This window comes from Sturnus vulgaris, unplaced genomic scaffold, assembly GCF_052056855.1.
Source record: "Sturnus vulgaris isolate bStuVul1 unplaced genomic scaffold, bStuVul1.hap1 Scaffold_609, whole genome shotgun sequence".
Classification (NCBI taxonomy): Eukaryota; Metazoa; Chordata; class Aves; order Passeriformes; family Sturnidae; genus Sturnus; species Sturnus vulgaris.
In genome coordinates, this window is record NW_028276585.1 from 339948 (window position 1) to 411665 (window position 71718).

Below are 71718 nucleotides of genomic sequence, written 5' to 3' on the forward strand. Positions count from 1 at the left end.
TGACAGTCCAGAACCTCATGGGACCAAGATTCCCTTGTTACACAGTGGCACTTGATGGAACCAAGGAGCCACTGTAGCACAGCAAAGCTGCATGAAACCTATGGTCCGTAGCGATACTGCGGATCCAGGGAAACCATGGCGATATCACGGAACCTCATGGAACCAAGGGTCCAGTGTGACCCAGCAGAACCTCTTGGAATCAAGGCACCCATGTTACACTATGGAACCTCATGGAGCCAAGGGTCCGGTGTGCCGTTGCGGGGCCTCACTGGAGCAAAGGACATGGTTGATGGGACAGAAGCTCATGGAAACGATGGGATATTGGGACATTGCAGAGCCTCATGGAACCAAGGAGACCACTGTGACACTGAGGAAGAATTATGGAAGCAAGCAGCCACTGTAGAACCAAGGAGAGCACTGTTGACAGTACAAAACCTCCTGGAACTGAGAGGCCATTGTTCTACAGCGAGGCCTCGGGGAACCAAGGGGCCATGGTGACACTGTGGGGCCTCATGAACCAAGTAGTCGTTGTGACACAGCGGGGCTGCTTGTAACCAATTGTCCATCGTGATACTGCAGATGCAAGAGACCGTGCTGACACTATGGCAGTTCATGGAACCGAGAGGCTGTTGTGACACACCAAGGCCTCGTGGCACCAAGGAGAGAGCATTGTGGCAGTGCAGAACTAAGGAGGCCATTTTGACAGTACAGACCCAAATGGAACCAAGGGTCCACTGTTATCCAGCAGGGCCTCGTGGAACCAAGGGGCCCTCGTGAAAGTGTGCAAGGGGCATAATGGAGTCAGGGACACCACTGATACTGAAATCTGCTGGATAGCAACTTTTGAACACAGTTTTGAGGATTTGAGAGCAGGTATTCTTTATTACACCATGGTGGTCACTTGGGCAATCCTTCATCTACTCGAGTGCACTGGCCACCAGGCAATCGGAGCTTTTATCACTCACACTGATGATGTATTCATTAGTTAACCCCACCTGGAATTTATTTGCCATAATTGCACCCCTTCTCACAAGTCCTTCTATGGTTCTTTGGAGTGTGTCTTCAACATGCACTGTCCTTTTTAGGTGACTGCTCTTTGATCCCCGCTTTTGAGGAAGGGCAATATTATTGTTGTGTATAACTTCTGCTTTTGTCAGCCTTGCAGAGCTGAGCTGACATTCTCCTTGCGTTTTGTGCACGCTCCGTTTGCCTCGGCTACATCCTTTGTGCGTTTCTCCAAGACTGTGCTCTTCTGTTCTCTGCCCTTGGTAAGTGTAAATGTTGTTCTGTTCTCCTGTCCTTGTCACAGTGCTCGCCCCACGAGGCGTGTCTGCAAGCCCCTCCAACCCATGGACTTGGGATGGGCAAGTGTTCCTGAGGGAACAGGGATGGGACAGCTGGGCTGGACTGGCCCAAGGGATGTTCCATTCCATGTCACACCACGATCAGCAATCAACTGGGAGAAGCAGGGGCATGGGGGATGGGGGGGGGGGGGGGTGGGGGTGTGTCACCATCTGCCAACACAGGCCGAGGATTGTTCGATCTCAGAGGTGCAAACAGGTAAATAGCGGGGGACAAATCAGTTTATTCAACAACAGCAATGCATTTTTATTGAATGCCAAACAATTCAGTTGCGCTAGAGGGGAGAGATATAGGAAACGGAGTATAGAGAGAGAAAAGGAGGGGAAGGGGGAAGTAGCTACCAACAGACGAGACCAAGGTCATGGTGGGCCAGCCAATGGAAGGGTGGTCATCCGTGGGGAGTACTCAGGGTCTTCTCCAGAGGATCGCTCTTTTATAGTCCTTTTCCAAAGCGAGTGGCTTGTGGCCAAGAGGCGGGGAGATTTATGGAGCATTGTGTGGTGCTCCAAGAGACAGGTGCGGTCGTGCAGTACATGCAGGCTTCAGCTGGTACCATGACAGCACAGTCCAGTGAGCACAACACACCTGCAAAGAGTCCCTTGGCAAGCACCCACCTCAAGCAGGCCAGAAAACCATTGTCCAGAGTCAACCTGGGCGGGGGTCCTTGAGGTCTTCTTGAGAGGGTCATGAGGCAAAAATGAGGGAAACTTCACACCGACCCTTAGAGTGGTAGATGAGAGGCAGCCCTCAGGAAACGGTGGCCACCCAGAGCTGTTACTCCTAGCAGATTTTGGCTGGGAGCAAGCCTTGTATGTAGTGCTTTTTCAGGGGGAATATCAGTTTCAGCCGTGGGAACCTGCAAAAGGGGCTGGTACTTTTCCATAGGAAGGAAAGCACAGAGCCTTAGTGCTCCAGGAGCTGATGAGAGGCAGTCCTCAACATTCCAGGATCAGCCAGTCTTGCCAGGTGGCCCCCGGGAGGCCTAGCCAGCCAGACCTGTTCCATGTTGCCTTGGTTCCATGGGGCCTCACAGGGTCACAATGTACTCCTTGATTCCAGGAGTCCCTGTAGTGTCCCGATATTCTCCTTGTCACAATATTCTCCCTGCTTCTGTAGTGTAAACAATGGCCCCTTGCTTCCCTAAGGTCCTGCAGAGTCACCACGGCCCCTGGGCTCCATGTGGCCCTGCTGTGTAACAAAGGCTCCTTGGTTCTCTGGGCCGCACAGCTTCATCACTGACCCTTGGTTCCATTGGGGTCCTGAGTCTCACAAAGGTGCCCCTGATTGCATGAGGCACCAGAGTGTCAAAATGGTCTCTTTGGTTCCATGAGGTTCCGCAGTGTCCCCATGGTCGCTGTCAGAGGCTGGATGACATCAATGTCCCCAGACCCGTCGGGATGCTCGGAATGCCCGAGTGGGGCCGGGGCTGGGACAGACCTTGGAATGAGGTGGGACAGAGCCCCGTCCCCAGCCATGGCCTGGCAGATCTGCCAATCACACAGCAGGGGCAGAGCAAACCCAGCTGTGACTGCCTGAGCCGTCAATCAATCACACAGCAGGGGCAGCGCCCAGCCAGCTCTGATTGGCTGAGCCGTCAATCAATCAATCACACAGCAGGGGCAGCGCCCAGCCAGCTCTGATTGGTTGAGCCGTCAATCAATCACACAGCAGGGTCACCGCCCAGCCAGCTCTGATTGGCTGAGCCGTCAATCAATCACACAGCAGGGGCAGCGCCCAGCCAGCTCTGATTGGTTGAGCCGTCAATCAATCACACAGCAGGGTCACCGCCCAGCCAGCTCTGATTGGCTGAGCCGTCAATCAAGCACACAGCAGGGGCAGCGCCCACCCAGCTCTGATTGGCTGGGCCGTCAATCAATCCCACACAAAGGCAATGAAACACAGCAGTGCGTGGTAAGAAAGCAGATGTCCCTGAAAAGAGGAGAGCTTAGAAAACGCTAGGGATTTAAAAAATCGGGCATGACGTCAAGCCCTGGTCTGAATCCTGAAATCTCCTGGCTCTGTGTCTCAGCCACACTGGAAGCCTAGCAGCTGGTAGCTCTCTGCATATCTATCTGGAGATCTTCTGTCTTTCTGTCTCTTTTTTCTCTTTTAACCTTCTTATCCTCTTTTACTGGAATGTTTTTGGGTAGTTTAACATTTTTATGCCTAAAGGTTTCCATCTTACATGGGCCGAGTTAATGATGTTCCTGCTACGCTAAGTGATGCACGTTGAATTGGATGTTGTATGAAATCATTTGCCAAAGGAGCTCAGTTTTCTGTATTTTTCCAGTACACTTTTGTGTCGTTTTGACCTCTTGAGAATATCTGGCTGGGGTTTCTACTCTGCACCAAACTCGAGTAAAGGAACCTTTGCTCACCCTCAGCATTTCAGTGTTCTGGGGTGTTACAGGCGCGCAGGCTCAGCACGGCCTCTTGTTTCCATGAGGCCCTGCTGTGTCACACTGGCCCTTGGTTGCATGAGCATCTGGAGTGTCACACAGCTTGATGACATTTGTCCTTGCTGCCTCTCCCATCCCAGTGCTCCAGGAACAGCCCCGAGCCACCTGTGAGGGACAGGCCCTGCTGGCCCAGGCCTGGGCTCAGGCCTTGGCCTTTCTGCTTCCTCCAACCAGCCCAGGCCTTGCTCAGCATTGCAGTTCCCTGCTCACAGCCTCGGGCTCCTGCAATCCTGGCCTCAAGGATCTGCTCTCACCACTCCCTGGGGAGCCTTTGGCAGTCCCTGCCCTCAGTGGGGCCAGTGATGCTCCAAGGGACTTGGAGTTTTGCTTCTGACTCCTTGAGCAGCTTCTTCAACCTTCTCTCAGTGCCTGGGGTTCCTGGACTCAGCCCCAAATCCACCGTTGGGGATCATTAAAATACAGAAAACCCTCAGGAGCTCTTTGTCTTCTTTCCAATGTCTTCCAGTCTCCAGGCCTTGTGCAGCTGCTTGGAGTCACTTTGGAGTTCTCTTAAGGAGGAAGATTTCAAGGTACAGCTCATGATTTTCAGTTTTATAAAAGGGAGTAATTTTTCTTTTTCAGTTCAAAGAAGAAGCAACTTAGGCATTCCCCAGGTGATCTTGATGCTGAATGTCTCCTTAGGAGGTGTGGGCCCACTGAAGAATGAGCCCCTTGCAGGCTGACCCTGTTTGGACAAGCTACTCCCCAAGCCCAGCCTGGAGACATGTCTGACATGGCCCAGCTGGGACTGACATGCCTGGCCCTGCACCAGAAGCCCTTCCCCCTGAACTCTGCAGCTGGCTGTCCCTGCCCACTGCACCATGTCCCACGTGCTCTCCTCAGGGCTCTGCCTGCATCCAGGCCCAGGACAAGTATTCCTGTTTGTGAGGAAAGAAGGGAAAAGCCTGAGCAGGTTTTCCTAAACGACAAACCCCCACTGTAGAAGCACATGCTGAGTACAGGCTGCCTGGAACCTGGAATGATGACACCTTTCTACTAGGGACCGTGGGACCAGAAATGATGTCTGGATGCAGAATTCTCGGAGTCTTGCAGCTGAATTCTCTGTCCTTGTCCTTTCCCTGCATCTCTGTTGCAGATGGAAGCTGCTGGTGCCTTTCTCAGCTGTGACCTGTCTTTTGAATGCAGACAGATGTTCCCAGGTGTGTTAAGCAGGTGCTGCTCAATGTTTATGCAAAGCTTTGGTGTGCTCATGGAACCAAGGGGACCCTTGTGACACAGCGGGGGCTGATGGAACCAAGGAGACAGTTGTGACAGTTCAGAGCCTGACAGAAACAAGGCTCCATTGTGACGCTGAAGGCAATTACGGAATCCACATCACTGTGACACAGCCAGGCCACGTGGAACCAATGGTCCCTGATGACAATGCAGGTCCAAGGAGACCATGGTGACACTATGGGACCGCATGGATCCAAGGGGCCACTGTGACACTGAAGAACTTCATGGAAGCCAGGGTGCAGTGTGACACAGCGGTGCCTGATTGGAACAAAGGAACCACTGTTGACAGCCCAGAAACTCCTGGAACCAAGGGGCTGTGGTGACACAGCAGGGCCACATGGAACCAAGGAGACCTGTGACATTTAGGAACCTCATGGAACCAAGAGTCCACTATGACACTGCAGAAACAAGGAGACCATTGGGACGTTGTGGAAGCTCACAGAACCAAGCAGCCCTCGAGACACTCCAGGGCCTCGTTGAAGCAGGGAGACCACTGTGACAGTCCAGAACCTCATGGAGCTAAGGCTCTCTTGTGACACAGCAGGCTCCCATGCAACCAATTGTCCATTGTGACAATGCAGATCCCAGGAGACCATGGTTACACTACGGAAGCTCATGGAACCAAGGGTCCATTGTGACAAAGCAAGGCCTTGTGGAACCAAGGAGAGCATTGTGACGTAATGGAACCTCGTGGAACCAAGGGTCCGTTGTTAGAGTCCAGAACCAAGGACAGCATTGTGACAGTCCAGAACCTCATGGGACCAAGATTCCCTTGTTACACAGTGGCACTTGATGGAACCAAGGAGCCACTGTAGCACAGCAAAGCTGCATGAAACCTATGGTCCGTAGCGATACTGCGGATCCAGGGAAACCATGGCGATACCACGGAACCTCACGGAGCCAAGGGTCCAGTGTGACCCAGCAGAACCTCTTGGAATCAAGGCACCCATGTTACACTATGGAACCTCATGGAGCCAAGGGTCCGGTGTGCCGTTGCGGGGCCTCACTGGAGCAAAGGACATGGTTGATGGGACAGAAGCTCATGGAAACGATGGGATATTGGGACATTGCAGAGCCTCATGGAACCAAGGAGACCACTGTGACACTGAGGAAGAATTATGGAAGCAAGCAGCCACTGTAGAACCAAGGAGAGCACTGTTGACAGTACAAAACCTCCTGGAACTGAGAGGCCATTGTTCTACAGCGAGGCCTCGGGGAACCAAGGGGCCATGGTGACACTGTGGGGCCTCATGAACCAAGTAGTCGTTGTGACACAGCGGGGCTGCTTGTAACCAATTGTCCATCGTGATACTGCAGATGCAAGAGACCGTGCTGACACTATGGCAGTTCATGGAACCGAGAGGCTGTTGTGACACACCAAGGCCTCGTGGCACCAAGGAGAGAGCATTGTGGCAGTGCAGAACTAAGGAGGCCATTTTGACAGTACAGACCCAAATGGAACCAAGGGTCCACTGTTATCCAGCAGGGCCTCGTGGAACCAAGGGGCCCTCGTGAAAGTGTGCAAGGGGCATAATGGAGTCAGGGACACCACTGATACTGAAATCTGCTGGATAGCAACTTTTGAACACAGTTTTGAGGATTTGAGAGCAGGTATTCTTTATTACACCATGGTGGTCACTTGGGCAATCCTTCATCTACTCGAGTGCACTGGCCACCAGGCAATCGGAGCTTTTATCACTCACACTGATGATGTATTCATTAGTTAACCCCACCTGGAATTTATTTGCCATAATTGCACCCCTTCTCACAAGTCCTTCTATGGTTCTTTGGAGTGTGTCTTCAACATGCACTGTCCTTTTTAGGTGACTGCTCTTTGATCCCCGCTTTTGAGGAAGGGCAATATTATTGTTGTGTATAACTTCTGCTTTTGTCAGCCTTGCAGAGCTGAGCTGACATTCTCCTTGCGTTTTGTGCACGCTCCGTTTGCCTCGGCTACATCCTTTGTGCGTTTCTCCAAGACTGTGCTCTTCTGTTCTCTGCCCTTGGTAAGTGTAAATGTTGTTCTGTTCTCCTGTCCTTGTCACAGTGCTCGCCCCACGAGGCGTGTCTGCAAGCCCCTCCAACCCATGGACTTGGGATGGGCAAGTGTTCCTGAGGGAACAGGGATGGGACAGCTGGGCTGGACTGGCCCAAGGGATGTTCCATTCCATGTCACACCACGATCAGCAATCAACTGGGAGAAGCAGGGGCATGGGGGATGGGGGGGGGGGGGGTGGGGGTGTGTCACCATCTGCCAACACAGGCCGAGGATTGTTCGATCTCAGAGGTGCAAACAGGTAAATAGCGGGGGACAAATCAGTTTATTCAACAACAGCAATGCATTTTTATTGAATGCCAAACAATTCAGTTGCGCTAGAGGGGAGAGATATAGGAAACGGAGTATAGAGAGAGAAAAGGAGGGGAAGGGGGAAGTAGCTACCAACAGACGAGACCAAGGTCATGGTGGGCCAGCCAATGGAAGGGTGGTCATCCGTGGGGAGTACTCAGGGTCTTCTCCAGAGGATCGCTCTTTTATAGTCCTTTTCCAAAGCGAGTGGCTTGTGGCCAAGAGGCGGGGAGATTTATGGAGCATTGTGTGGTGCTCCAAGAGACAGGTGCGGTCGTGCAGTACATGCAGGCTTCAGCTGGTACCATGACAGCAGAGTCCAGTGAGCACAACACACCTGCAAAGAGTCCCTTGGCAAGCACCCACCTCAAGCAGGCCAGAAAACCATTGTCCAGAGTCAACCTGGGCGGGGGTCCTTGAGGTCTTCTTGAGAGGGTCATGAGGCAAAAATGAGGGAAACTTCACACCGACCCTTAGAGTGGTAGATGAGAGGCAGCCCTCAGGAAACGGTGGCCACCCAGAGCTGTTACTCCTAGCAGATTTTGGCTGGGAGCAAGCCTTGTATGTAGTGCTTTTTCAGGGGGAATATCAGTTTCAGCCGTGGGAACCTGCAAAAGGGGCTGGTACTTTTCCATAGGAAGGAAAGCACAGAGCCTTAGTGCTCCAGGAGCTGATGAGAGGCAGTCCTCAACATTCCAGGATCAGCCAGTCTTGCCAGGTGGCCCCCGGGAGGCCCAGCCAGCCAGACCTGTTCCATGTTGCCTTGGTTCCATGGGGCCTCACAGGGTCACAATGTTCTCCTTGATTCCAGGAGTCCCTGTAGTGTCCCGATATTCTCCTTGTCACAATATTCTCCCTGCTTCTGTAGTGTAAACAATGGCCCCTTGCTTCCCTAAGGTCCTGCAGAGTCACCACGGCCCCTGGGCTCCATGTGGCCCTGCTGTGTAACAAAGGCTCCTTGGTTCTCTGGGCCGCACAGCTTCATCACTGACCCTTGGTTCCATTGGGGTCCTGAGTCTCACAAAGGTGCCCCTGATTGCATGAGGCACCAGAGTGTCAAAATGGTCTCTTTGGTTCCATGAGGTTCCGCAGTGTCCCCATGGTCGCTGTCAGAGGCTGGATGACATCAATGTCCCCAGACCCGTCGGGATGCTCGGAATGCCCGAGTGGGGCCGGGGCTGGGACAGACCTTGGAATGAGGTGGGACAGAGCCCCGTCCCCAGCCATGGCCTGGCAGATCTGCCAATCACACAGCAGGGGCAGAGCAAACCCAGCTGTGACTGCCTGAGCCGTCAATCAATCACACAGCAGGGGCAGCGCCCAGCCAGCTCTGATTGGCTGAGCCGTCAATCAATCAATCAATCACACAGCAGGGGCAGCGCCCAGCCAGCTCTGATTGGTTGAGCCGTCAATCAATCACACAGCAGGGTCACCGCCCAGCCAGCTCTGATTGGCTGAGCCGTCAATCAAGCACACAGCAGGGGCAGCGCCCACCCAGCTCTGATTGGCTGAGCCGTCAATCAATCCCACACAAAGGCAATGAAACACAGCAGTGCGTGGTAAGAAAGCAGATGTCCCTGAAAAGAGGAGAGCTTAGAAAACGCTAGGGATTTAAAAAATCGGGCATGACGTCAAGCCCTGGTCTGAATCCTGAAATCTCCTGGCTCTGTGTCTCAGCCACACTGGAAGCCTAGCAGCTGGTAGCTCTCTGCATATCTATCTGGAGATCTTCTGTCTTTCTGTCTCTTTTTTCTCTTTTAACCTTCTTATCCTCTTTTACTGGAATGTTTTTGGGTAGTTTAACATTTTTATGCCTAAAGGTTTCCATCTTACATGGGCCGAGTTAATGATGTTCCTGCTACGCTAAGTGATGCACGTTGAATTGGATGTTGTATGAAATCATTTGCCAAAGGAGCTCGGTTTTCTGTATTTTTCCAGTACACTTTTGTGTCGTTTTGACCTCTTGAGAATATCTGGCTGGGGTTTCTACTCTGCACCAAACTCGAGTAAAGGAACCTTTGCTCACCCTCAGCATTTCAGTGTTCTGGGGTGTTACAGGCGCGCAGGCTCAGCACGGCCTCTTGTTTCCATGAGGCCCTGCTGTGTCACACTGGCCCTTGGTTGCATGAGCATCTGGAGTGTCACACAGCTTGATGACATTTGTCCTTGCTGCCTCTCCCATCCCAGTGCTCCAGGAACAGCCCCGAGCCACCTGTGAGGGACAGGCCCTGCTGGCCCAGGCCTGGGCTCAGGCCTTGGCCTTTCTGCTTCCTCCAACCAGCCCAGGCCTTGCTCAGCATTGCAGTTCCCTGCTCACAGCCTCGGGCTCCTGCAGTCCTGGCCTCAAGGATCTGCTCTCACCACTCCCTGGGGAGCCTTTGGCAGTCCCTGCCCTCAGTGGGGCCAGTGATGCTCCAAGGGACTTGGAGTTTTGCTTCTGACTCCTTGAGCAGCTTCTTCAACCTTCTCTCAGTGCCTGGGGCTCCTGGACTCAGCCCCAAATCCACCGTTGGGGATCATTAAAATACAGAAAACCCTCAGGAGCTCTTTGTCTTCTTTCCAATGTCTTCCAGTCTCCAGGCCTTGTGCAGCTGCTTGGAGTCACTTTGGAGTTCTCTTAAGGAGGAAGATTTCAAGGTACAGCTCATGATTTTCAGTTTTATAAAAGGGAGTAATTTTTCTTTTTCAGTTCAAAGAAGAAGCAACTTAGGCATTCCCCAGGTGATCTTGATGCTGAATGTCTCCTTAGGAGGTGTGGGCCCACTGAAGAATGAGCCCCTTGCAGGCTGACCCTGTTTGGACAAGCTGCTCCCCAAGCCCAGCCTGGGGACATGTCTGACATGGCCCAGCTGGGACTGACATGCCTGGCCCTGCACCAGAAGCCCTTCCCCCTGAACTCTGCAGCTGGCTGTCCCTGCCCACTGCACCATGTCCCACGTGCTCTCCTCAGGGCTCTGCCTGCATCCAGGCCCAGGACAAGTATTCCTGTTTGTGAGGAAAGAAGGGAAAAGCCTGAGCAGGTTTTCCTAAACGACAAACCCCCACTGTAGAAGCACATGCTGAGTACAGGCTGCCTGGAACCTGGAATGATGACACCTTTCTACTAGGGACAGTGGGACCAGAAATGATGTCTGGATGCAGAATTCTCGGAGTCTTGCAGCTGAATTCTCTGTCCTTGTCCTTTCCCTGCATCTCTGTTGCAGATGGAAGCTGCTGGTGCCTTTCTCAGCTGTGACCTGTCTTTTGAATGCAGACAGATGTTCCCAGGTGTGTTAAGCAGGTGCTGCTCAATGTTTATGCAAAGCTTTGGTGTGCTCATGGAACCAAGGGGACCCTTGTGACACAGTGGGGGCTGATGGAACCAAGGAGACAGTTGTGACAGTTCAGAGCCTGACAGAAACAAGGCTCCATTGTGACACTGAAGGCAATTACGGAATCCACATCACTGTGACACAGCCAGGCCACGTGGAACCAATGGTCCCTGATGACAATGCAGGTCCAAGGAGACCATGGTGACACTATGGGACCGCATGGATCCAAGGGGCCACTGTGACACTGAAGAACTTCATGGAAGCCAGGGTGCAGTGTGACACAGCGGTGCCTGATTGGAACAAAGGACTGTCCACTGTTGACAGCCCAGAAACTCCTGGAACCAAGGGGCTGTGGTGACACAGCAGGGCCACATGGAACCAAGGAGACCTGTGACATTTAGGAACCTCATGGAACCAAGAGTCCACTATGACACTGCAGAAACAAGGAGACCATTGGGACGTTGTGGAAGCTCACAGAACCAAGCAGCCCTCGAGACACTCCAGGGCCTCGTTGAAGCAGGGAGACCACTGTGACAGTCCAGAACCTCATGGAGCTAAGGCTCTCTTGTGACACAGCAGGCTCCCATGCAACCAATTGTCCATTGTGACAATGCAGATCCCAGGAGACCATGGTTACACTACGGAAGCTCATGGAACCAAGGGTCCATTGTGACAAAGCAAGGCCTTGTGGAACCAAGGAGAGCATTGTGACGTAATGGAACCTCGTGGAACCAAGGGTCCGTTGTTAGAGTCCAGAACCAAGGACAGCATTGTGACAGTCCAGAACCTCATGGGACCAAGATTCCCTTGTTACACAGTGGCACTTGATGGAACCAAGGAGCCACTGTAGCACAGCAAAGCTGCATGAAACCTATGGTCCGTAGCGATACTGCGGATCCAGGGAAACCATGGCGATACCACGGAACCTCACGGAGCCAAGGGTCCAGTGTGACCCAGCAGAACCTCTTGGAATCAAGGCACCCATGTTACACTATGGAACCTCATGGAGCCAAGGGTCCGGTGTGCCGTTGCGGGGCCTCACTGGAGCAAAGGACATGGTTGATGGGACAGAAGCTCATGGAAACGATGGGATATTGGGACATTGCAGAGCCTCATGGAACCAAGGAGACCACTGTGACACTGAGGAAGAATTATGGAAGCAAGCAGCCACTGTAGAACCAAGGAGAGCACTGTTGACAGTACAAAACCTCCTGGAACTGAGAGGCCATTGTTCTACAGCGAGGCCTCGGGGAACCAAGGGGCCATGGTGACACTGTGGGGCCTCATGAACCAAGTAGTCGTTGTGACACAGCGGGGCTGCTTGTAACCAATTGTCCATCGTGATACTGCAGATGCAAGAGACCGTGCTGACACTATGGCAGTTCATGGAACCGAGAGGCTGTTGTGACACACCAAGGCCTCGTGGCACCAAGGAGAGAGCATTGTGGCAGTGCAGAACTAAGGAGGCCATTTTGACAGTACAGACCCAAATGGAACCAAGGGTCCACTGTTATCCAGCAGGGCCTCGTGGAACCAAGGGGCCCTCGTGAAAGTGTGCAAGGGGCATAATGGAGTCAGGGACACCACTGATACTGAAATCTGCTGGATAGCAACTTTTGAACACAGTTTTGAGGATTTGAGAGCAGGTATTCTTTATTACACCATGGTGGTCACTTGGGCAATCCTTCATCTACTCGAGTGCACTGGCCACCAGGCAATCGGAGCTTTTATCACTCACACTGATGATGTATTCATTAGTTAACCCCACCTGGAATTTATTTGCCATAATTGCACCCCTTCTCACAAGTCCTTCTATGGTTCTTTGGAGTGTGTCTTCAACATGCACTGTCCTTTTTAGGTGACTGCTCTTTGATCCCCGCTTTTGAGGAAGGGCAATATTATTGTTGTGTATAACTTCTGCTTTTGTCAGCCTTGCAGAGCTGAGCTGACATTCTCCTTGCGTTTTGTGCACGCTCCGTTTGCCTCGGCTACATCCTTTGTGCGTTTCTCCAAGACTGTGCTCTTCTGTTCTCTGCCCTTGGTAAGTGTAAATGTTGTTCTGTTCTCCTGTCCTTGTCACAGTGCTCGCCCCACGAGGCGTGTCTGCAAGCCCCTCCAACCCATGGACTTGGGATGGGCAAGTGTTCCTGAGGGAACAGGGATGGGACAGCTGGGCTGGACTGGCCCAAGGGATGTTCCATTCCATGTCACACCACGATCAGCAATCAACTGGGAGAAGCAGGGGCATGGGGGATGGGGGGGGGGGGGTGGGGGTGTGTCACCATCTGCCAACACAGGCCGAGGATTGTTCGATCTCAGAGGTGCAAACAGGTAAATAGCGGGGGACAAATCAGTTTATTCAACAACAGCAATGCATTTTTATTGAATGCCAAACAATTCAGTTGCGCTAGAGGGGAGAGATATAGGAAACGGAGTATAGAGAGAGAAAAGGAGGGGAAGGGGGAAGTAGCTACCAACAGACGAGACCAAGGTCATGGTGGGCCAGCCAATGGAAGGGTGGTCATCCGTGGGGAGTACTCAGGGTCTTCTCCAGAGGATCGCTCTTTTATAGTCCTTTTCCAAAGCGAGTGGCTTGTGGCCAAGAGGCGGGGAGATTTATGGAGCATTGTGTGGTGCTCCAAGAGACAGGTGCGGTCGTGCAGTACATGCAGGCTTCAGCTGGTACCATGACAGCAGAGTCCAGTGAGCACAACACACCTGCAAAGAGTCCCTTGGCAAGCACCCACCTCAAGCAGGCCAGAAAACCATTGTCCAGAGTCAACCTGGGCGGGGGTCCTTGAGGTCTTCTTGAGAGGGTCATGAGGCAAAAATGAGGGAAACTTCACACCGACCCTTAGAGTGGTAGATGAGAGGCAGCCCTCAGGAAACGGTGGCCACCCAGAGCTGTTACTCCTAGCAGATTTTGGCTGGGAGCAAGCCTTGTATGTAGTGCTTTTTCAGGGGGAATATCAGTTTCAGCCGTGGGAACCTGCAAAAGGGGCTGGTACTTTTCCATAGGAAGGAAAGCACAGAGCCTTAGTGCTCCAGGAGCTGATGAGAGGCAGTCCTCAACATTCCAGGATCAGCCAGTCTTGCCAGGTGGCCCCCGGGAGGCCCAGCCAGCCAGACCTGTTCCATGTTGCCTTGGTTCCATGGGGCCTCACAGGGTCACAATGTTCTCCTTGATTCCAGGAGTCCCTGTAGTGTCCCGATATTCTCCTTGTCACAATATTCTCCCTGCTTCTGTAGTGTAAACAATGGCCCCTTGCTTCCCTAAGGTCCTGCAGAGTCACCACGGCCCCTGGGCTCCATGTGGCCCTGCTGTGTAACAAAGGCTCCTTGGTTCTCTGGGCCGCACAGCTTCATCACTGACCCTTGGTTCCATTGGGGTCCTGAGTCTCACAAAGGTGCCCCTGATTGCATGAGGCACCAGAGTGTCAAAATGGTCTCTTTGGTTCCATGAGGTTCCGCAGTGTCCCCATGGTCGCTGTCAGAGGCTGGATGACATCAATGTCCCCAGACCCGTCGGGATGCTCGGAATGCCCGAGTGGGGCCGGGGCTGGGACAGACCTTGGAATGAGGTGGGACAGAGCCCCGTCCCCAGCCATGGCCTGGCAGATCTGCCAATCACACAGCAGGGGCAGAGCAAACCCAGCTGTGACTGCCTGAGCCGTCAATCAATCACACAGCAGGGGCAGCGCCCAGCCAGCTCTGATTGGCTGAGCCGTCAATCAATCAATCACACAGCAGGGGCAGCGCCCAGCCAGCTCTGATTGGTTGAGCCGTCAATCAATCACACAGCAGGGTCACCGCCCAGCCAGCTCTGATTGGCTGAGCCGTCAATCAATCACACAGCAGGGGCAGCGCCCAGCCAGCTCTGATTGGTTGAGCCGTCAATCAATCACACAGCAGGGTCACCGCCCAGCCAGCTCTGATTGGCTGAGCCGTCAATCAAGCACACAGCAGGGGCAGCGCCCACCCAGCTCTGATTGGCTGGGCCGTCAATCAATCCCACACAAAGGCAATGAAACACAGCAGTGCGTGGTAAGAAAGCAGATGTCCCTGAAAAGAGGAGAGCTTAGAAAACGCTAGGGATTTAAAAAATCGGGCATGACGTCAAGCCCTGGTCTGAATCCTGAAATCTCCTGGCTCTGTGTCTCAGCCACACTGGAAGCCTAGCAGCTGGTAGCTCTCTGCATATCTATCTGGAGATCTTCTGTCTTTCTGTCTCTTTTTTCTCTTTTAACCTTCTTATCCTCTTTTACTGGAATGTTTTTGGGTAGTTTAACATTTTTATGCCTAAAGGTTTCCATCTTACATGGGCCGAGTTAATGATGTTCCTGCTACGCTAAGTGATGCACGTTGAATTGGATGTTGTATGAAATCATTTGCCAAAGGAGCTCAGTTTTCTGTATTTTTCCAGTACACTTTTGTGTCGTTTTGACCTCTTGAGAATATCTGGCTGGGGTTTCTACTCTGCACCAAACTCGAGTAAAGGAACCTTTGCTCACCCTCAGCATTTCAGTGTTCTGGGGTGTTACAGGCGCGCAGGCTCAGCACGGCCTCTTGTTTCCATGAGGCCCTGCTGTGTCACACTGGCCCTTGGTTCCATGAGCATCTGGAGTGTCACACAGCTTGATGACATTTGTCCTTGCTGCCTCTCCCATCCCAGTGCTCCAGGAACAGCCCCGAGCCACCTGTGAGGGACAGGCCCTGCTGGCCCAGGCCTGGGCTCAGGCCTTGGCCTTTCTGCTTCCTCCAACCAGCCCAGGCCTTGCTCAGCATTGCAGTTCCCTGCTCACAGCCTCGGGCTCCTGCAATCCTGGCCTCAAGGATCTGCTCTCACCACTCCCTGGGGAGCCTTTGGCAGTCCCTGCCCTCAGTGGGGCCAGTGATGCTCCAAGGGACTTGGAGTTTTGCTTCTGACTCCTTGAGCAGCTTCTTCAACCTTCTCTCAGTGCCTGGGGTTCCTGGACTCAGCCCCAAATCCACCGTTGGGGATCATTAAAATACAGAAAACCCTCAGGAGCTCTTTGTCTTCTTTCCAATGTCTTCCAGTCTCCAGGCCTTGTGCAGCTGCTTGGAGTCACTTTGGAGTTCTCTTAAGGAGGAAGATTTCAAGGTACAGCTCATGATTTTCAGTTTTATAAAAGGGAGTAATTTTTCTTTTTCAGTTCAAAGAAGAAGCAACTTAGGCATTCCCCAGGTGATCTTGATGCTGAATGTCTCCTTAGGAGGTGTGGGCCCACTGAAGAATGAGCCCCTTGCAGGCTGACCCTGTTTGGACAAGCTACTCCCCAAGCCCAGCCTGGAGACATGTCTGACATGGCCCAGCTGGGACTGACATGCCTGGCCCTGCACCAGAAGCCCTTCCCCCTGAACTCTGCAGCTGGCTGTCCCTGCCCACTGCACCATGTCCCACGTGCTCTCCTCAGGGCTCTGCCTGCATCCAGGCCCAGGACAAGTATTCCTGTTTGTGAGGAAAGAAGGGAAAAGCCTGAGCAGGTTTTCCTAAACGACAAACCCCCACTGTAGAAGCACATGCTGAGTACAGGCTGCCTGGAACCTGGAATGATGACACCTTTCTACTAGGGACCGTGGGACCAGAAATGATGTCTGGATGCAGAATTCTCGGAGTCTTGCAGCTGAATTCTCTGTCCTTGTCCTTTCCCTGCATCTCTGTTGCAGATGGAAGCTGCTGGTGCCTTTCTCAGCTGTGACCTGTCTTTTGAATGCAGACAGATGTTCCCAGGTGTGTTAAGCAGGTGCTGCTCAATGTTTATGCAAAGCTTTGGTGTGCTCATGGAACCAAGGGGACCCTTGTGACACAGCGGGGGCTGATGGAACCAAGGAGACAGTTGTGACAGTTCAGAGCCTGACAGAAACAAGGCTCCATTGTGACGCTGAAGGCAATTACGGAATCCACATCACTGTGACACAGCCAGGCCACGTGGAACCAATGGTCCCTGATGACAATGCAGGTCCAAGGAGACCATGGTGACACTATGGGACCGCATGGATCCAAGGGGCCACTGTGACACTGAAGAACTTCATGGAAGCCAGGGTGCAGTGTGACACAGCGGTGCCTGATTGGAACAAAGGAACCACTGTTGACAGCCCAGAAACTCCTGGAACCAAGGGGCTGTGGTGACACAGCAGGGCCACATGGAACCAAGGAGACCTGTGACATTTAGGAACCTCATGGAACCAAGAGTCCACTATGACACTGCAGAAACAAGGAGACCATTGGGACGTTGTGGAAGCTCACAGAACCAAGCAGCCCTCGAGACACTCCAGGGCCTCGTTGAAGCAGGGAGACCACTGTGACAGTCCAGAACCTCATGGAGCTAAGGCTCTCTTGTGACACAGCAGGCTCCCATGCAACCAATTGTCCATTGTGACAATGCAGATCCCAGGAGACCATGGTTACACTACGGAAGCTCATGGAACCAAGGGTCCATTGTGACAAAGCAAGGCCTTGTGGAACCAAGGAGAGCATTGTGACGTAATGGAACCTCGTGGAACCAAGGGTCCGTTGTTAGAGTCCAGAACCAAGGACAGCATTGTGACAGTCCAGAACCTCATGGGACCAAGATTCCCTTGTTACACAGTGGCACTTGATGGAACCAAGGAGCCACTGTAGCACAGCAAAGCTGCATGAAACCTATGGTCCGTAGCGATACTGCGGATCCAGGGAAACCATGGCGATACCACGGAACCTCACGGAGCCAAGGGTCCAGTGTGACCCAGCAGAACCTCTTGGAATCAAGGCACCCATGTTACACTATGGAACCTCATGGAGCCAAGGGTCCGGTGTGCCGTTGCGGGGCCTCACTGGAGCAAAGGACATGGTTGATGGGACAGAAGCTCATGGAAACGATGGGATATTGGGACATTGCAGAGCCTCATGGAACCAAGGAGACCACTGTGACACTGAGGAAGAATTATGGAAGCAAGCAGCCACTGTAGAACCAAGGAGAGCACTGTTGACAGTACAAAACCTCCTGGAACTGAGAGGCCATTGTTCTACAGCGAGGCCTCGGGGAACCAAGGGGCCATGGTGACACTGTGGGGCCTCATGAACCAAGTAGTCGTTGTGACACAGCGGGGCTGCTTGTAACCAATTGTCCATCGTGATACTGCAGATGCAAGAGACCGTGCTGACACTATGGCAGTTCATGGAACCGAGAGGCTGTTGTGACACACCAAGGCCTCGTGGCACCAAGGAGAGAGCATTGTGGCAGTGCAGAACTAAGGAGGCCATTTTGACAGTACAGACCCAAATGGAACCAAGGGTCCACTGTTATCCAGCAGGGCCTCGTGGAACCAAGGGGCCCTCGTGAAAGTGTGCAAGGGGCATAATGGAGTCAGGGACACCACTGATACTGAAATCTGCTGGATAGCAACTTTTGAACACAGTTTTGAGGATTTGAGAGCAGGTATTCTTTATTACACCATGGTGGTCACTTGGGCAATCCTTCATCTACTCGAGTGCACTGGCCACCAGGCAATCGGAGCTTTTATCACTCACACTGATGATGTATTCATTAGTTAACCCCACCTGGAATTTATTTGCCATAATTGCACCCCTTCTCACAAGTCCTTCTATGGTTCTTTGGAGTGTGTCTTCAACATGCACTGTCCTTTTTAGGTGACTGCTCTTTGATCCCCGCTTTTGAGGAAGGGCAATATTATTGTTGTGTATAACTTCTGCTTTTGTCAGCCTTGCAGAGCTGAGCTGACATTCTCCTTGCGTTTTGTGCACGCTCCGTTTGCCTCGGCTACATCCTTTGTGCGTTTCTCCAAGACTGTGCTCTTCTGTTCTCTGCCCTTGGTAAGTGTAAATGTTGTTCTGTTCTCCTGTCCTTGTCACAGTGCTCGCCCCACGAGGCGTGTCTGCAAGCCCCTCCAACCCATGGACTTGGGATGGGCAAGTGTTCCTGAGGGAACAGGGATGGGACAGCTGGGCTGGACTGGCCCAAGGGATGTTCCATTCCATGTCACACCACGATCAGCAATCAACTGGGAGAAGCAGGGGCATGGGGGATGGGGGGGGGGGGGGTGGGGGTGTGTCACCATCTGCCAACACAGGCCGAGGATTGTTCGATCTCAGAGGTGCAAACAGGTAAATAGCGGGGGACAAATCAGTTTATTCAACAACAGCAATGCATTTTTATTGAATGCCAAACAATTCAGTTGCGCTAGAGGGGAGAGATATAGGAAACGGAGTATAGAGAGAGAAAAGGAGGGGAAGGGGGAAGTAGCTACCAACAGACGAGACCAAGGTCATGGTGGGCCAGCCAATGGAAGGGTGGTCATCCGTGGGGAGTACTCAGGGTCTTCTCCAGAGGATCGCTCTTTTATAGTCCTTTTCCAAAGCGAGTGGCTTGTGGCCAAGAGGCGGGGAGATTTATGGAGCATTGTGTGGTGCTCCAAGAGACAGGTGCGGTCGTGCAGTACATGCAGGCTTCAGCTGGTACCATGACAGCAGAGTCCAGTGAGCACAACACACCTGCAAAGAGTCCCTTGGCAAGCACCCACCTCAAGCAGGCCAGAAAACCATTGTCCAGAGTCAACCTGGGCGGGGGTCCTTGAGGTCTTCTTGAGAGGGTCATGAGGCAAAAATGAGGGAAACTTCACACCGACCCTTAGAGTGGTAGATGAGAGGCAGCCCTCAGGAAACGGTGGCCACCCAGAGCTGTTACTCCTAGCAGATTTTGGCTGGGAGCAAGCCTTGTATGTAGTGCTTTTTCAGGGGGAATATCAGTTTCAGCCGTGGGAACCTGCAAAAGGGGCTGGTACTTTTCCATAGGAAGGAAAGCACAGAGCCTTAGTGCTCCAGGAGCTGATGAGAGGCAGTCCTCAACATTCCAGGATCAGCCAGTCTTGCCAGGTGGCCCCCGGGAGGCCCAGCCAGCCAGACCTGTTCCATGTTGCCTTGGTTCCATGGGGCCTCACAGTGTCACAATGTTCTCCTTGATTCCAGGAGTCCCTGTAGTGTCCCGATATTCTCCTTGTCACAATATTCTCCCTGCTTCTGTAGTGTAAACAATGGCCCCTTGCTTCCCTAAGGTCCTGCAGAGTCACCACGGCCCCTGGGCTCCATGTGGCCCTGCTGTGTAACAAAGGCTCCTTGGTTCTCTGGGCCGCACAGCTTCATCACTGACCCTTGGTTCCATTGGGGTCCTGAGTCTCACAAAGGTGCCCCTGATTGCATGAGGCACCAGAGTGTCAAAATGGTCTCTTTGGTTCCATGAGGTTCCGCAGTGTCCCCATGGTCGCTGTCAGAGGCTGGATGACATCAATGTCCCCAGACCCGTCGGGATGCTCGGAATGCCCGAGTGGGGCCGGGGCTGGGACAGACCTTGGAATGAGGTGGGACAGAGCCCCGTCCCCAGCCATGGCCTGGCAGATCTGCCAATCACACAGCAGGGGCAGAGCAAACCCAGCTGTGACTGCCTGAGCCGTCAATCAATCACACAGCAGGGGCAGCGCCCAGCCAGCTCTGATTGGCTGAGCCGTCAATCAATCACACAGCAGGGGCAGCGCCCAGCCAGCTCTGATTGGCTGAGCCGTCAATCAATCAATCACACAGCAGGGGCAGCGCCCAGCCAGCTCTGATTGGTTGAGCCGTCAATCAATCACACAGCAGGGTCACCGCCCAGCCAGCTCTGATTGGCTGAGCCGTCAATCAATCACACAGCAGGGGCAGCGCCCAGCCAGCTCTGATTGGCTGAGCCGTCAATCAATCCCACACAAAGGCAATGAAACACAGCAGTGCGTGGTAAGAAAGCAGATGTCCCTGAAAAGAGGAGAGCTTAGAAAACGCTAGGGATTTAAAAAATCGGGCATGACGTCAAGCCCTGGTCTGAATCCTGAAATCTCCTGGCTCTGTGTCTCAGCCACACTGGAAGCCTAGCAGCTGGTAGCTCTCTGCATATCTATCTGGAGATCTTCTGTCTTTCTGTCTCTTTTTTCTCTTTTAACCTTCTTATCCTCTTTTACTGGAATGTTTTTGGGTAGTTTAACATTTTTATGCCTAAAGGTTTCCATCTTACATGGGCCGAGTTAATGATGTTCCTGCTACGCTAAGTGATGCACGTTGAATTGGATGTTGTATGAAATCATTTGCCAAAGGAGCTCGGTTTTCTGTATTTTTCCAGTACACTTTTGTGTCGTTTTGACCTCTTGAGAATATCTGGCTGGGGTTTCTACTCTGCACCAAACTCGAGTAAAGGAGCCTTTGCTCACCCTCAGCATTTCAGTGTTCTGGGGTGTTACAGGCGCGCAGGCTCAGCACGGCCTCTTGTTTCCATGAGGCCCTGCTGTGTCACACTGGCCCTTGGTTGCATGAGCATCTGGAGTGTCACACAGCTTGATGACATTTGTCCTTGCTGCCTCTCCCATCCCAGTGCTCCAGGAACAGCCCCGAGCCACCTGTGAGGGACAGGCCCTGCTGGCCCAGGCCTGGGCTCAGGCCTTGGCCTTTCTGCTTCCTCCAACCAGCCCAGGCCTTGCTCAGCATTGCAGTTCCCTGCTCACAGCCTCGGGCTCCTGCAATCCTGGCCTCAAGGATCTGCTCTCACCACTCCCTGGGGAGCCTTTGGCAGTCCCTGCCCTCAGTGGGGCCAGTGATGCTCCAAGGGACTTGGAGTTTTGCTTCTGACTCCTTGAGCAGCTTCTTCAACCTTCTCTCAGTGCCTGGGGTTCCTGGACTCAGCCCCAAATCCACCGTTGGGGATCATTAAAATACAGAAAACCCTCAGGAGCTCTTTGTCTTCTTTCCAATGTCTTCCAGTCTCCAGGCCTTGTGCAGCTGCTTGGAGTCACTTTGGAGTTCTCTTAAGGAGGAAGATTTCAAGGTACAGCTCATGATTTTCAGTTTTATAAAAGGGAGTAATTTTTCTTTTTCAGTTCAAAGAAGAAGCAACTTAGGCATTCCCCAGGTGATCTTGATGCTGAATGTCTCCTTAGGAGGTGTGGGCCCACTGAAGAATGAGCCCCTTGCAGGCTGACCCTGTTTGGACAAGCTGCTCCCCAAGCCCAGCCTGGGGACATGTCTGACATGGCCCAGCTGGGACTGACATGCCTGGCCCTGCACCAGAAGCCCTTCCCCCTGAACTCTGCAGCTGGCTGTCCCTGCCCACTGCACCATGTCCCACGTGCTCTCCTCAGGGCTCTGCCTGCATCCAGGCCCAGGACAAGTATTCCTGTTTGTGAGGAAAGAAGGGAAAAGCCTGAGCAGGTTTTCCTAAACGACAAACCCCCACTGTAGAAGCACATGCTGAGTACAGGCTGCCTGGAACCTGGAATGATGACACCTTTCTACTAGGGACAGTGGGACCAGAAATGATGTCTGGATGCAGAATTCTCGAATTCTTGCAGCTGAATTCTCTGTCCTTGTCCTTTCCCTGCATCTCTGTTGCAGATGGAAGCTGCTGGTGCCTTTCTCAGCTGTGACCTGTCTTTTGAATGCAGACAGATGTTCCCAGGTGTGTTAAGCAGGTGCTGCTCAATGTTTATGCAAAGCTTTGGTGTGCTCATGGAACCAAGGGGACCCTTGTGACACAGCGGGGGCTGATGGAACCAAGGAGACAGTTGTGACAGTTCAGAGCCTGACAGAAACAAGGCTCCATTGTGACACTGAAGGCAATTACGGAATCCACATCACTGTGACACAGCCAGGCCACGTGGAACCAATGGTCCCTGATGACAATGCAGGTCCAAGGAGACCATGGTGACACTATGGGACCGCATGGATCCAAGGGGCCACTGTGACACTGAAGAACTTCATGGAAGCCAGGGTGCAGTGTGACACAGCGGTGCCTGATTGGAACAAAGGAACCACTGTTGACAGCCCAGAAACTCCTGGAACCAAGGGGCTGTGGTGACACAGCAGGGCCACATGGAACCAAGGAGACCTGTGACATTTAGGAACCTCATGGAACCAAGAGTCCACTATGACACTGCAGAAACAAGGAGACCATTGGGACGTTGTGGAAGCTCACAGAACCAAGCAGCCCTCGAGACACTCCAGGGCCTCGTTGAAGCAGGGAGACCACTGTGACAGTCCAGAACCTCATGGAGCTAAGGCTCTCTTGTGACACAGCAGGCTCCCATGCAACCAATTGTCCATTGTGACAATGCAGATCCCAGGAGACCATGGTTACACTACGGAAGCTCATGGAACCAAGGGTCCATTGTGACAAAGCAAGGCCTTGTGGAACCAAGGAGAGCATTGTGACGTAATGGAACCTCGTGGAACCAAGGGTCCGTTGTTAGAGTCCAGAACCAAGGACAGCATTGTGACAGTCCAGAACCTCATGGGACCAAGATTCCCTTGTTACACAGTGGCACTTGATGGAACCAAGGAGCCACTGTAGCACAGCAAAGCTGCATGAAACCTATGGTCCGTAGCGATACTGCGGATCCAGGGAAACCATGGCGATATCACGGAACCTCATGGAACCAAGGGTCCAGTGTGACCCAGCAGAACCTCTTGGAATCAAGGCACCCATGTTACACTATGGAACCTCATGGAGCCAAGGGTCCGGTGTGCCGTTGCGGGGCCTCACTGGAGCAAAGGACATGGTTGATGGGACAGAAGCTCATGGAAACGATGGGATATTGGGACATTGCAGAGCCTCATGGAACCAAGGAGACCACTGTGACACTGAGGAAGAATTATGGAAGCAAGCAGCCACTGTAGAACCAAGGAGAGCACTGTTGACAGTACAAAACCTCCTGGAACTGAGAGGCCATTGTTCTACAGCGAGGCCTCGGGGAACCAAGGGGCCATGGTGACACTGTGGGGCCTCATGAACCAAGTAGTCGTTGTGACACAGCGGGGCTGCTTGTAACCAATTGTCCATCGTGATACTGCAGATGCAAGAGACCGTGCTGACACTATGGCAGTTCATGGAACCGAGAGGCTGTTGTGACACACCAAGGCCTCGTGGCACCAAGGAGAGAGCATTGTGGCAGTGCAGAACTAAGGAGGCCATTTTGACAGTACAGACCCAAATGGAACCAAGGGTCCACTGTTATCCAGCAGGGCCTCGTGGAACCAAGGGGCCCTCGTGAAAGTGTGCAAGGGGCATAATGGAGTCAGGGACACCACTGATACTGAAATCTGCTGGATAGCAACTTTTGAACACAGTTTTGAGGATTTGAGAGCAGGTATTCTTTATTACACCATGGTGGTCACTTGGGCAATCCTTCATCTACTCGAGTGCACTGGCCACCAGGCAATCGGAGCTTTTATCACTCACACTGATGATGTATTCATTAGTTAACCCCACCTGGAATTTATTTGCCATAATTGCACCCCTTCTCACAAGTCCTTCTATGGTTCTTTGGAGTGTGTCTTCAACATGCACTGTCCTTTTTAGGTGACTGCTCTTTGATCCCCGCTTTTGAGGAAGGGCAATATTATTGTTGTGTATAACTTCTGCTTTTGTCAGCCTTGCAGAGCTGAGCTGACATTCTCCTTGCGTTTTGTGCACGCTCCGTTTGCCTCGGCTACATCCTTTGTGCGTTTCTCCAAGACTGTGCTCTTCTGTTCTCTGCCCTTGGTAAGTGTAAATGTTGTTCTGTTCTCCTGTCCTTGTCACAGTGCTCGCCCCACGAGGCGTGTCTGCAAGCCCCTCCAACCCATGGACTTGGGATGGGCAAGTGTTCCTGAGGGAACAGGGATGGGACAGCTGGGCTGGACTGGCCCAAGGGATGTTCCATTCCATGTCACACCACGATCAGCAATCAACTGGGAGAAGCAGGGGCATGGGGGATGGGGGGGGGGGGGGTGGGGGTGTGTCACCATCTGCCAACACAGGCCGAGGATTGTTCGATCTCAGAGGTGCAAACAGGTAAATAGCGGGGGACAAATCAGTTTATTCAACAACAGCAATGCATTTTTATTGAATGCCAAACAATTCAGTTGCGCTAGAGGGGAGAGATATAGGAAACGGAGTATAGAGAGAGAAAAGGAGGGGAAGGGGGAAGTAGCTACCAACAGACGAGACCAAGGTCATGGTGGGCCAGCCAATGGAAGGGTGGTCATCCGTGGGGAGTACTCAGGGTCTTCTCCAGAGGATCGCTCTTTTATAGTCCTTTTCCAAAGCGAGTGGCTTGTGGCCAAGAGGCGGGGAGATTTATGGAGCATTGTGTGGTGCTCCAAGAGACAGGTGCGGTCGTGCAGTACATGCAGGCTTCAGCTGGTACCATGACAGCAGAGTCCAGTGAGCACAACACACCTGCAAAGAGTCCCTTGGCAAGCACCCACCTCAAGCAGGCCAGAAAACCATTGTCCAGAGTCAACCTGGGCGGGGGTCCTTGAGGTCTTCTTGAGAGGGTCATGAGGCAAAAATGAGGGAAACTTCACACCGACCCTTAGAGTGGTAGATGAGAGGCAGCCCTCAGGAAACGGTGGCCACCCAGAGCTGTTACTCCTAGCAGATTTTGGCTGGGAGCAAGCCTTGTATGTAGTGCTTTTTCAGGGGGAATATCAGTTTCAGCCGTGGGAACCTGCAAAAGGGGCTGGTACTTTTCCATAGGAAGGAAAGCACAGAGCCTTAGTGCTCCAGGAGCTGATGAGAGGCAGTCCTCAACATTCCAGGATCAGCCAGTCTTGCCAGGTGGCCCCCGGGAGGCCCAGCCAGCCAGACCTGTTCCATGTTGCCTTGGTTCCATGGGGCCTCACAGGGTCACAATGTTCTCCTTGATTCCAGGAGTCCCTGTAGTGTCCCGATATTCTCCTTGTCACAATATTCTCCCTGCTTCTGTAGTGTAAACAATGGCCCCTTGCTTCCCTAAGGTCCTGCAGAGTCACCACGGCCCCTGGGCTCCATGTGGCCCTGCTGTGTAACAAAGGCTCCTTGGTTCTCTGGGCCGCACAGCTTCATCACTGACCCTTGGTTCCATTGGGGTCCTGAGTCTCACAAAGGTGCCCCTGATTGCATGAGGCACCAGAGTGTCAAAATGGTCTCTTTGGTTCCATGAGGTTCCGCAGTGTCCCCATGGTCGCTGTCAGAGGCTGGATGACATCAATGTCCCCAGACCCGTCGGGATGCTCGGAATGCCCGAGTGGGGCCGGGGCTGGGACAGACCTTGGAATGAGGTGGGACAGAGCCCCGTCCCCAGCCATGGCCTGGCAGATCTGCCAATCACACAGCAGGGGCAGAGCAAACCCAGCTGTGACTGCCTGAGCCGTCAATCAATCACACAGCAGGGGCAGCGCCCAGCCAGCTCTGATTGGCTGAGCCGTCAATCAATCAATCAATCACACAGCAGGGGCAGCGCCCAGCCAGCTCTGATTGGTTGAGCCGTCAATCAATCACACAGCAGGGTCACCGCCCAGCCAGCTCTGATTGGCTGAGCCGTCAATCAAGCACACAGCAGGGGCAGCGCCCACCCAGCTCTGATTGGCTGAGCCGTCAATCAATCCCACACAAAGGCAATGAAACACAGCAGTGCGTGGTAAGAAAGCAGATGTCCCTGAAAAGAGGAGAGCTTAGAAAACGCTAGGGATTTAAAAAATCGGGCATGACGTCAAGCCCTGGTCTGAATCCTGAAATCTCCTGGCTCTGTGTCTCAGCCACACTGGAAGCCTAGCAGCTGGTAGCTCTCTGCATATCTATCTGGAGATCTTCTGTCTTTCTGTCTCTTTTTTCTCTTTTAACCTTCTTATCCTCTTTTACTGGAATGTTTTTGGGTAGTTTAACATTTTTATGCCTAAAGGTTTCCATCTTACATGGGCCGAGTTAATGATGTTCCTGCTACGCTAAGTGATGCACGTTGAATTGGATGTTGTATGAAATCATTTGCCAAAGGAGCTCGGTTTTCTGTATTTTTCCAGTACACTTTTGTGTCGTTTTGACCTCTTGAGAATATCTGGCTGGGGTTTCTACTCTGCACCAAACTCGAGTAAAGGAACCTTTGCTCACCCTCAGCATTTCAGTGTTCTGGGGTGTTACAGGCGCGCAGGCTCAGCACGGCCTCTTGTTTCCATGAGGCCCTGCTGTGTCACACTGGCCCTTGGTTCCATGAGCATCTGGAGTGTCACACAGCTTGATGACATTTGTCCTTGCTGCCTCTCCCATCCCAGTGCTCCAGGAACAGCCCCGAGCCACCTGTGAGGGACAGGCCCTGCTGGCCCAGGCCTGGGCTCAGGCCTTGGCCTTTCTGCTTCCTCCAACCAGCCCAGGCCTTGCTCAGCATTGCAGTTCCCTGCTCACAGCCTCGGGCTCCTGCAATCCTGGCCTCAAGGATCTGCTCTCACCACTCCCTGGGGAGCCTTTGGCAGTCCCTGCCCTCAGTGGGGCCAGTGATGCTCCAAGGGACTTGGAGTTTTGCTTCTGACTCCTTGAGCAGCTTCTTCAACCTTCTCTCAGTGCCTGGGGTTCCTGGACTCAGCCCCAAATCCACCGTTGGGGATCATTAAAATACAGAAAACCCTCAGGAGCTCTTTGTCTTCTTTCCAATGTCTTCCAGTCTCCAGGCCTTGTGCAGCTGCTTGGAGTCACTTTGGAGTTCTCTTAAGGAGGAAGATTTCAAGGTACAGCTCATGATTTTCAGTTTTATAAAAGGGAGTAATTTTTCTTTTTCAGTTCAAAGAAGAAGCAACTTAGGCATTCCCCAGGTGATCTTGATGCTGAATGTCTCCTTAGGAGGTGTGGGCCCACTGAAGAATGAGCCCCTTGCAGGCTGACCCTGTTTGGACAAGCTACTCCCCAAGCCCAGCCTGGAGACATGTCTGACATGGCCCAGCTGGGACTGACATGCCTGGCCCTGCACCAGAAGCCCTTCCCCCTGAACTCTGCAGCTGGCTGTCCCTGCCCACTGCACCATGTCCCACGTGCTCTCCTCAGGGCTCTGCCTGCATCCAGGCCCAGGACAAGTATTCCTGTTTGTGAGGAAAGAAGGGAAAAGCCTGAGCAGGTTTTCCTAAACGACAAACCCCCACTGTAGAAGCACATGCTGAGTACAGGCTGCCTGGAACCTGGAATGATGACACCTTTCTACTAGGGACCGTGGGACCAGAAATGATGTCTGGATGCAGAATTCTCGGAGTCTTGCAGCTGAATTCTCTGTCCTTGTCCTTTCCCTGCATCTCTGTTGCAGATGGAAGCTGCTGGTGCCTTTCTCAGCTGTGACCTGTCTTTTGAATGCAGACAGATGTTCCCAGGTGTGTTAAGCAGGTGCTGCTCAATGTTTATGCAAAGCTTTGGTGTGCTCATGGAACCAAGGGGACCCTTGTGACACAGCGGGGGCTGATGGAACCAAGGAGACAGTTGTGACAGTTCAGAGCCTGACAGAAACAAGGCTCCATTGTGACGCTGAAGGCAATTACGGAATCCACATCACTGTGACACAGCCAGGCCACGTGGAACCAATGGTCCCTGATGACAATGCAGGTCCAAGGAGACCATGGTGACACTATGGGACCGCATGGATCCAAGGGGCCACTGTGACACTGAAGAACTTCATGGAAGCCAGGGTGCAGTGTGACACAGCGGTGCCTGATTGGAACAAAGGAACCACTGTTGACAGCCCAGAAACTCCTGGAACCAAGGGGCTGTGGTGACACAGCAGGGCCACATGGAACCAAGGAGACCTGTGACATTTAGGAACCTCATGGAACCAAGAGTCCACTATGACACTGCAGAAACAAGGAGACCATTGGGACGTTGTGGAAGCTCACAGAACCAAGCAGCCCTCGAGACACTCCAGGGCCTCGTTGAAGCAGGGAGACCACTGTGACAGTCCAGAACCTCATGGAGCTAAGGCTCTCTTGTGACACAGCAGGCTCCCATGCAACCAATTGTCCATTGTGACAATGCAGATCCCAGGAGACCATGGTTACACTACGGAAGCTCATGGAACCAAGGGTCCATTGTGACAAAGCAAGGCCTTGTGGAACCAAGGAGAGCATTGTGACGTAATGGAACCTCGTGGAACCAAGGGTCCGTTGTTAGAGTCCAGAACCAAGGACAGCATTGTGACAGTCCAGAACCTCATGGGACCAAGATTCCCTTGTTACACAGTGGCACTTGATGGAACCAAGGAGCCACTGTAGCACAGCAAAGCTGCATGAAACCTATGGTCCGTAGCGATACTGCGGATCCAGGGAAACCATGGCGATACCACGGAACCTCACGGAGCCAAGGGTCCAGTGTGACCCAGCAGAACCTCTTGGAATCAAGGCACCCATGTTACACTATGGAACCTCATGGAGCCAAGGGTCCGGTGTGCCGTTGCGGGGCCTCACTGGAGCAAAGGACATGGTTGATGGGACAGAAGCTCATGGAAACGATGGGATATTGGGACATTGCAGAGCCTCATGGAACCAAGGAGACCACTGTGACACTGAGGAAGAATTATGGAAGCAAGCAGCCACTGTAGAACCAAGGAGAGCACTGTTGACAGTACAAAACCTCCTGGAACTGAGAGGCCATTGTTCTACAGCGAGGCCTCGGGGAACCAAGGGGCCATGGTGACACTGTGGGGCCTCATGAACCAAGTAGTCGTTGTGACACAGCGGGGCTGCTTGTAACCAATTGTCCATCGTGATACTGCAGATGCAAGAGACCGTGCTGACACTATGGCAGTTCATGGAACCGAGAGGCTGTTGTGACACACCAAGGCCTCGTGGCACCAAGGAGAGAGCATTGTGGCAGTGCAGAACTAAGGAGGCCATTTTGACAGTACAGACCCAAATGGAACCAAGGGTCCACTGTTATCCAGCAGGGCCTCGTGGAACCAAGGGGCCCTCGTGAAAGTGTGCAAGGGGCATAATGGAGTCAGGGACACCACTGATACTGAAATCTGCTGGATAGCAACTTTTGAACACAGTTTTGAGGATTTGAGAGCAGGTATTCTTTATTACACCATGGTGGTCACTTGGGCAATCCTTCATCTACTCGAGTGCACTGGCCACCAGGCAATCGGAGCTTTTATCACTCACACTGATGATGTATTCATTAGTTAACCCCACCTGGAATTTATTTGCCATAATTGCACCCCTTCTCACAAGTCCTTCTATGGTTCTTTGGAGTGTGTCTTCAACATGCACTGTCCTTTTTAGGTGACTGCTCTTTGATCCCCGCTTTTGAGGAAGGGCAATATTATTGTTGTGTATAACTTCTGCTTTTGTCAGCCTTGCAGAGCTGAGCTGACATTCTCCTTGCGTTTTGTGCACGCTCCGTTTGCCTCGGCTACATCCTTTGTGCGTTTCTCCAAGACTGTGCTCTTCTGTTCTCTGCCCTTGGTAAGTGTAAATGTTGTTCTGTTCTCCTGTCCTTGTCACAGTGCTCGCCCCACGAGGCGTGTCTGCAAGCCCCTCCAACCCATGGACTTGGGATGGGCAAGTGTTCCTGAGGGAACAGGGATGGGACAGCTGGGCTGGACTGGCCCAAGGGATGTTCCATTCCATGTCACACCACGATCAGCAATCAACTGGGAGAAGCAGGGGCATGGGGGATGGGGGGGGGGGGGTGGGGGTGTGTCACCATCTGCCAACACAGGCCGAGGATTGTTCGATCTCAGAGGTGCAAACAGGTAAATAGCGGGGGACAAATCAGTTTATTCAACAACAGCAATGCATTTTTATTGAATGCCAAACAATTCAGTTGCGCTAGAGGGGAGAGATATAGGAAACGGAGTATAGAGAGAGAAAAGGAGGGGAAGGGGGAAGTAGCTACCAACAGACGAGACCAAGGTCATGGTGGGCCAGCCAATGGAAGGGTGGTCATCCGTGGGGAGTACTCAGGGTCTTCTCCAGAGGATCGCTCTTTTATAGTCCTTTTCCAAAGCGAGTGGCTTGTGGCCAAGAGGCGGGGAGATTTATGGAGCATTGTGTGGTGCTCCAAGAGACAGGTGCGGTCGTGCAGTACATGCAGGCTTCAGCTGGTACCATGACAGCAGAGTCCAGTGAGCACAACACACCTGCAAAGAGTCCCTTGGCAAGCACCCACCTCAAGCAGGCCAGAAAACCATTGTCCAGAGTCAACCTGGGCGGGGGTCCTTGAGGTCTTCTTGAGAGGGTCATGAGGCAAAAATGAGGGAAACTTCACACCGACCCTTAGAGTGGTAGATGAGAGGCAGCCCTCAGGAAACGGTGGCCACCCAGAGCTGTTACTCCTAGCAGATTTTGGCTGGGAGCAAGCCTTGTATGTAGTGCTTTTTCAGGGGGAATATCAGTTTCAGCCGTGGGAACCTGCAAAAGGGGCTGGTACTTTTCCATAGGAAGGAAAGCACAGAGCCTTAGTGCTCCAGGAGCTGATGAGAGGCAGTCCTCAACATTCCAGGATCAGCCAGTCTTGCCAGGTGGCCCCCGGGAGGCCCAGCCAGCCAGACCTGTTCCATGTTGCCTTGGTTCCATGGGGCCTCACAGTGTCACAATGTTCTCCTTGATTCCAGGAGTCCCTGTAGTGTCCCGATATTCTCCTTGTCACAATATTCTCCCTGCTTCTGTAGTGTAAACAATGGCCCCTTGCTTCCCTAAGGTCCTGCAGAGTCACCACGGCCCCTGGGCTCCATGTGGCCCTGCTGTGTAACAAAGGCTCCTTGGTTCTCTGGGCCGCACAGCTTCATCACTGACCCTTGGTTCCATTGGGGTCCTGAGTCTCACAAAGGTGCCCCTGATTGCATGAGGCACCAGAGTGTCAAAATGGTCTCTTTGGTTCCATGAGGTTCCGCAGTGTCCCCATGGTCGCTGTCAGAGGCTGGATGACATCAATGTCCCCAGACCCGTCGGGATGCTCGGAATGCCCGAGTGGGGCCGGGGCTGGGACAGACCTTGGAATGAGGTGGGACAGAGCCCCGTCCCCAGCCATGGCCTGGCAGATCTGCCAATCACACAGCAGGGGCAGAGCAAACCCAGCTGTGACTGCCTGAGCCGTCAATCAATCACACAGCAGGGGCAGCGCCCAGCCAGCTCTGATTGGCTGAGCCGTCAATCAATCACACAGCAGGGGCAGCGCCCAGCCAGCTCTGATTGGCTGAGCCGTCAATCAATCAATCACACAGCAGGGGCAGCGCCCAGCCAGCTCTGATTGGTTGAGCCGTCAATCAATCACACAGCAGGGTCACCGCCCAGCCAGCTCTGATTGGCTGAGCCGTCAATCAATCACACAGCAGGGGCAGCGCCCAGCCAGCTCTGATTGGCTGAGCCGTCAATCAATCCCACACAAAGGCAATGAAACACAGCAGTGCGTGGTAAGAAAGCAGATGTCCCTGAAAAGAGGAGAGCTTAGAAAACGCTAGGGATTTAAAAAATCGGGCATGACGTCAAGCCCTGGTCTGAATCCTGAAATCTCCTGGCTCTGTGTCTCAGCCACACTGGAAGCCTAGCAGCTGGTAGCTCTCTGCATATCTATCTGGAGATCTTCTGTCTTTCTGTCTCTTTTTTCTCTTTTAACCTTCTTATCCTCTTTTACTGGAATGTTTTTGGGTAGTTTAACATTTTTATGCCTAAAGGTTTCCATCTTACATGGGCCGAGTTAATGATGTTCCTGCTACGCTAAGTGATGCACGTTGAATTGGATGTTGTATGAAATCATTTGCCAAAGGAGCTCGGTTTTCTGTATTTTTCCAGTACACTTTTGTGTCGTTTTGACCTCTTGAGAATATCTGGCTGGGGTTTCTACTCTGCACCAAACTCGAGTAAAGGAGCCTTTGCTCACCCTCAGCATTTCAGTGTTCTGGGGTGTTACAGGCGCGCAGGCTCAGCACGGCCTCTTGTTTCCATGAGGCCCTGCTGTGTCACACTGGCCCTTGGTTGCATGAGCATCTGGAGTGTCACACAGCTTGATGACATTTGTCCTTGCTGCCTCTCCCATCCCAGTGCTCCAGGAACAGCCCCGAGCCACCTGTGAGGGACAGGCCCTGCTGGCCCAGGCCTGGGCTCAGGCCTTGGCCTTTCTGCTTCCTCCAACCAGCCCAGGCCTTGCTCAGCATTGCAGTTCCCTGCTCACAGCCTCGGGCTCCTGCAATCCTGGCCTCAAGGATCTGCTCTCACCACTCCCTGGGGAGCCTTTGGCAGTCCCTGCCCTCAGTGGGGCCAGTGATGCTCCAAGGGACTTGGAGTTTTGCTTCTGACTCCTTGAGCAGCTTCTTCAACCTTCTCTCAGTGCCTGGGGTTCCTGGACTCAGCCCCAAATCCACCGTTGGGGATCATTAAAATACAGAAAACCCTCAGGAGCTCTTTGTCTTCTTTCCAATGTCTTCCAGTCTCCAGGCCTTGTGCAGCTGCTTGGAGTCACTTTGGAGTTCTCTTAAGGAGGAAGATTTCAAGGTACAGCTCATGATTTTCAGTTTTATAAAAGGGAGTAATTTTTCTTTTTCAGTTCAAAGAAGAAGCAACTTAGGCATTCCCCAGGTGATCTTGATGCTGAATGTCTCCTTAGGAGGTGTGGGCCCACTGAAGAATGAGCCCCTTGCAGGCTGACCCTGTTTGGACAAGCTGCTCCCCAAGCCCAGCCTGGGGACATGTCTGACATGGCCCAGCTGGGACTGACATGCCTGGCCCTGCACCAGAAGCCCTTCCCCCTGAACTCTGCAGCTGGCTGTCCCTGCCCACTGCACCATGTCCCACGTGCTCTCCTCAGGGCTCTGCCTGCATCCAGGCCCAGGACAAGTATTCCTGTTTGTGAGGAAAGAAGGGAAAAGCCTGAGCAGGTTTTCCTAAACGACAAACCCCCACTGTAGAAGCACATGCTGAGTACAGGCTGCCTGGAACCTGGAATGATGACACCTTTCTACTAGGGACAGTGGGACCAGAAATGATGTCTGGATGCAGAATTCTCGAATTCTTGCAGCTGAATTCTCTGTCCTTGTCCTTTCCCTGCATCTCTGTTGCAGATGGAAGCTGCTGGTGCCTTTCTCAGCTGTGACCTGTCTTTTGAATGCAGACAGATGTTCCCAGGTGTGTTAAGCAGGTGCTGCTCAATGTTTATGCAAAGCTTTGGTGTGCTCATGGAACCAAGGGGACCCTTGTGACACAGCGGGGGCTGATGGAACCAAGGAGACAGTTGTGACAGTTCAGAGCCTGACAGAAACAAGGCTCCATTGTGACACTGAAGGCAATTACGGAATCCACATCACTGTGACACAGCCAGGCCACGTGGAACCAATGGTCCCTGATGACAATGCAGGTCCAAGGAGACCATGGTGACACTATGGGACCGCATGGATCCAAGGGGCCACTGTGACACTGAAGAACTTCATGGAAGCCAGGGTGCAGTGTGACACAGCGGTGCCTGATTGGAACAAAGGAACCACTGTTGACAGCCCAGAAACTCCTGGAACCAAGGGGCTGTGGTGACACAGCAGGGCCACATGGAACCAAGGAGACCTGTGACATTTAGGAACCTCATGGAACCAAGAGTCCACTATGACACTGCAGAAACAAGGAGACCATTGGGACGTTGTGGAAGCTCACAGAACCAAGCAGCCCTCGAGACACTCCAGGGCCTCGTTGAAGCAGGGAGACCACTGTGACAGTCCAGAACCTCATGGAGCTAAGGCTCTCTTGTGACACAGCAGGCTCCCATGCAACCAATTGTCCATTGTGACAATGCAGATCCCAGGAGACCATGGTTACACTACGGAAGCTCATGGAACCAAGGGTCCATTGTGACAAAGCAAGGCCTTGTGGAACCAAGGAGAGCATTGTGACGTAATGGAACCTCGTGGAACCAAGGGTCCGTTGTTAGAGTCCAGAACCAAGGACAGCATTGTGACAGTCCAGAACCTCATGGGACCAAGATTCCCTTGTTACACAGTGGCACTTGATGGAACCAAGGAGCCACTGTAGCACAGCAAAGCTGCATGAAACCTATGGTCCGTAGCGATACTGCGGATCCAGGGAAACCATGGCGATATCACGGAACCTCATGGAACCAAGGGTCCAGTGTGACCCAGCAGAACCTCTTGGAATCAAGGCACCCATGTTACACTATGGAACCTCATGGAGCCAAGGGTCCGGTGTGCCGTTGCGGGGCCTCACTGGAGCAAAGGACATGGTTGATGGGACAGAAGCTCATGGAAACGATGGGATATTGGGACATTGCAGAGCCTCATGGAACCAAGGAGACCACTGTGACACTGAGGAAGAATTATGGAAGCAAGCAGCCACTGTAGAACCAAGGAGAGCACTGTTGACAGTACAAAACCTCCTGGAACTGAGAGGCCATTGTTCTACAGCGAGGCCTCGGGGAACCAAGGGGCCATGGTGACACTGTGGGGCCTCATGAACCAAGTAGTCGTTGTGACACAGCGGGGCTGCTTGTAACCAATTGTCCATCGTGATACTGCAGATGCAAGAGACCGTGCTGACACTATGGCAGTTCATGGAACCGAGAGGCTGTTGTGACACACCAAGGCCTCGTGGCACCAAGGAGAGAGCATTGTGGCAGTGCAGAACTAAGGAGGCCATTTTGACAGTACAGACCCAAATGGAACCAAGGGTCCACTGTTATCCAGCAGGGCCTCGTGGAACCAAGGGGCCCTCGTGAAAGTGTGCAAGGGGCATAATGGAGTCAGGGACACCACTGATACTGAAATCTGCTGGATAGCAACTTTTGAACACAGTTTTGAGGATTTGAGAGCAGGTATTCTTTATTACACCATGGTGGTCACTTGGGCAATCCTTCATCTACTCGAGTGCACTGGCCACCAGGCAATCGGAGCTTTTATCACTCACACTGATGATGTATTCATTAGTTAACCCCACCTGGAATTTATTTGCCATAATTGCACCCCTTCTCACAAGTCCTTCTATGGTTCTTTGGAGTGTGTCTTCAACATGCACTGTCCTTTTTAGGTGACTGCTCTTTGATCCCCGCTTTTGAGGAAGGGCAATATTATTGTTGTGTATAACTTCTGCTTTTGTCAGCCTTGCAGAGCTGAGCTGACATTCTCCTTGCGTTTTGTGCACGCTCCGTTTGCCTCGGCTACATCCTTTGTGCGTTTCTCCAAGACTGTGCTCTTCTGTTCTCTGCCCTTGGTAAGTGTAAATGTTGTTCTGTTCTCCTGTCCTTGTCACAGTGCTCGCCCCACGAGGCGTGTCTGCAAGCCCCTCCAACCCATGGACTTGGGATGGGCAAGTGTTCCTGAGGGAACAGGGATGGGACAGCTGGGCTGGACTGGCCCAAGGGATGTTCCATTCCATGTCACACCACGATCAGCAATCAACTGGGAGAAGCAGGGGCATGGGGGATGGGGGGGGGGGGGGTGGGGGTGTGTCACCATCTGCCAACACAGGCCGAGGATTGTTCGATCTCAGAGGTGCAAACAGGTAAATAGCGGGGGACAAATCAGTTTATTCAACAACAGCAATGCATTTTTATTGAATGCCAAACAATTCAGTTGCGCTAGAGGGGAGAGATATAGGAAACGGAGTATAGAGAGAGAAAAGGAGGGGAAGGGGGAAGTAGCTACCAACAGACGAGACCAAGGTCATGGTGGGCCAGCCAATGGAAGGGTGGTCATCCGTGGGGAGTACTCAGGGTCTTCTCCAGAGGATCGCTCTTTTATAGTCCTTTTCCAAAGCGAGTGGCTTGTGGCCAAGAGGCGGGGAGATTTATGGAGCATTGTGTGGTGCTCCAAGAGACAGGTGCGGTCGTGCAGTACATGCAGGCTTCAGCTGGTACCATGACAGCAGAGTCCAGTGAGCACAACACACCTGCAAAGAGTCCCTTGGCAAGCACCCACCTCAAGCAGGCCAGAAAACCATTGTCCAGAGTCAACCTGGGCGGGGGTCCTTGAGGTCTTCTTGAGAGGGTCATGAGGCAAAAATGAGGGAAACTTCACACCGACCCTTAGAGTGGTAGATGAGAGGCAGCCCTCAGGAAACGGTGGCCACCCAGAGCTGTTACTCCTAGCAGATTTTGGCTGGGAGCAAGCCTTGTATGTAGTGCTTTTTCAGGGGGAATATCAGTTTCAGCCGTGGGAACCTGCAAAAGGGGCTGGTACTTTTCCATAGGAAGGAAAGCACAGAGCCTTAGTGCTCCAGGAGCTGATGAGAGGCAGTCCTCAACATTCCAGGATCAGCCAGTCTTGCCAGGTGGCCCCCGGGAGGCCCAGCCAGCCAGACCTGTTCCATGTTGCCTTGGTTCCATGGGGCCTCACAGTGTCACAATGTTCTCCTTGATTCCAGGAGTCCCTGTAGTGTCCCGATATTCTCCTTGTCACAATATTCTCCCTGCTTCTGTAGTGTAAACAATGGCCCCTTGCTTCCCTAAGGTCCTGCAGAGTCACCACGGCCCCTGGGCTCCATGTGGCCCTGCTGTGTAACAAAGGCTCCTTGGTTCTCTGGGCCGCACAGCTTCATCACTGACCCTTGGTTCCATTGGGGTCCTGAGTCTCACAAAGGTGCCCCTGATTGCATGAGGCACCAGAGTGTCAAAATGGTCTCTTTGGTTCCATGAGGTTCCGCAGTGTCCCCATGGTCGCTGTCAGAGGCTGGATGACATCAATGTCCCCAGACCCGTCGGGATGCTCGGAATGCCCGAGTGGGGCCGGGGCTGGGACAGACCTTGGAATGAGGTGGGACAGAGCCCCGTCCCCAGCCATGGCCTGGCAGATCTGCCAATCACACAGCAGGGGCAGAGCAAACCCAGCTGTGACTGCCTGAGCCGTCAATCAATCACACAGCAGGGGCAGCGCCCAGCCAGCTCTGATTGGCTGAGCCGTCAATCAATCACACAGCAGGGGCAGCGCCCAGCCAGCTCTGATTGGCTGAGCCGTCAATCAATCAATCACACAGCAGGGGCAGCGCCCAGCCAGCTCTGATTGGTTGAGCCGTCAATCAATCACACAGCAGGGTCACCGCCCAGCCAGCTCTGATTGGCTGAGCCGTCAATCAATCACACAGCAGGGGCAGCGCCCAGCCAGCTCTGATTGGCTGAGCCGTCAATCAATCCCACACAAAGGCAATGAAACACAGCAGTGCGTGGTAAGAAAGCAGATGTCCCTGAAAAGAGGAGAGCTTAGAAAACGCTAGGGATTTAAAAAATCGGGCATGACGTCAAGCCCTGGTCTGAATCCTGAAATCTCCTGGCTCTGTGTCTCAGCCACACTGGAAGCCTAGCAGCTGGTAGCTCTCTGCATATCTATCTGGAGATCTTCTGTCTTTCTGTCTCTTTTTTCTCTTTTAACCTTCTTATCCTCTTTTACTGGAATGTTTTTGGGTAGTTTAACATTTTTATGCCTAAAGGTTTCCATCTTACATGGGCCGAGTTAATGATGTTCCTGCTACGCTAAGTGATGCACGTTGAATTGGATGTTGTATGAAATCATTTGCCAAAGGAGCTCGGTTTTCTGTATTTTTCCAGTACACTTTTGTGTCGTTTTGACCTCTTGAGAATATCTGGCTGGGGTTTCTACTCTGCACCAAACTCGAGTAAAGGAGCCTTTGCTCACCCTCAGCATTTCAGTGTTCTGGGGTGTTACAGGCGCGCAGGCTCAGCACGGCCTCTTGTTTCCATGAGGCCCTGCTGTGTCACACTGGCCCTTGGTTGCATGAGCATCTGGAGTGTCACACAGCTTGATGACATTTGTCCTTGCTGCCTCTCCCATCCCAGTGCTCCAGGAACAGCCCCGAGCCACCTGTGAGGGACAGGCCCTGCTGGCCCAGGCCTGGGCTCAGGCCTTGGCCTTTCTGCTTCCTCCAACCAGCCCAGGCCTTGCTCAGCATTGCAGTTCCCTGCTCACAGCCTCGGGCTCCTGCAATCCTGGCCTCAAGGATCTGCTCTCACCACTCCCTGGGGAGCCTTTGGCAGTCCCTGCCCTCAGTGGGGCCAGTGATGCTCCAAGGGACTTGGAGTTTTGCTTCTGACTCCTTGAGCAGCTTCTTCAACCTTCTCTCAGTGCCTGGGGTTCCTGGACTCAGCCCCAAATCCACCGTTGGGGATCATTAAAATACAGAAAACCCTCAGGAGCTCTTTGTCTTCTTTCCAATGTCTTCCAGTCTCCAGGCCTTGTGCAGCTGCTTGGAGTCACTTTGGAGTTCTCTTAAGGAGGAAGATTTCAAGGTACAGCTCATGATTTTCAGTTTTATAAAAGGGAGTAATTTTTCTTTTTCAGTTCAAAGAAGAAGCAACTTAGGCATTCCCCAGGTGATCTTGATGCTGAATGTCTCCTTAGGAGGTGTGGGCCCACTGAAGAATGAGCCCCTTGCAGGCTGACCCTGTTTGGACAAGCTGCTCCCCAAGCCCAGCCTGGGGACATGTCTGACATGGCCCAGCTGGGACTGACATGCCTGGCCCTGCACCAGAAGCCCTTCCCCCTGAACTCTGCAGCTGGCTGTCCCTGCCCACTGCACCATGTCCCACGTGCTCTCCTCAGGGCTCTGCCTGCATCCAGGCCCAGGACAAGTATTCCTGTTTGTGAGGAAAGAAGGGAAAAGCCTGAGCAGGTTTTCCTAAACGACAAACCCCCACTGTAGAAGCACATGCTGAGTACAGGCTGCCTGGAACCTGGAATGATGACACCTTTCTACTAGGGACAGTGGGACCAGAAATGATGTCTGGATGCAGAATTCTCGAATTCTTGCAGCTGAATTCTCTGTCCTTGTCCTTTCCCTGCATCTCTGTTGCAGATGGAAGCTGCTGGTGCCTTTCTCAGCTGTGACCTGTCTTTTGAATGCAGACAGATGTTCCCAGGTGTGTTAAGCAGGTGCTGCTCAATGTTTATGCAAAGCTTTGGTGTGCTCATGGAACCAAGGGGACCCTTGTGACACAGCGGGGGCTGATGGAACCAAGGAGACAGTTGTGACAGTTCAGAGCCTGACAGAAACAAGGCTCCATTGTGACACTGAAGGCAATTACGGAATCCACATCACTGTGACACAGCCAGGCCACGTGGAACCAATGGTCCCTGATGACAATGCAGGTCCAAGGAGACCATGGTGACACTATGGGACCGCATGGATCCAAGGGGCCACTGTGACACTGAAGAACTTCATGGAAGCCAGGGTGCAGTGTGACACAGCGGTGCCTGATTGGAACAAAGGAACCACTGTTGACAGCCCAGAAACTCCTGGAACCAAGGGGCTGTGGTGACACAGCAGGGCCACATGGAACCAAGGAGACCTGTGACATTTAGGAACCTCATGGAACCAAGAGTCCACTATGACACTGCAGAAACAAGGAGACCATTGGGACGTTGTGGAAGCTCACAGAACCAAGCAGCCCTCGAGACACTCCAGGGCCTCGTTGAAGCAGGGAGACCACTGTGACAGTCCAGAACCTCATGGAGCTAAGGCTCTCTTGTGACACAGCAGGCTCCCATGCAACCAATTGTCCATTGTGACAATGCAGATCCCAGGAGACCATGGTTACACTACGGAAGCTCATGGAACCAAGGGTCCATTGTGACAAAGCAAGGCCTTGTGGAACCAAGGAGAGCATTGTGACGTAATGGAACCTCGTGGAACCAAGGGTCCGTTGTTAGAGTCCAGAACCAAGGACAGCATTGTGACAGTCCAGAACCTCATGGGACCAAGATTCCCTTGTTACACAGTGGCACTTGATGGAACCAAGGAGCCACTGTAGCACAGCAAAGCTGCATGAAACCTATGGTCCGTAGCGATACTGCGGATCCAGGGAAACCATGGCGATATCACGGAACCTCATGGAACCAAGGGTCCAGTGTGACCCAGCAGAACCTCTTGGAATCAAGGCACCCATGTTACACTATGGAACCTCATGGAGCCAAGGGTCCGGTGTGCCGTTGCGGGGCCTCACTGGAGCAAAGGACATGGTTGATGGGACAGAAGCTCATGGAAACGATGGGATATTGGGACATTGCAGAGCCTCATGGAACCAAGGAGACCACTGTGACACTGAGGAAGAATTATGGAAGCAAGCAGCCACTGTAGAACCAAGGAGAGCACTGTTGACAGTACAAAACCTCCTGGAACTGAGAGGCCATTGTTCTACAGCGAGGCCTCGGGGAACCAAGGGGCCATGGTGACACTGTGGGGCCTCATGAACCAAGTAGTCGTTGTGACACAGCGGGGCTGCTTGTAACCAATTGTCCATCGTGATACTGCAGATGCAAGAGACCGTGCTGACACTATGGCAGTTCATGGAACCGAGAGGCTGTTGTGACACACCAAGGCCTCGTGGCACCAAGGAGAGAGCATTGTGGCAGTGCAGAACTAAGGAGGCCATTTTGACAGTACAGACCCAAATGGAACCAAGGGTCCACTGTTATCCAGCAGGGCCTCGTGGAACCAAGGGGCCCTCGTGAAAGTGTGCAAGGGGCATAATGGAGTCAGGGACACCACTGATACTGAAATCTGCTGGATAGCAACTTTTGAACACAGTTTTGAGGATTTGAGAGCAGGTATTCTTTATTACACCATGGTGGTCACTTGGGCAATCCTTCATCTACTCGAGTGCACTGGCCACCAGGCAATCGGAGCTTTTATCACTCACACTGATGATGTATTCATTAGTTAACCCCACCTGGAATTTATTTGCCATAATTGCACCCCTTCTCACAAGTCCTTCTATGGTTCTTTGGAGTGTGTCTTCAACATGCACTGTCCTTTTTAGGTGACTGCTCTTTGATCCCCGCTTTTGAGGAAGGGCAATATTATTGTTGTGTATAACTTCTGCTTTTGTCAGCCTTGCAGAGCTGAGCTGACATTCTCCTTGCGTTTTGTGCACGCTCCGTTTGCCTCGGCTACATCCTTTGTGCGTTTCTCCAAGACTGTGCTCTTCTGTTCTCTGCCCTTGGTAAGTGTAAATGTTGTTCTGTTCTCCTGTCCTTGTCACAGTGCTCGCCCCACGAGGCGTGTCTGCAAGCCCCTCCAACCCATGGACTTGGGATGGGCAAGTGTTCCTGAGGGAACAGGGATGGGACAGCTGGGCTGGACTGGCCCAAGGGATGTTCCATTCCATGTCACACCACGATCAGCAATCAACTGGGAGAAGCAGGGGCATGGGGGATGGGGGGGGGGGGGGTGGGGGTGTGTCACCATCTGCCAACACAGGCCGAGGATTGTTCGATCTCAGAGGTGCAAACAGGTAAATAGCGGGGGACAAATCAGTTTATTCAACAACAGCAATGCATTTTTATTGAATGCCAAACAATTCAGTTGCGCTAGAGGGGAGAGATATAGGAAACGGAGTATAGAGAGAGAAAAGGAGGGGAAGGGGGAAGTAGCTACCAACAGACGAGACCAAGGTCATGGTGGGCCAGCCAATGGAAGGGTGGTCATCCGTGGGGAGTACTCAGGGTCTTCTCCAGAGGATCGCTCTTTTATAGTCCTTTTCCAAAGCGAGTGGCTTGTGGCCAAGAGGCGGGGAGATTTATGGAGCATTGTGTGGTGCTCCAAGAGACAGGTGCGGTCGTGCAGTACATGCAGGCTTCAGCTGGTACCATGACAGCACAGTCCAGTGAGCACAACACACCTGCAAAGAGTCCCTTGGCAAGCACCCACCTCAAGCAGGCCAGAAAACCATTGTCCAGAGTCAACCTGGGCGGGGGTCCTTGAGGTCTTCTTGAGAGGGTCATGAGGCAAAAATGAGGGAAACTTCACACCGACCCTTAGAGTGGTAGATGAGAGGCAGCCCTCAGGAAACGGTGGCCACCCAGAGCTGTTACTCCTAGCAGATTTTGGCTGGGAGCAAGCCTTGTATGTAGTGCTTTTTCAGGGGGAATATCAGTTTCAGCCGTGGGAACCTGCAAAAGGGGCTGGTACTTTTCCATAGGAAGGAAAGCACAGAGCCTTAGTGCTCCAGGAGCTGATGAGAGGCAGTCCTCAACATTCCAGGATCAGCCAGTCTTGCCAGGTGGCCCCCGGGAGGCCTAGCCAGCCAGACCTGTTCCATGTTGCCTTGGTTCCATGGGGCCTCACAGGGTCACAATGTACTCCTTGATTCCAGGAGTCCCTGTAGTGTCCCGATATTCTCCTTGTCACAATATTCTCCCTGCTTCTGTAGTGTAAACAATGGCCCCTTGCTTCCCTAAGGTCCTGCAGAGTCACCACGGCCCCTGGGCTCCATGTGGCCCTGCTGTGTAACAAAGGCTCCTTGGTTCTCTGGGCCGCACAGCTTCATCACTGACCCTTGGTTCCATTGGGGTCCTGAGTCTCACAAAGGTGCCCCTGATTGCATGAGGCACCAGAGTGTCAAAATGGTCTCTTTGGTTCCATGAGGTTCCGCAGTGTCCCCATGGTCGCTGTCAGAGGCTGGATGACATCAATGTCCCCAGACCCGTCGGGATGCTCGGAATGCCCGAGTGGGGCCGGGGCTGGGACAGACCTTGGAATGAGGTGGGACAGAGCCCCGTCCCCAGCCATGGCCTGGCAGATCTGCCAATCACACAGCAGGGGCAGAGCAAACCCAGCTGTGACTGCCTGAGCCGTCAATCAATCACACAGCAGGGGCAGCGCCCAGCCAGCTCTGATTGGCTGAGCCGTCAATCAATCAATCACACAGCAGGGGCAGCGCCCAGCCAGCTCTGATTGGTTGAGCCGTCAATCAATCACACAGCAGGGTCACCGCCCAGCCAGCTCTGATTGGCTGAGCCGTCAATCAAGCACACAGCAGGGGCAGCGCCCACCCAGCTCTGATTGGCTGAGCCGTCAATCAATCCCACACAAAGGCAATGAAACACAGCAGTGCGTGGTAAGAAAGCAGATGTCCCTGAAAAGAGGAGAGCTTAGAAAACGCTAGGGATTTAAAAAATCGGGCATGACGTCAAGCCCTGGTCTGAATCCTGAAATCTCCTGGCTCTGTGTCTCAGCCACACTGGAAGCCTAGCAGCTGGTAGCTCTCTGCATATCTATCTGGAGATCTTCTGTCTTTCTGTCTCTTTTTTCTCTTTTAACCTTCTTATCCTCTTTTACTGGAATGTTTTTGGGTAGTTTAACATTTTTATGCCTAAAGGTTTCCATCTTACATGGGCCGAGTTAATGATGTTCCTGCTACGCTAAGTGATGCACGTTGAATTGGATGTTGTATGAAATCATTTGCCAAAGGAGCTCGGTTTTCTGTATTTTTCCAGTACACTTTTGTGTCGTTTTGACCTCTTGAGAATATCTGGCTGGGGTTTCTACTCTGCACCAAACTCGAGTAAAGGAGCCTTTGCTCACCCTCAGCATTTCAGTGTTCTGGGGTGTTACAGGCGCGCAGGCTCAGCACGGCCTCTTGTTTCCATGAGGCCCTGCTGTGTCACACTGGCCCTTGGTTGCATGAGCATCTGGAGTGTCACACAGCTTGATGACATTTGTCCTTGCTGCCTCTCCCATCCCAGTGCTCCAGGAACAGCCCCGAGCCACCTGTGAGGGACAGGCCCTGCTGGCCCAGGCCTGGGCTCAGGCCTTGGCCTTTCTGCTTCCTCCAACCAGCCCAGGCCTTGCTCAGCATTGCAGTTCCCTGCTCACAGCCTCGGGCTCCTGCAATCCTGGCCTCAAGGATCTGCTCTCACCACTCCCTGGGGAGCCTTTGGCAGTCCCTGCCCTCAGTGGGGCCAGTGATGCTCCAAGGGACTTGGAGTTTTGCTTCTGACTCCTTGAGCAGCTTCTTCAACCTTCTCTCAGTGCCTGGGGTTCCTGGACTCAGCCCCAAATCCACCGTTGGGGATCATTAAAATACAGAAAACCCTCAGGAGCTCTTTGTCTTCTTTCCAATGTCTTCCAGTCTCCAGGCCTTGTGCAGCTGCTTGGAGTCACTTTGGAGTTCTCTTAAGGAGGAAGATTTCAAGGTACAGCTCATGATTTTCAGTTTTATAAAAGGGAGTAATTTTTCTTTTTCAGTTCAAAGAAGAAGCAACTTAGGCATTCCCCAGGTGATCTTGATGCTGAATGTCTCCTTAGGAGGTGTGGGCCCACTGAAGAATGAGCCCCTTGCAGGCTGACCCTGTTTGGACAAGCTGCTCCCCAAGCCCAGCCTGGGGACATGTCTGACATGGCCCAGCTGGGACTGACATGCCTGGCCCTGCACCAGAAGCCCTTCCCCCTGAACTCTGCAGCTGGCTGTCCCTGCCCACTGCACCATGTCCCACGTGCTCTCCTCAGGGCTCTGCCTGCATCCAGGCCCAGGACAAGTATTCCTGTTTGTGAGGAAAGAAGGGAAAAGCCTGAGCAGGTTTTCCTAAACGACAAACCCCCACTGTAGAAGCACATGCTGAGTACAGGCTGCCTGGAACCTGGAATGATGACACCTTTCTACTAGGGACAGTGGGACCAGAAATGATGTCTGGATGCAGAATTCTCGGAGTCTTGCAGCTGAATTCTCTGTCCTTGTCCTTTCCCTGCATCTCTGTTGCAGATGGAAGCTGCTGGTGCCTTTCTCAGCTGTGACCTGTCTTTTGAATGCAGACAGATGTTCCCAGGTGTGTTAAGCAGGTGCTGCTCAATGTTTATGCAAAGCTTTGGTGTGCTCATGGAACCAAGGGGACCCTTGTGACACAGCGGGGGCTGATGGAACCAAGGAGACAGTTGTGACAGTTCAGAGCCTGACAGAAACAAGGCTCCATTGTGACACTGAAGGCAATTACGGAATCCACATCACTGTGACACAGCCAGGCCACGTGGAACCAATGGTCCCTGATGACAATGCAGGTCCAAGGAGACCATGGTGACACTATGGGACCGCATGGATCCAAGGGGCCACTGTGACACTGAAGAACTTCATGGAAGCCAGGGTGCAGTGTGACACAGCGGTGCCTGATTGGAACAAAGGAACCACTGTTGACAGCCCAGAAACTCCTGGAACCAAGGGGCTGTGGTGACACAGCAGGGCCACATGGAACCAAGGAGACCTGTGACATTTAGGAACCTCATGGAACCAAGAGTCCACTATGACACTGCAGAAACAAGGAGACCATTGGGACGTTGTGGAAGCTCACAGAACCAAGCAGCCCTCGAGACACTCCAGGGCCTCGTTGAAGCAGGGAGACCACTGTGACAGTCCAGAACCTCATGGAGCTAAGGCTCTCTTGTGACACAGCAGGCTCCCATGCAACCAATTGTCCATTGTGACAATGCAGATCCCAGGAGACCATGGTTACACTACGGAAGCTCATGGAACCAAGGGTCCATTGTGACAAAGCAAGGCCTTGTGGAACCAAGGAGAGCATTGTGACGTAATGGAACCTCGTGGAACCAAGGGTCCGTTGTTAGAGTCCAGAACCAAGGACACCATTGTGACAGTCCAGAACCTCATGGGACCAAGATTCCCTTGTTACACAGTGGCACTTGATGGAACCAAGGAGCCACTGTAGCACAGCAAAGCTGCATGAAACCTATGGTCCGTAGCGATACTGCGGATCCAGGGAAACCATGGCGATATCACGGAACCTCATGGAACCAAGGGTCCAGTGTGACCCAGCAGAACCTCTTGGAATCAAGGCACCCATGTTACACTATGGAACCTCATGGAGCCAAGGGTCCGGTGTGCCGTTGCGGGGCCTCACTGGAGCAAAGGACATGGTTGATGGGACAGAAGCTCATGGAAACGATGGGATATTGGGACATTGCAGAGCCTCATGGAACCAAGGAGACCACTGTGACACTGAGGAAGAATTATGGAAGCAAGCAGCCACTGTAGAACCAAGGAGAGCACTGTTGACAGTACAAAACCTCCTGGAACTGAGAGGCCATTGTTCTACAGCGAGGCCTCGGGGAACCAAGGGGCCATGGTGACACTGTGGGGCCTCATGAACCAAGTAGTCGTTGTGACACAGCGGGGCTGCTTGTAACCAATTGTCCATCGTGATACTGCAGATGCAAGAGACCGTGCTGACACTATGGCAGTTCATGGAACCGAGAGGCTGTTGTGACACACCAAGGCCTCGTGGCACCAAGGAGAGAGCATTGTGGCAGTGCAGAACTAAGGAGGCCATTTTGACAGTACAGACCCAAATGGAACCAAGGGTCCACTGTTATCCAGCAGGGCCTCGTGGAACCAAGGGGCCCTCGTGAAAGTGTGCAAGGGGCATAATGGAGTCAGGGACACCACTGATACTGAAATCTGCTGGATAGCAACTTTTGAACACAGTTTTGAGGATTTGAGAGCAGGTATTCTTTATTACACCATGGTGGTCACTTGGGCAATCCTTCATCTACTCGAGTGCACTGGCCACCAGGCAATCGGAGCTTTTATCACTCACACTGATGATGTATTCATTAGTTAACCCCACCTGGAATTTATTTGCCATAATTGCACCCCTTCTCACAAGTCCTTCTATGGTTCTTTGGAGTGTGTCTTCAACATGCACTGTCCTTTTTAGGTGACTGCTCTTTGATCCCCGCTTTTGAGGAAGGGCAATATTATTGTTGTGTATAACTTCTGCTTTTGTCAGCCTTGCAGAGCTGAGCTGACATTCTCCTTGCGTTTTGTGCACGCTCCGTTTGCCTCGGCTACATCCTTTGTGCGTTTCTCCAAGACTGTGCTCTTCTGTTCTCTGCCCTTGGTAAGTGTAAATGTTGTTCTGTTCTCCTGTCCTTGTCACAGTGCTCGCCCCACGAGGCGTGTCTGCAAGCCCCTCCAACCCATGGACTTGGGATGGGCAAGTGTTCCTGAGGGAACAGGGATGGGACAGCTGGGCTGGACTGGCCCAAGGGATGTTCCATTCCATGTCACACCACGATCAGCAATCAACTGGGAGAAGCAGGGGCATGGGGGATGGGGGGGGGGGGGTGGGGGTGTGTCACCATCTGCCAACACAGGCCGAGGATTGTTCGATCTCAGAGGTGCAAACAGGTAAATAGCGGGGGACAAATCAGTTTATTCAACAACAGCAATGCATTTTTATTGAATGCCAAACAATTCAGTTGCGCTAGAGGGGAGAGATATAGGAAACGGAGTATAGAGAGAGAAAAGGAGGGGAAGGGGGAAGTAGCTACCAACAGACGAGACCAAGGTCATGGTGGGCCAGCCAATGGAAGGGTGGTCATCCGTGGGGAGTACTCAGGGTCTTCTCCAGAGGATCGCTCTTTTATAGTCCTTTTCCAAAGCGAGTGGCTTGTGGCCAAGAGGCGGGGAGATTTATGGAGCATTGTGTGGTGCTCCAAGAGACAGGTGCGGTCGTGCAGTACATGCAGGCTTCAGCTGGTACCATGACAGCACAGTCCAGTGAGCACAACACACCTGCAAAGAGTCCCTTGGCAAGCACCCACCTCAAGCAGGCCAGAAAACCATTGTCCAGAGTCAACCTGGGCGGGGGTCCTTGAGGTCTTCTTGAGAGGGTCATGAGGCAAAAATGAGGGAAACTTCACACCGACCCTTAGAGTGGTAGATGAGAGGCAGCCCTCAGGAAACGGTGGCCACCCAGAGCTGTTACTCCTAGCAGATTTTGGCTGGGAGCAAGCCTTGTATGTAGTGCTTTTTCAGGGGGAATATCAGTTTCAGCCGTGGGAACCTGCAAAAGGGGCTGGTACTTTTCCATAGGAAGGAAAGCACAGAGCCTTAGTGCTCCAGGAGCTGATGAGAGGCAGTCCTCAACATTCCAGGATCAGCCAGTCTTGCCAGGTGGCCCCCGGGAGGCCCAGCCAGCCAGACCTGTTCCATGTTGCCTTGGTTCCATGGGGCCTCACAGTGTCACAATGTTCTCCTTGATTCCAGGAGTGCCTGTAGTGTCCCGATATTCTCCTTGTCACAATATTCTCCCTGCTTCTGTAGTGTAAACAATGGCCCCTTGCTTCCCTAAGGTCCTGCAGAGTCACCACGGCCCCTGGGCTCCATGTGGCCCTGCTGTGTAACAAAGGCTCCTTGGTTCTCTGGGCCGCACAGCTTCATCACTGACCCTTGGTTCCATTGGGGTCCTGAGTCTCACAAAGGTGCCCCTGATTGCATGAGGCACCAGAGTGTCAAAATGGTCTCTTTGGTTCCATGAGGTTCCGCAGTGTCCCCATGGTCGCTGTCAGAGGCTGGATGACATCAATGTCCCCAGACCCGTCGGGATGCTCGGAATGCCCGAGTGGGGCCGGGGCTGGGACAGACCTTGGAATGAGGTGGGACAGAGCCCCGTCCCCAGCCATGGCCTGGCAGATCTGCCAATCACACAGCAGGGGCAGAGCAAACCCAGCTGTGACTGCCTGAGCCGTCAATCAATCACACAGCAGGGGCAGCACCCAGCCAGCTCTGATTGGCTGAGCCGTCAATCAATCACACAGCAGGGGCAGCGCCCAGCCAGCTCTGATTGGTTGAGCCGTCAATCAATCACACAGCAGGGTCACCGCCCAGCCAGCTCTGATTGGCTGAGCCGTCAATCAAGCACACAGCAGGGGCAGCGCCCACCCAGCTCTGATTGGCTGAGCCGTCAATCAATCCCACACAAAGGCAATGAAACACAGCAGTGCGTGGTAAGAAAGCAGATGTCCCTGAAAAGAGGAGAGCTTAGAAAACGCTAGGGATTTAAAAAATCGGGCATGACGTCAAGCCCTGGTCTGAATCCTGAAATCTCCTGGCTCTGTGTCTCAGCCACACTGGAAGCCTAGCAGCTGGTAGCTCTCTGCATATCTATCTGGAGATCTTCTGTCTTTCTGTCTCTTTTTTCTCTTTTAACCTTCTTATCCTCTTTTACTGGAATGTTTTTGGGTAGTTTAACATTTTTATGCCTAAAGGTTTCCATCTTACATGGGCCGAGTTAATGATGTTCCTGCTACGCTAAGTGATGCACGTTGAATTGGATGTTGTATGAAATCATTTGCCAAAGGAGCTCGGTTTTCTGTATTTTTCCAGTACACTTTTGTGTCGTTTTGACCTCTTGAGAATATCTGGCTGGGGTTTCTACTCTGCACCAAACTCGAGTAAAGGAGCCTTTGCTCACCCTCAGCATTTCAGTGTTCTGGGGTGTTACAGGCGCGCAGGCTCAGCACGGCCTCTTGTTTCCATGAGGCCCTGCTGTGTCACACTGGCCCTTGGTTCCATGAGCATCTGGAGTGTCACACAGCTTGATGACATTTGTCCTTGCTGCCTCTCCCATCCCAGTGCTCCAGGAACAGCCCCGAGCCACCTGTGAGGGACAGGCCCTGCTGGCCCAGGCCTGGGCTCAGGCCTTGGCCTTTCTGCTTCCTCCAACCAGCCCAGGCCTTGCTCAGCATTGCAGTTCCCTGCTCACAGCCTCGGGCTCCTGCAGTCCTGGCCTCAAGGATCTGCTCTCACCACTCCCTGGGGAGCCTTTGGCAGTCCCTGCCCTCAGTGGGGCCAGTGATGCTCCAAGGGACTTGGAGTTTTGCTTCTGACTCCTTGAGCAGCTTCTTCAACCTTCTCTCAGTGCCTGGGGTTCCTGGACTCAGCCCCAAATCCACCGTTGGGGATCATTAAAATACAGAAAACCCTCAGGAGCTCTTTGTCTTCTTTCCAATGTCTTCCAGTCTCCAGGCCTTGTGCAGCTGCTTGGAGTCACTTTGGAGTTCTCTTAAGGAGGAAGATTTCAAGGTACAGCTCATGATTTTCAGTTTTATAAAAGGGAGTAATTTTTCTTTTTCAGTTCAAAGAAGAAGCAACTTAGGCATTCCCCAGGTGATCTTGATGCTGAATGTCTCCTTAGGAGGTGTGGGCCCACTGAAGAATGAGCCCCTTGCAGGCTGACCCTGTTTGGACAAGCTGCTCCCCAAGCCCAGCCTGGGGACATGTCTGACATGGCCCAGCTGGGACTGACATGCCTGGCCCTGCACCAGAAGCCCTTCCCCCTGAACTCTGCAGCTGGCTGTCCCTGCCCACTGCACCATGTCCCACGTGCTCTCCTCAGGGCTCTGCCTGCATCCAGGCCCAGGACAAGTATTCCTGTTTGTGAGGAAAGAAGGGAAAAGCCTGAGCAGGTTTTCCTAAACGACAAACCCCCACTGTAGAAGCACATGCTGAGTACAGGCTGCCTGGAACCTGGAATGATGACACCTTTCTACTAGGGACAGTGGGACCAGAAATGATGTCTGGATGCAGAATTCTCGGAGTCTTCCAGCTGAATTCTCTGTCCTTGTCCTTTCCCTGCATCTCTGTTGCAGATGGAAGCTGCTGGTGCCTTTCTCAGCTGTGACCTGTCTTTTGAATGCAGACAGATGTTCCCAGGTGTGTTAAGCAGGTGCTGCTCAATGTTTATGCAAAGCTTTGGTGTGCTCATGGAACCAAGGGGACCCTTGTGACACAGCGGGGGCTGATGGAACCAAGGAGACAGTTGTGACAGTTCAGAGCCTGACAGAAACAAGGCTCCATTGTGACACTGAAGGCAATTACGGAATCCACATCACTGTGACACAGCCAGGCCACGTGGAACCAATGGTCCCTGATGACAATGCAGGTCCAAGGAGACCATGGTGACACTATGGGACCGCATGGATCCAAGGGGCCACTGTGACACTGAAGAACTTCATGGAAGCCAGGGTGCAGTGTGACACAGCGGTGCCTGATTGGAACAAAGGAACCACTGTTGACAGCCCAGAAACTCCTGGAACCAAGGGGCTGTGGTGACACAGCAGGGCCACATGGAACCAAGGAGACCTGTGACATTTAGGAACCTCATGGAACCAAGAGTCCACTATGACACTGCAGAAACAAGGAGACCATTGGGACGTTGTGGAAGCTCACAGAACCAAGCAGCCCTCGAGACACTCCAGGGCCTCGTTGAAGCAGGGAGACCACTGTGACAGTCCAGAACCTCATGGAGCTAAGGCTCTCTTGTGACACAGCAGGCTCCCATGCAACCAATTGTCCATTGTGACAATGCAGATCCCAGGAGACCATGGTTACACTACGGAAGCTCATGGAACCAAGGGTCCATTGTGACAAAGCAAGGCCTTGTGGAACCAAGGAGAGCATTGTGACGTAATGGAACCTCGTGGAACCAAGGGTCCGTTGTTAGAGTCCAGAACCAAGGACACCATTGTGACAGTCCAGAACCTCATGGGACCAAGATTCCCTTGTTACACAGTGGCACTTGATGGAACCAAGGAGCCACTGTAGCACAGCAAAGCTGCATGAAACCTATGGTCCGTAGTGCTACTGCGGATCCAGGGAAACCATGGCGATACCACGGAACCTCACGGAGCCAAGGGTCCAGTGTGACCCGGCAGAACCTCTTGGAATCAAGGCACCCATGTTACACTATGGAACCTCATGGAGCCAAGGGTCCGGTGTGCCGTTGCGGGGCCTCACTGGAGCAAAGGACATGGTTGATGGGACAGAAGCTCATGGAAACGATGGGATATTGGGACATTGCAGAGCCTCATGGAACCAAGGAGACCACTGTGACACTGAGGAAGAATTATGGAAGCAAGCAGCCACTGTAGAACCAAGGAGAGCACTGTTGACAGTACAAAACCTCCTGGAACTGAGAGGCCATTGTTCTACAGCGAGGCCTCGGGGAACCAAGGGGCCATGGTGACACTGTGGGGCCTCATGAACCAAGTAGTCGTTGTGACACAGCGGGGCTGCTTGTAACCAATTGTCCATCGTGATACTGCAGATGCAAGAGACCGTGCTGACACTATGGCAGTTCATGGAACCGAGAGGCTGTTGTGACACACCAAGGCCTCGTGGCACCAAGGAGAGAGCATTGTGGCAGTGCAGAACTAAGGAGGCCATTTTGACAGTACAGACCCAAATGGAACCAAGGGTCCACTGTTATCCAGCAGGGCCTCGTGGAACCAAGGGGCCCTCGTGAAAGTGTGCAAGGGGCATAATGGAGTCAGGGACACCACTGATACTGAAATCTGCTGGATAGCAACTTTTGAACACAGTTTTGAGGATTTGAGAGCAGGTATTCTTTATTACACCATGGTGGTCACTTGGGCAATCCTTCATCTACTCGAGTGCACTGGCCACCAGGCAATCGGAGCTTTTATCACTCACACTGATGATGTATTCATTAGTTAACCCCACCTGGAATTTATTTGCCATAATTGCACCCCTTCTCACAAGTCCTTCTATGGTTCTTTGGAGTGTGTCTTCAACATGCACTGTCCTTTTTAGGTGACTGCTCTTTGATCCCCGCTTTTGAGGAAGGGCAATATTATTGTTGTGTATAACTTCTGCTTTTGTCAGCCTTGCAGAGCTGAGCTGACATTCTCCTTGCGTTTTGTGCACGCTCCGTTTGCCTCGGCTACATCCTTTGTGCGTTTCTCCAAGACTGTGCTCTTCTGTTCTCTGCCCTTGGTAAGTGTAAATGTTGTTCTGTTCTCCTGTCCTTGTCACAGTGCTCGCCCCACGAGGCGTGTCTGCAAGCCCCTCCAACCCATGGACTTGGGATGGGCAAGTGTTCCTGAGGGAACAGGGATGGGACAGCTGGGCTGGACTGGCCCAAGGGATGTTCCATTCCATGTCACACCACGATCAGCAATCAACTGGGAGAAGCAGGGGCATGGGGGATGGGGGGGGGGGGGTGGGGGTGTGTCACCATCTGCCAACACAGGCCGAGGATTGTTCGATCTCAGAGGTGCAAACAGGTAAATAGTGGGGGACAAATCAGTTTATTCAACAACAGCAATGCATTTTTATTGAATGCCAAACAATTCAGTTGCGCTAGAGGGGAGAGATATAGGAAACGGAGTATAGAGAGAGAAAAGGAGGGGAAGGGGGAAGTAGCTACCAACAGACGAGACCAAGGTCATGGTGGGCCAGCCAATGGAAGGGTGGTCATCCGTGGGGAGTACTCAGGGTCTTCTCCAGAGGATCGCTCTTTTATAGTCCTTTTCCAAAGCGAGTGGCTTGTGGCCAAGAGGCGGGGAGATTTATGGAGCATTGTGTGGTGCTCCAAGAGACAGGTGCGGTCGTGCAGTACATGCAGGCTTCAGCTGGTACCATGACAGCAGAGTCCAGTGAGCACAACACACCTGCAAAGAGTCCCTTGGCAAGCACCCACCTCAAGCAGGCCAGAAAACCATTGTCCAGAGTCAACCTGGGCGGGGGTCCTTGAGGTCTTCTTGAGAGGGTCATGAGGCAAAAATGAGGGAAACTTCACACCGACCCTTAGAGTGGTAGATGAGAGGCAGCCCTCAGGAAACGGTGGCCACCCAGAGCTGTTACTCCTAGCAGATTTTGGCTGGGAGCAAGCCTTGTATGTAGTGCTTTTTCAGGGGGAATATCAGTTTCAGCCGTGGGAACCTGCAAAAGGGGCTGGTACTTTTCCATAGGAAGGAAAGCACAGAGCCTTAGTGCTCCAGGAGCTGATGAGAGGCAGTCCTCAACATTCCAGGATCAGCCAGTCTTGCCAGGTGGCCCCCGGGAGGCCCAGCCAGCCAGACCTGTTCCATGTTGCCTTGGTTCCATGGGGCCTCACAGTGTCACAATGTTCTCCTTGATTCCAGGAGTCCCTGTAGTGTCCCGATATTCTCCTTGTCACAATATTCTCCCTGCTTCTGTAGTGTAAACAATGGCCCCTTGCTTCCCTAAGGTCCTGCAGAGTCACCACGGCCCCTGGGCTCCATGTGGCCCTGCTGTGTAACAAAGGCTCCTTGGTTCTCTGGGCCGCACAGCTTCATCACTGACCCTTGGTTCCATTGGGGTCCTGAGTCTCACAAAGGTGCCCCTGATTGCATGAGGCACCAGAGTGTCAAAATGGTCTCTTTGGTTCCATGAGGTTCCGCAGTGTCCCCATGGTCGCTGTCAGAGGCTGGATGACATCAATGTCCCCAGACCCGTCGGGATGCTCGGAATGCCCGAGTGGGGCCGGGGCTGGGACAGACCTTGGAATGAGGTGGGACAGAGCCCCGTCCCCAGCCATGGCCTGGCAGATCTGCCAATCACACAGCAGGGGCAGAGCAAACCCAGCTGTGACTGCCTGAGCCGTCAATCAATCACACAGCAGGGGCAGCGCCCAGCCAGCTCTGATTGGCTGAGCCGTCAATCAATCAATCAATCACACAGCAGGGGCAGCGCCCAGCCAGCTCTGATTGGTTGAGCCGTCAATCAATCACACAGCAGGGTCACCGCCCAGCCAGCTCTGATTGGCTGAGCCGTCAATCAAGCACACAGCAGGGGCAGCGCCCACCCAGCTCTGATTGGCTGAGCCGTCAATCAATCCCACACAAAGGCAATGAAACACAGCAGTGCGTGGTAAGAAAGCAGATGTCCCTGAAAAGAGGAGAGCTTAGAAAACGCTAGGGATTTAAAAAATCGGGCATGACGTCAAGCCCTGGTCTGAATCCTGAAATCTCCTGGCTCTGTGTCTCAGCCACACTGGAAGCCTAGCAGCTGGTAGCTCTCTGCATATCTATCTGGAGATCTTCTGTCTTTCTGTCTCTTTTTTCTCTTTTAACCTTCTTATCCTCTTTTACTGGAATGTTTTTGGGTAGTTTAACATTTTTATGCCTAAAGGTTTCCATCTTACATGGGCCGAGTTAATGATGTTCCTGCTACGCTAAGTGATGCACGTTGAATTGGATGTTGTATGAAATCATTTGCCAAAGGAGCTCGGTTTTCTGTATTTTTCCAGTACACTTTTGTGTCGTTTTGACCTCTTGAGAATATCTGGCTGGGGTTTCTACTCTGCACCAAACTCGAGTAAAGGAGCCTTTGCTCACCCTCAGCATTTCAGTGTTCTGGGGTGTTACAGGCGCGCAGGCTCAGCACGGCCTCTTGTTTCCATGAGGCCCTGCTGTGTCACACTGGCCCTTGGTTCCATGAGCATCTGGAGTGTCACACAGCTTGATGACATTTGTCCTTGCTGCCTCTCCCATCCCAGTGCTCCAGGAACAGCCCCGAGCCACCTGTGAGGGACAGGCCCTGCTGGCCCAGGCCTGGGCTCAGGCCTTGGCCTTTCTGCTTCCTCCAACCAGCCCAGGCCTTGCTCAGCATTGCAGTTCCCTGCTCACAGCCTCGGGCTCCTGCAGTCCTGGCCTCAAGGATCTGCTCTCACCACTCCCTGGGGAGCCTTTGGCAGTCCCTGCCCTCAGTGGGGCCAGTGATGCTCCAAGGGACTTGGAGTTTTGCTTCTGACTCCTTGAGCAGCTTCTTCAACCTTCTCTCAGTGCCTGGGGCTCCTGGACTCAGCCCCAAATCCACCGTTGGGGATCATTAAAATACAGAAAACCCTCAGGAGCTCTTTGTCTTCTTTCCAATGTCTTCCAGTCTCCAGGCCTTGTGCAGCTGCTTGGAGTCACTTTGGAGTTCTCTTAAGGAGGAAGATTTCAAGGTACAGCTCATGATTTTCAGTTTTATAAAAGGGAGTAATTTTTCTTTTTCAGTTCAAAGAAGAAGCAACTTAGGCATTCCCCAGGTGATCTTGATGCTGAATGTCTCCTTAGGAGGTGTGGGCCCACTGAAGAATGAGCCCCTTGCAGGCTGACCCTGTTTGGACAAGCTGCTCCCCAAGCCCAGCCTGGGGACATGTCTGACATGGCCCAGCTGGGACTGACATGCCTGGCCCTGCACCAGAAGCCCTTCCCCCTGAACTCTGCAGCTGGCTGTCCCTGCCCACTGCACCATGTCCCACGTGCTCTCCTCAGGGCTCTGCCTGCATCCAGGCCCAGGACAAGTATTCCTGTTTGTGAGGAAAGAAGGGAAAAGCCTGAGCAGGTTTTCCTAAACGACAAACCCCCACTGTAGAAGCACATGCTGAGTACAGGCTGCCTGGAACCTGGAATGATGACACCTTTCTACTAGGGACAGTGGGACCAGAAATGATGTCTGGATGCAGAATTCTCGGAGTCTTGCAGCTGAATTCTCTGTCCTTGTCCTTTCCCTGCATCTCTGTTGCAGATGGAAGCTGCTGGTGCCTTTCTCAGCTGTGACCTGTCTTTTGAATGCAGACAGATGTTCCCAGGTGTGTTAAGCAGGTGCTGCTCAATGTTTATGCAAAGCTTTGGTGTGCTCATGGAACCAAGGGGACCCTTGTGACACAGCGGGGGCTGATGGAACCAAGGAGACAGTTGTGACAGTTCAGAGCCTGACAGAAACAAGGCTCCATTGTGACACTGAAGGCAATTACGGAATCCACATCACTGTGACACAGCCAGGCCACGTGGAACCAATGGTCCCTGATGACAATGCAGGTCCAAGGAGACCATGGTGACACTATGGGACCGCATGGATCCAAGGGGCCACTGTGACACTGAAGAACTTCATGGAAGCCAGGGTGCAGTGTGACACAGCGGTGCCTGGTTGGAACAAAGGAACCACTGTTGACAGCCCAGAAACTCCTGGAACCAAGGGGCTGTGGTGACACAGCAGGGCCACATGGAACCAAGGAGACCTGTGACATTTAGGAACCTCATGGAACCAAGAGTCCACTATGACACTGCAGAAACAAGGAGACCATTGGGACGTTGTGGAAGCTCACAGAACCAAGCAGCCCTCGAGACACTCCAGGGCCTCGTTGAAGCAGGGAGACCACTGTGACAGTCCAGAACCTCATGGAGCTAAGGCTCTCTTGTGACACAGCAGGCTCCCATGCAACCAATTGTCCATTGTGACAATGCAGATCCCAGGAGACCATGGTTACACTACGGAAGCTCATGGAACCAAGGGTCCATTGTGACAAAGCAAGGCCTTGTGGAACCAAGGAGAGCATTGTGACGTAATGGAACCTCGTGGAACCAAGGGTCCGTTGTTAGAGTCCAGAACCAAGGACAGCATTGTGACAGTCCAGAACCTCATGGGACCAAGATTCCCTTGTTACACAGTGGCACTTGATGGAACCAAGGAGCCACTGTAGCACAGCAAAGCTGCATGAAACCTATGGTCCGTAGCGATACTGCGGATCCAGGGAAACCATGGCGATACCACGGAACCTCATGGAACCAAGGGTCCAGTGTGACCCAGCAGAACCTCTTGGAATCAAGGCACCCATGTTACACTATGGAACCTCATGGAGCCAAGGGTCCGGTGTGCCGTTGCGGGGCCTCACTGGAGCAAAGGACATGGTTGATGGGACAGAAGCTCATGGAAACGATGGGATATTGGGACATTGCAGAGCCTCATGGAACCAAGGAGACCACTGTGACACTGAGGAAGAATTATGGAAGCAAGCAGCCACTGTAGAACCAAGGAGAGCACTGTTGACAGTACAAAACCTCCTGGAACTGAGAGGCCATTGTTCTACAGCGAGGCCTCGGGGAACCAAGGGGCCATGGTGACACTGTGGGGCCTCATGAACCAAGTAGTCGTTGTGACACAGCGGGGCTGCTTGTAACCAATTGTCCATCGTGATACTGCAGATGCAAGAGACCGTGCTGACACTATGGCAGTTCATGGAACCGAGAGGCTGTTGTGACACACCAAGGCCTCGTGGCACCAAGGAGAGAGCATTGTGGCAGTGCAGAACTAAGGAGGCCATTTTGACAGTACAGACCCAAATGGAACCAAGGGTCCACTGTTATCCAGCAGGGCCTCGTGGAACCAAGGGGCCCTCGTGAAAGTGTGCAAGGGGCATAATGGAGTCAGGGACACCACTGATACTGAAATCTGCTGGATAGCAACTTTTGAACACAGTTTTGAGGATTTGAGAGCAGGTATTCTTTATTACACCATGGTGGTCACTTGGGCAATCCTTCATCTACTCGAGTGCACTGGCCACCAGGCAATCGGAGCTTTTATCACTCACACTGATGATGTATTCATTAGTTAACCCCACCTGGAATTTATTTGCCATAATTGCACCCCTTCTCACAAGTCCTTCTATGGTTCTTTGGAGTGTGTCTTCAACATGCACTGTCCTTTTTAGGTGACTGCTCTTTGATCCCCGCTTTTGAGGAAGGGCAATATTATTGTTGTGTATAACTTCTGCTTTTGTCAGCCTTGCAGAGCTGAGCTGACATTCTCCTTGCGTTTTGTGCACGCTCCGTTTGCCTCGGCTACATCCTTTGTGCGTTTCTCCAAGACTGTGCTCTTCTGTTCTCTGCCCTTGGTAAGTGTAAATGTTGTTCTGTTCTCCTGTCCTTGTCACAGTGCTCGCCCCACGAGGCGTGTCTGCAAGCCCCTCCAACCCATGGACTTGGGATGGGCAAGTGTTCCTGAGGGAACAGGGATGGGACAGCTGGGCTGGACTGGCCCAAGGGATGTTCCATTCCATGTCACACCACGATCAGCAATCAACTGGGAGAAGCAGGGGCATGGGGGATGGGGGGGGGGGGGGGTGGGGGTGTGTCACCATCTGCCAACACAGGCCGAGGATTGTTCGATCTCAGAGGTGCAAACAGGTAAATAGCGGGGGACAAATCAGTTTATTCAACAACAGCAATGCATTTTTATTGAATGCCAAACAATTCAGTTGCGCTAGAGGGGAGAGATATAGGAAACGGAGTATAGAGAGAGAAAAGGAGGGGAAGGGGGAAGTAGCTACCAACAGACGAGACCAAGGTCATGGTGGGCCAGCCAATGGAAGGGTGGTCATCCGTGGGGAGTACTCAGGGTCTTCTCCAGAGGATCGCTCTTTTATAGTCCTTTTCCAAAGCGAGTGGCTTGTGGCCAAGAGGCGGGGAGATTTATGGAGCATTGTGTGGTGCTCCAAGAGACAGGTGCGGTCGTGCAGTACATGCAGGCTTCAGCTGGTACCATGACAGCAGAGTCCAGTGAGCACAACACACCTGCAAAGAGTCCCTTGGCAAGCACCCACCTCAAGCAGGCCAGAAAACCATTGTCCAGAGTCAACCTGGGCGGGGGTCCTTGAGGTCTTCTTGAGAGGGTCATGAGGCAAAAATGAGGGAAACTTCACACCGACCCTTAGAGTGGTAGATGAGAGGCAGCCCTCAGGAAACGGTGGCCACCCAGAGCTGTTACTCCTAGCAGATTTTGGCTGGGAGCAAGCCTTGTATGTAGTGCTTTTTCAGGGGGAATATCAGTTTCAGCCGTGGGAACCTGCAAAAGGGGCTGGTACTTTTCCATAGGAAGGAAAGCACAGAGCCTTAGTGCTCCAGGAGCTGATGAGAGGCAGTCCTCAACATTCCAGGATCAGCCAGTCTTGCCAGGTGGCCCCCGGGAGGCCCAGCCAGCCAGACCTGTTCCATGTTGCCTTGGTTCCATGGGGCCTCACAGTGTCACAATGTTCTCCTTGATTCCAGGAGTGCCTGTAGTGTCCCGATATTCTCCTTGTCACAATATTCTCCCTGCTTCTGTAGTGTAAACAATGGCCCCTTGCTTCCCTAAGGTCCTGCAGAGTCACCACGGCCCCTGGGCTCCATGTGGCCCTGCTGTGTAACAAAGGCTCCTTGGTTCTCTGGGCCGCACAGCTTCATCACTGACCCTTGGTTCCATTGGGGTCCTGAGTCTCACAAAGGTGCCCCTGATTGCATGAGGCACCAGAGTGTCAAAATGGTCTCTTTGGTTCCATGAGGTTCCGCAGTGTCCCCATGGTCGCTGTCAGAGGCTGGATGACATCAATGTCCCCAGACCCGTCGGGATGCTCGGAATGGCCGAGTGGGGCCGGGGCTGGGACAGACCTTGGAATGAGGTGGGACAGAGCCCCGTCCCCAGCCATGGCCTGGCAGATCTGCCAATCACACAGCAGGGGCAGAGCAAACCCAGCTGTGACTGCCTGAGCCGTCAATCAATCACACAGCAGGGGCAGCGCCCAGCCAGCTCTGATTGGCTGAGCCGTCAATCAATCAATCACACAGCAGGGGCAGCGCCCAGCCAGCTCTGATTGGTTGAGCCGTCAATCAATCACACAGCAGGGTCACCGCCCAGCCAGCTCTGATTGGCTGAGCCGTCAATCAAGCACACAGCAGGGTCACCGCCCAGCCAGCTCTGATTGGCTGAGCCGTCAATCAATCCCACACAAAGGCAATGAAACACAGCAGTGCGTGGTAAGAAAGCAGATGTCCCTGAAAAGAGGAGAGCTTAGAAAACGCTAGGGATTTAAAAAATCGGGCATGACGTCAAGCCCTGGTCTGAATCCTGAAATCTCCTGGCTCTGTGTCTCAGCCACACTGGAAGCCTAGCAGCTGGTAGCTCTCTGCATATCTATCTGGAGATCTTCTGTCTTTCTGTCTCTTTTTTCTCTTTTAACCTTCTTATCCTCTTTTACTGGAATGTTTTTGGGTAGTTTAACATTTTTATGCCTAAAGGTTTCCATCTTACATGGGCCGAGTTAATGATGTTCCTGCTACGCTAAGTGATGCACGTTGAATTGGATGTTGTATGAAATCATTTGCCAAAGGAGCTCGGTTTTCTGTATTTTTCCAGTACACTTTTGTGTCGTTTTGACCTCTTGAGAATATCTGGCTGGGGTTTCTACTCTGCACCAAACTCGAGTAAAGGAGCCTTTGCTCACCCTCAGCATTTCAGTGTTCTGGGGTGTTACAGGCGCGCAGGCTCAGCACGGCCTCTTGTTTCCATGAGGCCCTGCTGTGTCACACTGGCCCTTGGTTCCATGAGCATCTGGAGTGTCACACAGCTTGATGACATTTGTCCTTGCTGCCTCTCCCATCCCAGTGCTCCAGGAACAGCCCCGAGCCACCTGTGAGGGACAGGCCCTGCTGGCCCAGGCCTGGGCTCAGGCCTTGGCCTTTCTGCTTCCTCCAACCAGCCCAGGCCTTGCTCAGCATTGCAGTTCCCTGCTCACAGCCTCGGGCTCCTGCAGTCCTGGCCTCAAGGATCTGCTCTCACCACTCCCTGGGGAGCCTTTGGCAGTCCCTGCCCTCAGTGGGGCCAGTGATGCTCCAAGGGACTTGGAGTTTTGCTTCTGACTCCTTGAGCAGCTTCTTCAACCTTCTCTCAGTGCCTGGGGCTCCTGGACTCAGCCCCAAATCCACCGTTGGGGATCATTAAAATACAGAAAACCCTCAGGAGCTCTTTGTCTTCTTTCCAATGTCTTCCAGTCTCCAGGCCTTGTGCAGCTGCTTGGAGTCACTTTGGAGTTCTCTTAAGGAGGAAGATTTCAAGGTACAGCTCATGATTTTCAGTTTTATAAAAGGGAGTAATTTTTCTTTTTCAGTTCAAAGAAGAAGCAACTTAGGCATTCCCCAGGTGATCTTGATGCTGAATGTCTCCTTAGGAGGTGTGGGCCCACTGAAGAATGAGCCCCTTGCAGGCTGACCCTGTTTGGACAAGCTGCTCCCCAAGCCCAGCCTGGGGACATGTCTGACATGGCCCAGCTGGGACTGACATGCCTGGCCCTGCACCAGAAGCCCTTCCCCCTGAACTCTGCAGCTGGCTGTCCCTGCCCACTGCACCATGTCCCACGTGCTCTCCTCAGGGCTCTGCCTGCATCCAGGCCCAGGACAAGTATTCCTGTTTGTGAGGAAAGAAGGGAAAAGCCTGAGCAGGTTTTCCTAAACGACAAACCCCCACTGTAGAAGCACATGCTGAGTACAGGCTGCCTGGAACCTGGAATGATGACACCTTTCTACTAGGGACCGTGGGACCAGAAATGATGTCTGGATGCAGAATTCTCGGAGTCTTGCAGCTGAATTCTCTGTCCTTGTCCTTTCCCTGCATCTCTGTTGCAGATGGAAGCTGCTGGTGCCTTTCTCAGCTGTGACCTGTCTTTTGAATGCAGACAGATGTTCCCAGGTGTGTTAAGCAGGTGCTGCTCAATGTTTATGCAAAGCTTTGGTGTGCTCATGGAACCAAGGGGACCCTTGTGACACAGTGGGGGCTGATGGAACCAAGGAGACAGTTGTGACAGTTCAGAGCCTGACAGAAACAAGGCTCCATTGTGACACTGAAGGCAATTACGGAATCCACATCACTGTGACACAGCCAGGCCACGTGGAACCAATGGTCCCTGATGACAATGCAGGTCCAAGGAGACCATGGTGACACTATGGGACCGCATGGATCCAAGGGGCCACTGTGACACTGAAGAACTTCATGGAAGCCAGGGTGCAGTGTGACACAGCGGTGCCTGATTGGAACAAAGGAACCACTGTTGACAGCCCAGAAACTCCTGGAACCAAGGGGCTGTGGTGACACAGCAGGGCCACATGGAACCAAGGAGACCTGTGACATTTAGGAACCTCATGGAACCAAGAGTCCACTATGACACTGCAGAAACAAGGAGACCATTGGGACGTTGTGGAAGCTCACAGAACCAAGCAGCCCTCGAGACACTCCAGGGCCTCGTTGAAGCAGGGAGACCACTGTGACAGTCCAGAACCTCATGGAGCTAAGGCTCTCTTGTGACACAGCAGGCTCCCATGCAACCAATTGTCCATTGTGACAATGCAGATCCCAGGAGACCATGGTTACACTACGGAAGCTCATGGAACCAAGGGTCCATTGTGACAAAGCAAGGCCTTGTGGAACCAAGGAGAGCATTGTGACGTAATGGAACCTCGTGGAACCAAGGGTCCGTTGTTAGAGTCCAGAACCAAGGACAGCATTGTGACAGTCCAGAACCTCATGGGACCAAGATTCCCTTGTTACACAGTGGCACTTGATGGAACCAAGGAGCCACTGTAGCACAGCAAAGCTGCATGAAACCTATGGTCCATAGTGCTACTGCGGATCCAGGGAAACCATGGCGATACCACGGAACCTCACGGAGCCAAGGGTCCAGTGTGACCCGGCAGAACCTCTTGGAATCAAGGCACCCATGTTACACTATGGAACCTCATGGAGCCAAGGGTCCGGTGTGCCGTTGCGGGGCCTCACTGGAGCAAAGGACATGGTTGATGGGACAGAAGCTCATGGAAACGATGGGATATTGGGACATTGCAGAGCCTCATGGAACCAAGGAGACCACTGTGACACTGAGGAAGAATTATGGAAGCAAGCAGCCACTGTAGAACCAAGGAGAGCACTGTTGACAGTACAAAACCTCCTGGAACTGAGAGGCCATTGTTCTACAGCGAGGCCTCGGGGAACCAAGGGGCCATGGTGACACTGTGGGGCCTCATGAACCAAGTAGTCGTTGTGACACAGCGGGGCTGCTTGTAACCAATTGTCCATCGTGATACTGCAGATGCAAGAGACCGTGCTGACACTATGGCAGTTCATGGAACCGAGAGGCTGTTGTGACACACCAAGGCCTCGTGGCACCAAGGAGAGAGCATTGTGGCAGTGCAGAACTAAGGAGGCCATTTTGACAGTACAGACCCAAATGGAACCAAGGGTCCACTGTTATCCAGCAGGGCCTCGTGGAACCAAGGGGCCCTCGTGAAAGTGTGCAAGGGGCATAATGGAGTCAGGGACACCACTGATACTGAAATCTGCTGGATAGCAACTTTTGAACACAGTTTTGAGGATTTGAGAGCAGGTATTCTTTATTACACCATGGTGGTCACTTGGGCAATCCTTCATCTACTCGAGTGCACTGGCCACCAGGCAATCGGAGCTTTTATCACTCACACTGATGATGTATTCATTAGTTAACCCCACCTGGAATTTATTTGCCATAATTGCACCCCTTCTCACAAGTCCTTCTATGGTTCTTTGGAGTGTGTCTTCAACATGCGCTGTCCTTTTTAGGTGACTGCTCTTTGATCCCCGCTTTTGAGGAAGGGCAATATTATGTGTATAACTTCTGCTTTTGTCAGCCTTGCAGAGCTGAGCTGACATTCTCCTTGCGTTTTGTGCACGCTCCGTTTGCCTCGGCTACATCCTTTGTGCGTTTCTCCAAGACTGTGCTCTTCTGTTCTCTGCCCTTGGTAAGTGTAAATGTTGTTCTGTTCTCCTGTCCTTGTCACAGTGCTCGCCCCACGAGGCGTGTCTGCAAGCCCCTCCAACCCATGGACTTGGGATGGGCAAGTGTTCCTGAGGGAACAGGGATGGGACAGCTGGGCTGGACTGGCCCAAGGGATGTTCCATTCCATGTCACACCACGATCAGCAATCAACTGGGAGAAGCAGGGGCATGGGGGATGGGGGGGGGGGGGGTGGGGGTGTGTCACCATCTGCCAACACAGGCCGAGGATTGTTCGATCTCAGAGGTGCAAACAGGTAAATAGCGGGGGACAAATCAGTTTATTCAACAACAGCAATGCATTTTTATTGAATGCCAAACAATTCAGTTGCGCTAGAGGGGAGAGATATAGGAAACGGAGTATAGAGAGAGAAAAGGAGGGGAAGGGGGAAGTAGCTACCAACAGACGAGACCAAGGTCATGGTGGGCCAGCCAATGGAAGGGTGGTCATCCGTGGGGAGTACTCAGGGTCTTCTCCAGAGGATCGCTCTTTTATAGTCCTTTTCCAAAGCGAGTGGCTTGTGGCCAAGAGGCGGGGAGATTTATGGAGCATTGTGTGGTGCTCCAAGAGACAGGTGCGGTCGTGCAGTACATGCAGGCTTCAGCTGGTACCATGACAGCAGAGTCCAGTGAGCACAACACACCTGCAAAGAGTCCCTTGGCAAGCACCCACCTCAAGCAGGCCAGAAAACCATTGTCCAGAGTCAACCTGGGCGGGGGTCCTTGAGGTCTTCTTGAGAGGGTCATGAGGCAAAAATGAGGGAAACTTCACACCGACCCTTAGAGTGGTAGATGAGAGGCAGCCCTCAGGAAACGGTGGCCACCCAGAGCTGTTACTCCTAGCAGATTTTGGCTGGGAGCAAGCCTTGTATGTAGTGCTTTTTCAGGGGGAATATCAGTTTCAGCCGTGGGAACCTGCAAAAGGGGCTGGTACTTTTCCATAGGAAGGAAAGCACAGAGCCTTAGTGCTCCAGGAGCTGATGAGAGGCAGTCCTCAACATTCCAGGATCAGCCAGTCTTGCCAGGTGGCCCCCGGGAGGCCTAGCCAGCCAGACCTGTTCCATGTTGCCTTGGTTCCATGGGGCCTCACAGGGTCACAATGTACTCCTTGATTCCAGGAGTCCCTGTAGTGTCCCGATATTCTCCTTGTCACAATATTCTCCCTGCTTCTGTAGTGTAAACAATGGCCCCTTGCTTCCCTAAGGTCCTGCAGAGTCACCACGGCCCCTGGGCTCCATGTGGCCCTGCTGTGTAACAAAGGCTCCTTGGTTCTCTGGGCCGCACAGCTTCATCACTGACCCTTGGTTCCATTGGGGTCCTGAGTCTCACAAAGGTGCCCCTGATTGCATGAGGCACCAGAGTGTCAAAATGGTCTCTTTGGTTCCATGAGGTTCCGCAGTGTCCCCATGGTCGCTGTCAGAGGCTGGATGACATCAATGTCCCCAGACCCGTCGGGATGCTCGGAATGCCCGAGTGGGGCCGGGGCTGGGACAGACCTTGGAATGAGGTGGGACAGAGCCCCGTCCCCAGCCATGGCCTGGCAGATCTGCCAATCACACAGCAGGGGCAGAGCAAACCCAGCTGTGACTGCCTGAGCCGTCAATCAATCACACAGCAGGGGCAGCGCCCAGCCAGCTCTGATTGGCTGAGCCGTCAATCAATCAATCACACAGCAGGGGCAGCGCCCAGCCAGCTCTGATTGGTTGAGCCGTCAATCAATCACACAGCAGGGTCACCGCCCAGCCAGCTCTGATTGGCTGAGCCGTCAATCAAGCACACAGCAGGGGCAGCGCCCACCCAGCTCTGATTGGCTGAGCCGTCAATCAATCCCACACAAAGGCAATGAAACACAGCAGTGCGTGGTAAGAAAGCAGATGTCCCTGAAAAGAGGAGAGCTTAGAAAACGCTAGGGATTTAAAAAATCGGGCATGACGTCAAGCCCTGGTCTGAATCCTGAAATCTCCTGGCTCTGTGTCTCAGCCACACTGGAAGCCTAGCAGCTGGTAGCTCTCTGCATATCTATCTGGAGATCTTCTGTCTTTCTGTCTCTTTTTTCTCTTTTAACCTTCTTATCCTCTTTTACTGGAATGTTTTTGGGTAGTTTAACATTTTTATGCCTAAAGGTTTCCATCTTACATGGGCCGAGTTAATGATGTTCCTGCTACGCTAAGTGATGCACGTTGAATTGGATGTTGTATGAAATCATTTGCCAAAGGAGCTCGGTTTTCTGTATTTTTCCAGTACACTTTTGTGTCGTTTTGACCTCTTGAGAATATCTGGCTGGGGTTTCTACTCTGCACCAAACTCGAGGAAAGGAGCCTTTGCTCACCCTCAGCATTTCAGTGTTCTGGGGTGTTACAGGCGCGCAGGCTCAGCACGGCCTCTTGTTTCCATGAGGCCCTGCTGTGTCACACTGGCCCTTGGTTCCATGAGCATCTGGAGTGTCACACAGCTTGATGACATTTGTCCTTGCTGCCTCTCCCATCCCAGTGCTCCAGGAACAGCCCCGAGCCACCTGTGAGGGACAGGCCCTGCTGGCCCAGGCCTGGGCTCAGGCCTTGGCCTTTCTGCTTCCTCCAACCAGCCCAGGCCTTGCTCAGCATTGCAGTTCCCTGCTCACAGCCTCGGGCTCCTGCAGTCCTGGCCTCAAGGATCTGCTCTCACCACTCCCTGGGGAGCCTTTGGCAGTCCCTGCCCTCAGTGGGGCCAGTGATGCTCCAAGGGACTTGGAGTTTTGCTTCTGACTCCTTGAGCAGCTTCTTCAACCTTCTCTCAGTGCCTGGGGCTCCTGGACTCAGCCCCAAATCCACCGTTGGGGATCATTAAAATACAGAAAACCCTCAGGAGCTCTTTGTCTTCTTTCCAATGTCTTCCAGTCTCCAGGCCTTGTGCAGCTGCTTGGAGTCACTTTGGAGTTCTCTTAAGGAGGAAGATTTCAAGGTACAGCTCATGATTTTCAGTTTTATAAAAGGGAGTAATTTTTCTTTTTCAGTTCAAAGAAGAAGCAACTTAGGCATTCCCCAGGTGATCTTGATGCTGAATGTCTCCTTAGGAGGTGTGGGCCCACTGAAGAATGAGCCCCTTGCAGGCTGACCCTGTTTGGACAAGCTGCTCCCCAAGCCCAGCCTGGGGACATGTCTGACATGGCCCAGCTGGGACTGACATGCCTGGCCCTGCACCAGAAGCCCTTCCCCCTGAACTCTGCAGCTGGCTGTCCCTGCCCACTGCACCATGTCCCACGTGCTCTCCTCAGGGCTCTGCCTGCATCCAGGCCCAGGACAAGTATTCCTGTTTGTGAGGAAAGAAGGGAAAAGCCTGAGCAGGTTTTCCTAAACGACAAACCCCCACTGTAGAAGCACATGCTGAGTACAGGCTGCCTGGAACCTGGAATGATGACACCTTTCTACTAGGGACAGTGGGACCAGAAATGATGTCTGGATGCAGAATTCTCGGAGTCTTGCAGCTGAATTCTCTGTCCTTGTCCTTTCCCTGCATCTCTGTTGCAGATGGAAGCTGCTGGTGCCTTTCTCAGCTGTGACCTGTCTTTTGAATGCAGACAGATGTTCCCAGGTGTGTTAAGCAGGTGCTGCTCAATGTTTATGCAAAGCTTTGGTGTGCTCATGGAACCAAGGGGACCCTTGTGACACAGCGGGGGCTGATGGAACCAAGGAGACAGTTGTGACAGTTCAGAGCCTGACAGAAACAAGGCTCCATTGTGACACTGAAGGCAATTACGGAATCCACATCACTGTGACACAGCCAGGCCACGTGGAACCAATGGTCCCTGATGACAATGCAGGTCCAAGGAGACCATGGTGACACTATGGGACCGCATGGATCCAAGGGGCCACTGTGACACTGAAGAACTTCATGGAAGCCAGGGTGCAGTGTGACACAGCGGTGCCTGGTTGGAACAAAGGAACCACTGTTGACAGCCCAGAAACTCCTGGAACCAAGGGGCTGTGGTGACACAGCAGGGCCACATGGAACCAAGGAGACCTGTGACATTTAGGAACCTCATGGAACCAAGAGTCCACTATGACACTGCAGAAACAAGGAGACCATTGGGACGTTGTGGAAGCTCACAGAACCAAGCAGCCCTCGAGACACTCCAGGGCCTCGTTGAAGCAGGGAGACCACTGTGACAGTCCAGAACCTCATGGAGCTAAGGCTCTCTTGTGACACAGCAGGCTCCCATGCAACCAATTGTCCATTGTGACAATGCAGATCCCAGGAGACCATGGTTACACTACGGAAGCTCATGGAACCAAGGGTCCATTGTGACAAAGCAAGGCCTTGTGGAACCAAGGAGAGCATTGTGACGTAATGGAACCTCGTGGAACCAAGGGTCCGTTGTTAGAGTCCAGAACCAAGGACAGCATTGTGACAGTCCAGAACCTCATGGGACCAAGATTCCCTTGTTACACAGTGGCACTTGATGGAACCAAGGAGCCACTGTAGCACAGCAAAGCTGCATGAAACCTATGGTCCGTAGCGATACTGCGGATCCAGGGAAACCATGGCGATACCACGGAACCTCATGGAACCAAGGGTCCAGTGTGACCCAGCAGAACCTCTTGGAATCAAGGCACCCATGTTACACTATGGAACCTCATGGAGCCAAGGGTCCGGTGTGCCGTTGCGGGGCCTCACTGGAGCAAAGGACATGGTTGATGGGACAGAAGCTCATGGAAACGATGGGATATTGGGACATTGCAGAGCCTCATGGAACCAAGGAGACCACTGTGACACTGAGGAAGAATTATGGAAGCAAGCAGCCACTGTAGAACCAAGGAGAGCACTGTTGACAGTACAAAACCTCCTGGAACTGAGAGGCCATTGTTCTACAGCGAGGCCTCGGGGAACCAAGGGGCCATGGTGACACTGTGGGGCCTCATGAACCAAGTAGTCGTTGTGACACAGCGGGGCTGCTTGTAACCAATTGTCCATCGTGATACTGCAGATGCAAGAGACCGTGCTGACACTATGGCAGTTCATGGAACCGAGAGGCTGTTGTGACACACCAAGGCCTCGTGGCACCAAGGAGAGAGCATTGTGGCAGTGCAGAACTAAGGAGGCCATTTTGACAGTACAGACCCAAATGGAACCAAGGGTCCACTGTTATCCAGCAGGGCCTCGTGGAACCAAGGGGCCCTCGTGAAAGTGTGCAAGGGGCATAATGGAGTCAGGGACACCACTGATACTGAAATCTGCTGGATAGCAACTTTTGAACACAGTTTTGAGGATTTGAGAGCAGGTATTCTTTATTACACCATGGTGGTCACTTGGGCAATCCTTCATCTACTCGAGTGCACTGGCCACCAGGCAATCGGAGCTTTTATCACTCACACTGATGATGTATTCATTAGTTAACCCCACCTGGAATTTATTTGCCATAATTGCACCCCTTCTCACAAGTCCTTCTATGGTTCTTTGGAGTGTGTCTTCAACATGCACTGTCCTTTTTAGGTGACTGCTCTTTGATCCCCGCTTTTGAGGAAGGGCAATATTATTGTTGTGTATAACTTCTGCTTTTGTCAGCCTTGCAGAGCTGAGCTGACATTCTCCTTGCGTTTTGTGCACGCTCCGTTTGCCTCGGCTACATCCTTTGTGCGTTTCTCCAAGACTGTGCTCTTCTGTTCTCTGCCCTTGGTAAGTGTAAATGTTGTTCTGTTCTCCTGTCCTTGTCACAGTGCTCGCCCCACGAGGCGTGTCTGCAAGCCCCTCCAACCCATGGACTTGGGATGGGCAAGTGTTCCTGAGGGAACAGGGATGGGACAGCTGGGCTGGACTGGCCCAAGGGATGTTCCATTCCATGTCACACCACGATCAGCAATCAACTGGGAGAAGCAGGGGCATGGGGGATGGGGGGGGGGGGGTGGGGGTGTGTCACCATCTGCCAACACAGGCCGAGGATTGTTCGATCTCAGAGGTGCAAACAGGTAAATAGCGGGGGACAAATCAGTTTATTCAACAACAGCAATGCATTTTTATTGAATGCCAAACAATTCAATTTGAATCGCTAGAGGGGAGAGATATAGGAAACGGAGTATAGAGAGAGAAAAGGAGGGGAAGGGGGAAGTAGCTACCAACAGACGAGACCAAGGTCATGGTGGGCCAGCCAATGGAAGGGTGGTCATCCGTGGGGAGTACTCAGGGTCTTCTCCAGAGGATCGCTCTTTTATAGTCCTTTTCCAAAGCGAGTGGCTTGTGGCCAAGAGGCGGGGAGATTTATGGAGCATTGTGTGGTGCTCCAAGAGACAGGTGCGGTCGTGCAGTACATGCAGGCTTCAGCTGGTACCATGACAGCACAGTCCAGTGAGCACAACACACCTGCAAAGAGTCCCTTGGCAAGCACCCACCTCAAGCAGGCCAGAAAACCATTGTCCAGAGTCAACCTGGGCGGGGGTCCTTGAGGTCTTCTTGAGAGGGTCATGAGGCAAAAATGAGGGAAACTTCACACCGACCCTTAGAGTGGTAGATGAGAGGCAGCCCTCAGGAAACGGTGGCCACCCAGAGCTGTTACTCCTAGCAGATTTTGGCTGGGAGCAAGCCTTGTATGTAGTGCTTTTTCAGGGGGAATATCAGTTTCAGCCGTGGGAACCTGCAAAAGGGGCTGGTACTTTTCCATAGGAAGGAAAGCACAGAGCCTTAGTGCTCCAGGAGCTGATGAGAGGCAGTCCTCAACATTCCAGGATCAGCCAGTCTTGCCAGGTGGCCCCCGGGGAGGCCCAGCCAGCCAGACCTGTTCCATGTTGCCTTGGTTCCATGGGGCCTCACAGTGTCACAATGTTCTCCTTGATTCCAGGAGTCCCTGTAGTGTCCCGATATTCTCCTTGTCACAATATTCTCCCTGCTTCTGTAGTGTAAACAATGGCCCCTTGCTTCCCTAAGGTCCTGCAGAGTCACCACGGCCCCTGGGCTCCATGTGGCCCTGCTGTGTAACAAAGGCTCCTTGGTTCTCTGGGCCGCACAGCTTCATCACTGACCCTTGGTTCCATTGGGGTCCTGAGTCTCACAAAGGTGCCCCTGATTGCATGAGGCACCAGAGTGTCAAAATGGTCTCTTTGGTTCCATGAGGTTCCGCAGTGTCCCCATGGTCGCTGTCAGAGGCTGGATGACATCAATGTCCCCAGACCCGTCGGGATGCTCGGAATGCCCGAGTGGGGCCGGGGCTGGGACAGACCTTGGAATGAGGTGGGACAGAGCCCCGTCCCCAGCCATGGCCTGGCAGATCTGCCAATCACACAGCAGGGGCAGAGCAAACCCAGCTGTGACTGCCTGAGCCGTCAATCAATCACACAGCAGGGGCAGCGCCCAGCCAGCTCTGATTGGCTGAGCCGTCAATCAATCACACAGCAGGGTCACCGCCCAGCCAGCTCTGATTGGCTGAGCCGTCAATCAAGCACACAGCAGGGGCAGCGCCCACCCAGCTCTGATTGGCTGAGCCGTCAATCAATCCCACACAAAGGCAATGAAACACAGCA